The following is a 69,995-nucleotide window of genomic DNA, read 5'->3' on the forward strand; positions in this document are numbered from 1 at the left end:
TCTAAATGTAGATTGAAAACTACACTGGTCATCACAAAAATCGACCCTCCCGTGACAAGCACTTTCAAAAGTATGCATCTCCACTTCCCACCAATATTGGCACCATTTAAAAGCCTAGTTCTAAACTTCATTTCATTAAAGCACAGATAATATAATACTAGTATTAAAGGAAAGGTTTTTACCCCAAAAATAAGAATCCAGAGTCACTTCTTCAAAAAATAGGTAGTTACGCTTGAGCCAACTTTTAGGGCTATAAAACTGTTAAGTTGGAATTAATCGCTTCCATCTGTTAAAGAGGACACGTGAGATCATTATTTGGTTTTATAACCATAAAAATTGGTCTAATTGATCTCAGAGGTGAGCCCAAAGTGAGGTCTTTTTTCAAGTCACATTTATTGTGTAATGTTAATCGTTTATTAAGAAATAAAATGTGTTTTTCTTTAAGGATATTTATTGGGCTTTCAAATAACACCAATTTTGTTGGGGCACCATGATTGTGTCAGTAGAAACGAGTTTTCCTGTAAAACGTAGGTGGGCCGATTTTTGTGATGACCAGTGTAGTTTAAATTGACATTTAGTAGTAATAAATTCAACGAGCGTTTGATTTTTTTGTGAAAATGCCCAAACTTTTCACAAATCCCTTTGTGACATAAAGTAAAAACTTAATAACGTTATTTAAATTAGAAAAAACAGTTTATTGCTTATCCTACAAGCAGTACAAGTGCATGTAGTAAAGTGTGCATCGAAGGTCAGTCGGATCCTGTCGTTCCGCCCTGCTGGGTCCAACCGTCGCTTTACAAGGACCCACTGGCTACTGGAAGGGACCCTTTTATTTTACACTAATATTATATTACTGTACCCGCGTGAAAATAATTTAAATAAATAAAATAGTTTATTCAGTACATATGCCTTTTTCAGGTCTCTTAAACTCAACACGAACCAAATATAGCTTGTCATCACTTCGGGACAACATTATGGGCTGGTGCTGAGAAGAAGTGGCGGAAGAAACTAAGTCACTATCAGCCAATTTGAATTATATTCCCCGTTTTTGCAAAAAAATTTCTTTACAGCTAGTATTTCTCCGCCCCCCTATTAATGTTATAGTTATTATAGCCTAAAGCCTCAATAAATGGGCTATCCAACAAAAAATGTCTACCTTAAATGTACGCAGTGTTTAAAATTAAAAGTTTACCAACTTTGCGTGTATTTACAGCTTGATGATCACTAATCAAAACATCACAGGAGAAAGTTATTACATATGTAAAAAGAAAATGAGAAAATAAGAGGAGTTAAAAACTAAGGCCCTTGGAACGGCTGCAACTTTTCATAACATAGATGACTCATTGCTTCACGTGCCATATCCAGTAAAAGTGTAATCCTTGTAGTCGTCCCGAATGAGGAACTCAATCGTTTCGGGCGTGAGTTATCGTTAACGGAACGCGTTTCCGTTGTGGTGTTGAATTAAAGTAACGATGCTTGCATACCGTCCGAAAATCACATCTATGAAGTCATGAATCAAAGCTTTTGGCGGAGAAGAAAGTGAAATTAAAACAATAAGTAGGATGTATGGATGATAGCACACCAACTAAATATTTAACCAGGGCCCCGATTGCGCTAATTTGTTTCATTTCAAGTCGCCAGCAAGTTTTCAGCTGATGTGTAATTCGGTAAACTTGACCTTTACTGGTTGGGTTTTTATTGGTGGTCAAGCTGTAAATCCTGGCTACACAGGAGTTGCAGTGGTGGGAAAGAGAGGTGGGAATAGTCCCGTGTAATTCGGTATGTGTAAAAAACTTATGCTTAAGTTCATTGGAAAAAAATAAGATTCTAATGGTGAAAGAATTTCTCTAATCGGTCCAGTAGTAATACAAATCTTATCTCTGTATAATATTCGTGTAGATTATCAAAAATTTCTTGAGTCCGATGAAACACCAATCGGTGCATTTTGTACAACAAGGTCGTCGACTTGCAAGTGTTGCAACACCAAAAGTGTTTATGTTGCGTGAAACGAATTACAAGTTACTAACGGTGTGGTCTATGGTTGTGCGGCCATAGAGGCAGTTATTACCTTGTCTATGGCCAGTGTAATTAGAGAGCGAGTGCTTTACGAGCAATTAAACAATTAAAAATTAATATTTTGTGTTGCGTATTTTAGATGTAAGCATTATGGTTCCGGCAGAGTAAAATGGGATTAGGACCACCAACACTCTTCCCATGGATGTCATAAGAGGTGAAATATACCAAGAAGCAGATGAAACCGCCTCTGTGGTCTAGTGGTAAGTCTACCTGTTTCAGACGCAGAGGTCCCGGGTTCGATTCTAAATTCTCTAAATTAGATCGTCCTCCTGTAGGGTAGGTAGGCTAAATGGCTTAAAATTATCAAATAACAAAAACGTTTTGTCCAATAATTTAATCAACAATAAATATTATACTAATAAATATAAAAACTATGATTGCACTATAAAAAAGAAAGACAAATACAAAAAGAATGGATGAGTCAAACATGGTATAATATTATGGCTAATAACTATATTATGTATTTAAAAACTCAAAAAAATACATTTGAATGTACAAAATGTAGCATTAATAAAGTTATAAGTCTGTGTGTTACATACATTCGCATGGTTACAATTTACAATCACCTACCATGATAACTATTACATAATATTCTAGAAATAATATTTTATTTCTACAATTTTTTAATAAATAAATTTAATTTACTATGTTAGGTTAATCGTGTTTATTTTATTAAAAATCCGTATGCAATTACTGCATTACACTAAACATTTCTACAACATACTTTGGGGTACAGCTGTAAAATATAATATGTTATTTAAAAATAATACAAGAATATTCGTCAAAAACCATGGCATCACTCGATATTTTTATATTATATAATTTAAATTAAATATACTCGTTTAATACTTACTGGCTGGAATTTTCGAGGGTTTGCCAATTTGAATTGAAAAACCAGTTAATTTTACTTCAAATAATAACTCGTTGAACAAATATCATACTTTAGTAACAGGACTTTCGTTCTTCTTATTTCACAAATAGGTACGTAAAGTCTAAATTGCATTCTGGCCCTAATATGGCACTACATGTTCTGCTGCAGACCACAGAACTTTGATAAGCGTATTTATTTATATGTGACCTACTCATAGACTAAACAGAGAGGAGTGTTAGGTACAGTCAGCGTCAAATAATTCGTGACACCCAAAGTAACCAAAAGTTCGCAAAACTTAGGTTAGTTTTCTAAAAAAAATTTAGTCCATCTATTTATATTATTATCATAAAATATTGGACACGTATATTTTTATTTGTCAATTAAACAAGTAATTACGAAGTTATGGTGCGTTGAAGTTGCGCGTGTCGTCAGAAAGTGCTACACTTTTAAGCAGTCGTTGACGTCACGGACCTCTCTTCTCTTCTTTTGATCTTTGGCGCGCTTTACCTCTATAAATTTTCATTAATTTGAAAAAATAAAAAATACGTGTCGAGTATTTTTTGATAAGTTAACTGACGGACTGATTTAAACTCTTGCTTTTTTTACCCAGGAAACAACCCTCTTTTTGGCCACTTTGGGTGTCACGAACTATTTGACGCTGACTGTACAGCAATCACATTAGGCCATAGATTTTTGTTTCAAAATAGCATCTATTTTGACGTCATAAGATGCCATAGTGTATAGCTTGATGCTGCCATCTGCATCTTCGTCTAATAAAATAAAATATACCTTTAACATTTAAGTTCTTATACTTTAAGATATTGTTGTGTACATTTCTTAGCTATACATGTGATGTATTAATTTTGTTATTATTATAATAATAAATAGGAATGAATTTGTGCAGGCGAGTCTTATCAAAGGACATTTTTAATTATTTGATTTATGATTTAAAAAATCTATTAGATATAAATTGAAGGAATATTATGCGAAATTATTTTTAGATAAATAAAGTATCTGTAACATTAATTTATTTAAAAAAAATGATAGAACATCTGTCTGCTTAATTAATATAAAGCCTGTTGTCCTTTGTTTAATTTCATTATGAACTTAATAAATCTACTACTTTTATACAAAATATACTTTTATACATTTTAAATTTAATCGGTGTCCAAAATCGTCCTCAATATCATTTTTACAATTAAATCAAAAGATATCAAAGTCAGTTCATTTTCATAATTTTAGTATTAAATTCTTGCTTATAAAATAAAAAAAAACACATTTTTTAAACAATCCAGTTCCTACATAGATGATGTTTTGACATTCATAAATTAATAATATTCATAATCTAAATCTATAAAAGATTAATAAATTAAAAATATTACGGAATGAATTATGCTCAAGACTCATCAATCTATAGATTTCAGTTGAATATTGAAATTCAATTTTCATATTCATCATTTTAACTTCAGCCAAAGGATGTCCACGGCTGCACATAGCTTCGCCCAAAATTTTCCCTATTGACCGGTTGGTAGGGTTTATTCCACTTTGATTACCTGGATTTGATTACCAAGGTGATCAAAGTGGACTCAAGGCGACACTGTGGTGTCCTTTGATCACCTATGGATAAGATCACGTAGGTGATCAAAGTGAACTTCTTATTCATAGGTGATCAAAGGACACTTTAATGTCGTTTGGAGTCTTTAAAGTGGAACTTTTGTAAGTTTTTAAAGTGGAATAGACCTACAAAAGGATAAAAAATCTGTCTTAAATTAAAACTGGAATTGAATCTAGTTTTGAGCATCATTTATTAAATGACGGGCCGTTTATTTATTTCATAGAATCGATTTTACATTACTCGTACAAGTATCTAAAAATAAATCTATAAGCTACGAATAATAAATAAGATACATACAATCACTAACTAATTTCACATAAATCCATTCATTCTTGGTATCCATTTGCTATATTTCATATTCAATATAGTGGCACATTTATCACTTATTGATTACATAAACTTGGTCATGGAAGGTGGAAAGGATGATAGTCTTTTTATCCAACTGCCTTAGAAAGAGTACGCTTTTTGAGCCTTAATTGGGTCCCCCCGTCGTAGTAGTACGAGTAGTAGTGTAGGTAGTACGTTTTCAAGTATTTTAAAATTATGATAATAAGGGAGGATGTAGGATAAAATACATAATTTAGATAATAATAGGACAAAATATAATTTAAAACGAGCATCTGCGTAAAAATAAAATAATAATATTCATAGTTATTAGAGTTTTGGAATTCTTCGGTATAGTCATTACATTAGAAGTAAAGTATGTATATTCGATAGGTACAGAGGGGTTCGAAGCGTATTTCTGGTGTCTGAGATCATTGGAACACAAACTCTCCAGTGGGCATCTTGTACCGAAAATATAGAAATTTTGAGATCCCAGAAAATTATACATAAAAGCCTCATGGCATCATAATTTCTCGTGCAATTTAATGCTTAGATAAATATTCCTGTCATCAATTTAAAGCCAAATATTTACTTGTAAGTACACAAGGCCTTACTGGAACTTTTGTTGTAATTTTCTTCGTAAATAAGTTCTTGTGATTAACAACAGCTATTTTTTACAGATCTAGTTTGCGTTTAGCGCTAGTGTCAGTGGGACTATTTTCCCTAGACCTTTTCCTAGTAGGAGTAGGGGGTTCTTTTACTGCTGCTTTAGGAGCTGGAGTAGCTTCAAGCTGCATTGCTGCTTCTTCTTTAGGTTCATTTTCGTCTGACTTGTTTTCCTCGTCTGTCTCATCGTTTTCATCCGTGTCTGTATCATTTATTACGCCAACCCAAACGCCGTTTTCGTTTTTGCCTTTCCAATAGACCGGTCTTTTGCCGGGTAAGGGGGCATCATTTTCTGTATCATAGTTCCATTGCTCCTTGGCCCTTTCTGCCTCTTGTTTGTACATTTCTTGGAAGACGTTATTAATATTGTCTCGTTTACCTTCGTCATCACCTTCTGATGGGAAGAGACAGCGCCTCACTGGGTTGCTTGGCGAGATTCTACGCATTGTTCTTTGGTTGAGTGAGGTAGTCTGTAACAACGAAAAATAAATAAATAAGTAATTTATGTACTGGTTTTGACTTACGCTCTAGTTCAAACCCACTGGAAAAATCTGTCAAAAGTGATATTGACCCAAGGGCATCAGTCAAAAGTGGTTTTGACCGATTATGCACTGAGTTAAGCGCTAGAAATATAGAGCACAAGTTACATGTACCTACTGTTTACATTTAGGCATTTAATTGCTAGTTGAAAAAAAAAACCTCAGAGGGTAACAATAAGTAGTCATTAACCTTTGACGACAAGAAAAATGGCGTACTCGAGTTGAGATTAATAAAAAAATTGTGATTAAAAATTTTGCAGTTTGATCAATGTAAGTCAAACATGCTTTTTTAACATTCAGGTCATCCAGATGTTGCAACAACAAACGCCAGAATCAGTCCAAATATTATTATTTCCCGGAGTAAGTGCTAAAATCATAAACATCATTGTTTTGGGAATCGCTGCAGTTTTCATACATAACAGAACGTCAGTTTTGTTAGCTTGAAAAAATAAGGAATGAAGCTTGTCCCTATTGTACCTACTTAAAGTTAATGAAAATTAGCAGAATCACTAAGGTCGCTGGAAGAACCTGGATGCGGGCAGCGCAGGTCCGGTCGCTATAGAAATCTTTGGGGGAGGCCTTTGCCCAGCAGTGGGCGGTATTTTGGCTGAAACGAACACTATAAGGCATTCTACGTGCTTAGCGGGACAGTTAAAAAAATATGAATAGAGATGGTGGGACTATTCCCACGGACTCTGGAAAACTTGTCCTGTGCCAGTTAGAACTATTTCCAATCCTTTTTCCTACCCCATCGGCCAGTGGGTATGCGCAAAGCATTTTCCGATGAAAAAAGGGGTTTTTAAGTGCGGTGTGTCAAGACTTTCGTAAACATAGTTTTTTTTATGCAAGCCAAGGCAGTATTTGACCGCAATCGCACCTGGTGTTAAAAAGTGAGATGCAGTCTAGTATCTGCCCTGTGAGTGTCTATTCACTCTCGCCTTGAAAAGGCCCGGATTATAGTGTTCAGGAAAGACAGCAGCCGGCAGCGAATTCCAGTCCCTAGCTGTTCGCATTGTAAAAGAGTAAAATTAAACGACGAGTTTATTAGCAACTCTGTAGGTAGCCTTTCTGCTACTGGTGCACTCAGCTAACAAGGCTTTGACCGGCGGTTAACGCGGATTAGCGCAGTTAGACGTAATGCGTACAGTTCCGTTAAGCGGTGGTTCAACTTGCACGCACCTACTAACTAGCTGCGAAATATAGGAGGTTGGGATTTATGCCAAGTATGTTAGGTAATGGTGGGTGGTAATTTAGTATATATTATAGACAAAGTTACATAGAAAGGATCCAAGAAGGATCTAATCCACAGAAAGTTTTCCACTAGGATCTTTTCCTACCTGAAAAATATAAATAGTTTTACGACCTCTTTGGTATATTAAACTCAGTTTTGGCATTTTTTGGATTGGATCCTTTACATGTGTATCTTAGGCCCGTACCTATTCACGAACGATGCTTATAAGTAAAGCAGCAAATCGAACGCACAGCGTTGAATAGAGCTCTGTGATTGGTTCGCGTGTCCCTGTGCGTCCACGCGCACTGTGAGACCTCATAGTAATGTTTGTGAATACGACTTTTTGTTTGTTTAGATCCTGGACAAAGCGGGATACAGAATATCATGAAAGAAAACAGGCGCTGAAACGATCCACGTATTATTGTAGAAAAATGCATTTAATTTAAAGACGGCTAGCCAGTTACCGAGCTCGAATATTAGAACACAATTATTTCTCCAATTATATAAATAACTGTTAAAACACACTGCTAACCCATTACCTCCATCCATCCGTGTCTAGTTACTCAACGCAAAAATTACAAAATTACAGCATTCTATAACAATAAAATTATTTTCATCGTTTCAGTTTTTCATTTCATTCACATTCGGAGATCTCGGAGCATGCAATCTTCATGTCAAACCACCCAAGCATTGCATAGCAACAACACATAGCAATTAAACATAAATATTAATGAATTTCCACTCAAATCTTAGAGCAATTTGCATTAATACCACTTGATGTGATTATGCGTTTGAAGCGGAGAAATTATGAAATTTTGTACGCTCTTTTATTTCTGATTCGTATATGAAAGTCGTTAAATAATGGTTGTTAAGAATGATTTAGGATTATTGCACATTAGCGTTTTGTCTGTAGGTACACACGCTGCTTTTCGCATTCAAATAATAAATATTTCTTACATAGTATCCGTACCTAGTATATGTTTTAAGAAAACACGAGTCAATAATGAATTTAAAAATAGTTCAAGTGGAATTTCAAAGTAGATAGTTCAAAAGTATAGATTTTACTCGTGTATTTGCCTTATTATACGTAATTGCACACCCAAAGCTTGCAGTGCGGTGCAAAATTATGGTGCACACAGCTAAATCAGTGCTTACTGCAAGCTTCCTTGGTTTTTGCCCCTTTGTTGGACACCATAATTGAAGGTTCTCATGGGTTGATTTTCTAATACTAGGTATACTTTATGCTCCTTTTTCTAGAATGTTTTGGCTTAAAAACTCAACCGTAGCAGACCATTACTATTGTCGATTTTAATCCGAGAACGTTACATTACTGGTTAAACTGTAATTAAAATTAACCGTTATAATATAATTTGCACCATATTAAAATACTCGCAATATTGAGTTTACAATTATTGAATTTACTTTACAATGAAACAAGGCATTGTACAATGAAAATTACTGTTGCTCGGTACACATACATACAATCCAATAATTAATTAACTTAAATGTTTTACAAATATTTTTCTTGAAACATTACATTGAGGCTTTGTCTTTGTTTTTATTTATTTATCATAGAAAACCGACAATGTATAGTTGGCTCTTATTTGAAATCAAGTCCAATTTAGGTATAGTTTTTGTCTAAATCTCAGGAGCATATCCTTTGTATTTCTAGAACAGCAACGGTAGTTAGATTTTAAAAGTGCAACAGCCGTTCTAAAACGGTTTGCCCAATTAAAGACGTTTATTTTCGTTGGAAACGAAACAGTTCCACCAATAAAAGGGTGACATAAAAGATATTTCAGTCTACACAATAGTCGCGACCTAGTTTAGCTAGAGTTAACTAACAATGTAGGAAAATCCAGTGGCATCAGTATAGTACTCGTTTCACCAACGCGACTAAAATACACTGGTCATCACAAAAATCGACCCTCCCGCGACAAGCATTTTCAACTTTCGTATTCCCACTAATATTGGCACCATTTAAAAGCCTAGTTCTAAACTTCATTCCATTAAAGGAAAGGTTTTTACCCCAAAAATGTGTCTGTAGAAGAATCCAGAGTCACTTTTTCAAAAAATAAGTAGTTACGCTTGAGTCAACTTTTATGGCTATAAAACTGTTAAGTTGGGATTAATCGCTATCAATCTGTTAAAGAGGGCACGTGAGATCATTATTTGGTTTTATAACCATAAAAATTGGTCTAATTGATCCCAGAGGTGAGCCCAAAGTGAGGTATTTTTTCAAGTCACATTTATTGTATACGTTAATCGTTTAAGAGCGTTGTCACGTTTTTCATGCAGAAATCGAGAATTTGGCAGATTTCGAAATGATTTTAGTCATATAATTTATTGTTATAGCTTCTTTTGACTTATATCATCGTAATTATCATACGTTTTTACGGAATGTCTATTGACAAAATCTCGTTCAAATTGGATTTTTGCCTACGAAAACAGCGAATTTCGAAAGCCCGATTTCCAGGTAACTCGCGAAGGCACAACTTTGAACTAATATTACAACAAATTTATTTCTAAGTAAGAAGATAGAATGTATTCATTAGAATAAGCATACCCTGAAGAAGAAAGTGTATTGAGAAAATTTTGATGTTTAATTCATTAAAATGCATTTTTATCATGTCTAAGATAGTCAAAATTCGAGAAAATTACTGCAAGAAAACAGGTCACATCTCATAATCTAAAAGTCATTTGGCAACATAAACTACTTTATACTTAAGAAGAAACATAGTACTATTATTGTGTGAAAAAGAAAAAATATCTATCTTCAATCTTCAAATGAAAAATTAATTTGAAAATACTATAAAATCGGGTGCATCAAATGGCATAAATCAGTCGTGCTTTGGCACTCGTAGACGCCGGGTCTATGTCAGTTGACTGCCCACTGACGTATATGCGTCACGCGTGATTTTTTCGTAAATTGTAGTATGATTGAGTACTTTTGATCCGCAAGTATTTTTAATTTATTTGTTTAGGTAAATCGGACTTGTAATTTCTTTCTTTTCAAACTTTTTATTATTTTACTTACAGAATATGGGTAGAATAGATAAAAGATATTATTATGGTATCTGTTTGGTCAGGAAAAAATAAATGACTAATAAAAATTTTAACAGGGTGTCAAAACATTAGTCTATGCTATTGTGTTTCTACCAACATAAAATATACTCTTCCTTACTAATAAAAGTTGAATAGCGTCTGTATGGTCACACAACGCTTCGTCATGTTTTTCCGAAAGTTCAATTACTGACGACTGAATGAAAGAAATTGGTGCGTAACTATTCATCTGATATTAAACGTTTAGTAATAAAGGGGTAGGTCAGGTAAATGGCAAATCCACCAGCGGTCGCTCGATGACACTTAGACAAATAGTTTTATAAAACGTCAACTAAGTTGGTTAGTTATTTGTATTGTAGATACTTATATAAATGAACGTATAAAATGAGATTATTTTTAAAAGTACAGGTACAGGGTGGAAACGATAAGTGATTTCACTTGATTTTTAATTATACAAGATATCGAGAAACTGTTTACTGTTCCTGTAACAGATAAAGGGGACGGCATTAAGACACTCAGAATTCTCAGAAACCATTGATTTCGTGTTTGTTTGTAACTGTATTAAATGTATGAAAGCTGGAAATATAGGTTTTTTGAATAGATTCAGTTCGTTCTTAAACATATTTATTGATGCCGTTTGCTAGCACTCATGTTGTCTCATGAAGCACTTTTTCAGTAAGTAACCATTTGTTCGACATCTTGTATACCTACTATAAGAAATATTCGAGTGAGATCACTTATCGATTATTTTCGTCATCCTTATTTGTATTAAATTTAATTAAAATACACTAAGGCTGAGATGCACCACCTAACTTTGACCCTAACTGACAATAACCGGTGTTTTATGTTAGACAGATTTTTGACATCCAAAATTTTGATGTCAATGTTAAAGTAAGACGGTGCAACACGGCCTAACAAATGTTAACAAATAACTGGACTATTTACTCGTTATTGAGCACAGAGACACAAACTTGGTTATTTTTCCAGAAAATTTATATTTAAGTGCATAAAAATGGCTTCATATTGCACGAAATTGGCAATAGGTGGCATAATAATGGTTACTTTTTTAGCGCCTAGTTTGAAATGTGATTGAACGATGACAACTAACAACAGTTGTCAGTTAGGTAAAATTTTATTTTAGTTGGAAAAAGACAAAAAGTGGTAAATGGGTTAACGTGCGGGGGCTGCAAAATCATGTTGTGACGTCACGCGCGAATATTGGAAATTTTTGAAAATTTTAAAAAGTCCGTAAACTTCTCGAGGCTCTATCTTCGGTAATACTGGATGGATTGAGGTGAAATAAAAACTAGTGTAATGTGTGTGATCTAAACTTTAAATTAAGTCATAATTTAACTTAATATTACAACTTATGCGTGTTGTCCATTATCTATACTAATATTATAAATGCGAAAGTAACTCTGTCTGTCTGTCTTGCTTTCACGCCTAAACCATTGAACCGATTTTGATGAAAGGATGATGGGCACTTTTCTATGGAATCTGGGCGTAAAACCAACAGAAATGTAACTACTATTATTTGTTAGGAACTTAGGACTTAATATCGGAAATATATTTTCATATAAATAACTACCAAAAACTCCCGGGTTTGCTTGGAAATTGACATAATGTGTAATAGTAATAGGTGCTTTATTGCGCAAACAAAAAATATTATTAATTAATATACTTTTCTACTTACATTTTGAATACATTAAGTTATTTATCCATTATTATGTCCAACAGTTCAGGAGTGGGGCCAACAAATGGTATATTTAAACCATGTTCTACATTATAAGCGTAGGACCATACCTAGGTACCATTTAGAGAAATGACATGAACACAGTCATGTTTCAATGGGATTTCTACGATCACGAATCGATTATTAATCGATATTTCCAAATAACGATTTATCGATTAACAATTCGATTAATCGATTGTTAATTCAATTCCTTATTTTCAGCAATATAATCGATTATTGCAATCGAATAATCGATTATGATTTATTCGGTATACATACTTACTAAATCGATAGTAAGATATGATACAATACTCTCAATATGATCGATAAAAGCAATCTAATTGACCTAATACTATTTTTATTACCCTAATGTGATGTGAAATACTATGGAAACTTTGCATATTCAACGACCTCTATCTCCGTATCCCCGCGTATTTCAGGATTGTTGTCGTACTATGAAATGAAGTACTAGTATTAATCTTTAATTTAGTATACTTTTTGTTTCTGTTGGTTTAACGCCCAATATGCCCATCATCCTTTAGCATAGAGATAGTTTGAGTCCCGGGAAAGGACATAGGATACTTTTTATCCCGGTTTTTGAAACAGGGACGCGCGCGATAAAGTTTTTCTGTGACAGACAAAATTCCAAGCGGGCGATGCCGCGGGCGGAAAGCTAGTAGGTACCTATATAAAATAATAAAGAAGTGCTAATATATCTTCCAATTATGTAAACAGAGCTACATTATGATTCAATGTTGAGAATTGAATTCTCCAAGACATTCAATGTGTTCCATTACTTTGTGTATGTTTCTTGTTTGGTCAATACAATGCGCATGTTCCTTCCTTGAATCAACCAAACCGCATGTACACAAATATTATTCCTACCTTCAGAGAGTATTACGTAAAAGCGGTCGGTCTGACTGAGCTGTCAAATGTCTTTAAAGGTCTATTAGGTATTAACAAAACAACGTTCAAAACTCGACGCAATCTCAGTTAAATTTAGATGCAATAAATGTTTAAAGCCTCACTCCAAGCTTGAGGTTGAAACGAAACTTGAGCTTCTTCCTGTAGTGATTAAGTACAACCAACACGATCGGAGGAATTAATCATTACTATCATCACCACTGTCACTAGTATATCTACTGCAGAAATAGGTACAACCCTCTCCAATTTACAACAATTCGGAATATTTTTGCTAGCTTATTTCCTTGATTTCTACCAAAATCCATTCAATATGGGTAATCGAGCGGCAATTGCGAGTCGGTAGACGTAGTGCAGGTAGGCCTCCCACTAGGTGGACCAACGTTCTGGTGAAGGTCGCGGGAAGTACCTGGATACCGGCAGCATATGATCGGTTGTTGTGGAAATTTTTGGGGGAGGCCTTTGTCAATCAATACAAGATGTTATTTGGCTGAAACGAATGAACGAACGATGGGCACAATAATGGAAATGACACACTAAACTATGTAGAGTTCAGTTTTACACGATCAATATTTCTTGTTTTTCCCAAGCCAAGCTAAATAAAACCGTACGTCGTTCCATGAACGGATAATTAAATTACAAGCCGATATGCTAGTAATAGATTTATAGAGATTCTAGGAAACCTAATTAGGTCGCCGCCATGGTGTGGCGAAGTGATACACTTATATTAGAATCGAATTAACTTGTGTTTTGTTTTGTAGAATGAAGAAAAAAAGGAAAGCTGAAGCTTTTTAATAATTTCAAAATTTTCAACTTGAGTTCGGATCCAAAATTGACATGATTTTGTAAAGTCTGATATAGAAATACTATTAGAGTGAGGCTAATTATATCTCTGCTAACAATTTTAAGCTCATGTTGTAAACTTACTGTTTTGTATAGGCAATTAGTAATAAGCTAAAATTAGATATTTTTTTATTGTGTTAACAAAGGTTATTTCATCAAGTGATATTAAATGAAGTGAAATCAAAGTATCTTAATATGAACCCTAAATTCGAAATAATAAGTCCTACATTCATTACGGAAAATTCACATTTTATCTATACTGGCACCTGTACCTATAATGCACACCCACAGTCCCTTGACCCTTCGAATGGCTTTCAGACATGATATAGGAATTCAATAAGAAAGGATATGAAAATCCTTTCCTTAAGAATGTAAAGCACGGATCGAATATTGACTTCGTCATATTTTTATGAAGTTAAAAACCTGAAATCAATATGAAAGATCTGCTTCAGAGAAGTCTAATGTTAGCTAAGGTATTCAATGAAAAGTGAAAATATGAAACGTAAAATATAAAAGAAAACAAAACGAATTACTTTCTTACGTTTCGTTATTAATTTATAATCGAAATCTTATTTTGACTTCAAAAACCCTCCTTTTCAGTTTGATTCAATTTGAAAATTTGCAAGTAAAAAAGACTTGAAAAATAGAATTCTGTTCTATTTTTAGCGTGTCCTTTATCACACCTAGGTGTTTCACCACAACAGATTCTTGTAAATAATTTATGAGGGACAAACCCTGTTGTTTTATGGTCCCGCAAATGCTCGCTGACAATACACTGCCGATATGCTGGTATTGAATAAGCTAGAGATAACAAAGTTTCCAGTTATGAAGTTAAGTAAATCTTTGGGTTCGATGAACTGACATTTAAATAGATAGCTTGTTGTATGTATGTAAAGTTAACTTGGTAATGTAATAAATGTATACAGGAGTATTATTTTTATTTAATAGAGATAAAATAGGGTGTTACCATATGTAGTGACTATATTAGACAGCTGATGACCTCATAAAGGTAGCAGGAAGGTTCTGGATACAGGCTGCTACTAATCGGCCAATATGAAAATCATTGGATGACGCCACTGGGGACGCTTGTGTTCAGCCGTGGAAATCTTATGGCTGAAATGATAATTATTAAATGCATTCCAATGTACCTAGATGAAATGTCTTGATTGATTAAAGATACTTAACCTTTAGCTACTGAGGTGGATTTAATTTCACGTAAACACTGACGTGGGGGCCTGAGAGGCCCGTACATATGTGTGCTTATATTAAAAAATATATAATCTTTTCAGGGTTTTATGTTTAATAATTATTAACAGTGGTTATATTTAAATACAATAAAACGATTTCTATGTAAATTATTTGTTAATAAGTACGTATTATTTCAATATTTAGAAAACATGTAGCATTTTTGGCAAAAAACTCATGAAATCATGATTCACAATGTTATCATGAAAAATATTCATAAATTCAACAAATCAACTTAAAATCTTAATTTTCAATAGTCTTTTTAGCTATTGATAAATCAGTAATCCTAATATGAAATAGGGGGAAAAAAATTACACACATCGAATAGTGCGAATTAAACACAGTCTGGATAAACTTGCTTTGCTCAGTGAAGGAAGCCATACATATTTTTAAAATGTAGATTTCATTTGAATCTTCAAAATACATGTATGGCACTTGGTTTCATCGTTTAAATCTTGATAGACAGGTACAGGATTATCATTTCCTAGCATACGTGCCAAAAACTACTTTTCTTCTATTTTTCGTTAAATGCTGGTTATTTTTACTTCCGAGATACCGCTTTCTCTCGGAGGACGTACTGTGGGCTCCACATTATAGATTTTTTCAAATTATTTCAAGAAAAGACGACAACTAAATGAAAACTATAGACAAAAAAGTTACGCCAATACTGAGGTGGGGGCCTGAGAGGCCCACAAGAAACTTTAAAATTAATTTACCTACTGAAATTGCGCGTGCAATCACGTGCACCGTTGTTGACAGTCTCGGCGCAATGAAACTCGAAGGTACCAAAAGATTCGGGTGTGTCGTGCACGTGGGAGAGGAGAAATTCAACAATTTGACTTTTGCAAGGCCTGAGAGGCCCCCACGTCAGTAGTTAAAGGTTAAAATAAAATCTTTCGACCGTTCCGTAATTAATATATCCTGGTCTCACATACAAAGGTTAGGAAAATCTTAATAAAGTCCCTTTAAATATACCAATTACAATTCCGCTGATGTCGCCACCCTTTTGGGTCCTGCTTACGACTCAATTATAAGGTCACATTGTTCCAGGTTCGTTCCTTTTGGGTACACTATATTTGCTTAGGCTGGCGATATAAGAGTTTGCTTTTAATCATATTGGGGAGAGTCATAGAGCCATAATAAAATTGTGCCAATTTAGAATAATGTTTTCATGAACCCTTTTAAATTGATAATTAAATGTAAATATACTCAATTCACAAAATCAATACAAAATTCTCAGAATTTTTCTAGTCTGTTTGTATCACATTAAGGCCTTGAGTCATCTGTTTTTTTAATACTTCTAGTATGTTATGTATGTACTTTAAATCGAAAAAAACACGATCGTAAAAATTGCCTCCAAAAATTAGTCAATTTAAACTTTCTAGGAACCACTGATTCCCAAATTGCATGATCGAAACGCCACAAAATATTCCAATCAACCTAAAATCGAATGATAAATCGAACAACTACGACATTCGATGTTTACATTCGCCGCCAGCTCGATAAGAATCGAGTCGATACAATATTAATTAAGCTTTATTGGAGAGCTCGCTGCAGCCGATAAGGTAGCCTTGTATTATTTACAGTGTGCACGTGTCCTTACTGTCGTTACTAAGGACATTAATACATTTGTTATTTTCAGAAACAAATAGGTTTTCATTTTAGAGACGTAACTTAAAGTTCCAAAAGTTAGATGCAATCAAATTGTGGGGTTACTTTGGAAACTTATCAATAGGGAATATGCAAGTTTTTTTATTTCTCACATTTCAGTAGCCTTGGCATTATCACATCAATCAGATAAGATATTATAAGTACATAGACGTCATTGGTCATGTTAGAACGACACGCAGAGTCCCATACAAGTTACTATGGACATTAAAATTTGACGTCACGCTCAGCTATCGTATTTCAAAATCGTTGATTTTGTTTGCTCGATTGCATTTTGCGGTCAATTTCTGCAAAGGCGTAAGAATCACTATCATAAAGGTAGATATTATACTATAGTCCCGAGCAAGCCAACAAGTGGCGCAAACGTTCGCTGAGAGCATGAATAAGGGTGTAATTACACTAGTGATTAGTCGCTGTAGTCGAGCTGGTCTAATTACCGTACTTGTACACCTCGTATACGTCTTCGTTTATAGAATTACGGGACTCGCCTTGGTTGTATTATGAATATTATACAGTGATTTACGTGCTTATTCAGTTTTATAAGTACGAGTTTATTTCCGTAAGTACTTTAACAGTATTAATTTGTGCTTTTACCGAAAACAGTAGAGTTTGATGTTCAATTTCCTATAACTTACAAGCAATAAATACGAGTAAGTACATAGGAAAGTGTTTTGATTGAAACTTAAATGGCAAGTAACTGCGTAAACTTGTGGGATTTGAGCCTTGTTTCTGAAGTGATAATTACCTACATCAGCTCATGGTCAGCTCAGGATGAAATTAATAAGAAAAGTACGTACTTCGTGTGTTGAATAAATTCTAAAAAATATGTAAAAAAATATTATTCAAATATACAAAAAATAAGATCCAAAAAAACCGGCCAAGTGCGAGTCGGACTCGCGCGGTCCAAAAAAACCATACAGTCCTTGAGCGAATATTTTCTTCCACGTATTCATATTTGCCTACCAATATGTACTCTCATTTTACTGGCAAGACCTTTTTTGTTCGATTCGTTAAGCATTGCCACATCCGCTGTTTTCGGAGAGGAAAGTGAAATGTTTTCCGAAGGTATTTCGCCTTTGATGGAACCGTACCAACCGGAATTGCAAGCCATTTCAACTAACGGAATTTCCGAACGTAATTTAAGGACTGAAAACTTCCGGAAAAGTGGTGAAAGTGGGTGTTTTAATGCCGATCACGATTGTTTGCTTGATTTTGGATTTATTCGCATTGTCTAGACCACAGATCACAGAAACTAAAGGGAGATGTGACAAGGGGGCGGGGCCAGTTTCGAGGCCCAAACACAGAAATTGCTCGTGAAAGCAATGATACCAGCAGCGACGTCATGATGTAAACAGCTTACATTGCTTGCCTAGTACCAAATACACTCGACATCAAATAAATCGCACCTCCCGCGACAAGCATTTTCAAACGTATGCATCCCCACTTCCCACCAATATTGGCACCATTTAAAAGCCTAGTTCTAACCTTCATTTCATTAAAGGAAAGGTTTTTACCCCAAAAATGTGTCTTTAGAAGGTTCCAGAGTCACTTCTTCAAAAAATAGGTAGTTACGCTAAAGCCAACTTTTATGGCTATAAAACTGTTAAGTTGGGATTAATCGCTATCAATCTGTTAAAGAGGACACGTGAGATCATTATTAGGTTTTATAACCATAAAAATTGGTCTAATTGATCCCATAGGTGGGCCCAAAGTGAGGTATTTTTTCAAGTCACATTTATGGTATATGTTAATCATTTATTAAGAAATTAAATGTGTTTTTCTTTAAGGATATTTATTAGGCTTTCAAATAACACCAATATTGTTGGGGCACCATGATTGTGTCAGAAGAAAATCGTTAAAGTTCGCGTCGCGGAAGGTGCGGTTTATTTGATGTTGAGTATATTATTCGAACGTTGAGTACTGATACCACAGTGGATAATAAGCACATATTTTGATTTCTTTGTGTGTGTAAATTTCGAACTCAGCGCATTATTTGGCATCTCTCTATATCTCTATGGTCTAGACTCAATGTGAACTTTTTCACTCATAAACACCCAAAGAAGGTGCTTCACTCTTGGAATAGCATGCTGTAAGTACTTTGCTAAGTTGGAGTAGCAAAAAGAGCTGACAATAAGGAAGAAAGGTTCTCGAGTGGGCTTCCCATCATAGTCGGACAACGACCTAGTTTGAAGGTGAATGGCCCTCTCTAACCAGAGGCAAATGGAGGATTTTGCCTTCACTCCCCAAGCTGGACAGACGGGTTGAAGATATTTCTACTAGATATTCCCTTAGCTACCTTAAGCCTAGGCGCAGACCACCAACTTTTAGTTGGCCGATAGTTGGGCCCGACGCTAATTTGTATAAAGAATCGGCCGATACAAATCGGTGTAATGTGCGAACTTTTATACATGCACAAAATCAAAATCAATCAAANAACGCTCTTAAATCGTTTATTAAGAAATTAAATGTGTTTTTCTTTAAGGATATTTATTGGGCTTTCAAATAACACCAATATTGTTGGGGCACCATGATTGTGTCAGTAGAAACGAGTTTTCCTGTAAAACGTAGGTGGGCCGATTTTTGTGATGACCAGTATATTTGATAAAAGCTATCATCATCAGGCCTTTAAGGCTGAGTTGCACCACCTAACTTTGACCGTAACTATAACGGTAACCGGTGTTTTTTGTATGGAGTTTGGTAGATTTTTGACGTTTGTCAAAGTTAAAGTAAGATGGTGCCACCCAGCTTTAGTGCCCTGATACAAACTGCCCTGAAGTCACATGAGTTTGAATCTGACCATCAGTCCACGTGCAACTCAGCCTTAGACTCGTCCTAAATGCTTGTCCCACCACCAGTTCGAGACAACATAATATAATCCACTGGTTCTTAGAAGTGTTGAGAGAAACTCATTCACCTTTACCAGCCAGTCTTTTATAATGGGAACAGCTAGGGGCCGAAATTCGTTGCCTGCTGCTGTCTATCCCGAAAACTATAATCCGGTCCTTTTCAAGGAGAGAGTGAATAAGCACTTACAGGACTGATATGTACCATCCCTAGACAGCATCTCCCTTAAAATCAGGTCCGATTGCGGTCAAATGCCTGCCTTGTTCTGTATAAAAAAGGCATGTATTTAAATGATCTTTTTAAATTAGCAAAAACGGCGAATAAAAAAATTTAAATGGTCATCTATTTTAATGATTGATCCTCTTTCTTTGAGACATAAAATAAATGAAATCGATCGATATTTTAATCTCTTTTGAACTACGCAAAAAATAATTGAGATGTAAAAATTATATCTGATCGTTACTTGTTGGTCCTCAAAAATAAAAGAAATGAGCACCAAATATTCAATATTGTGATACTTTTTTAAATAATTCGATTTGTATAAATTATTTTTTGTCTATATCAAATAATCTTCAAAATAATTATGTTATGGTACTTATTTTTACTAAGTTGTAGTCAAAGAATGGAAACTATTTAAAGGCACTTGATGCTCAAAGATTTTTTTTAAAAGCATACTTAACACGTTCACACTGCGTTATCGGGTCGAATTGACCTTAGGTGCTGGATGCGTTGGTGCGGGATGGATATATTCGGTCTCTTCAGTAGTACGAAAGATACATATTGTTTTGCAATTGTTTCGTCAAACACAGTAAATATTTGGAAAAAAAAACTTATCAGGTCCTTACGACCCGATGTCGCACTAAAAGTAAACAAATATCGTTTAATGCTTTTATCGTGTCTAATCGACCCGTTGACAGATGACTTTATGGTCACTGATCACGGTCGAGATCGGTATACTAAGAGAAAATCAACCTTGCGATTTGAAAAAAAAAAATAAAGAGGTAAAAATTATGATGTCGGGTTTAGGGATGACAGAAGTAAGAAATTATTTTACATAGCGCCTCTAGTCCCAAACTAAGCAAAACTTGTAATTTAAATAAACATGGCAATGTACTATTCTGCTTGCTTATTGGCCGCTAAGCCCTTGGCCAACTCAGTAACCAATGACGGACGATTGTCACTCAACCAGAAAGTACCGCGTAAATTAAAAGATATTTTTTAATTAAAAATATTAACCAATAATATTTTTAGTTAGATCAAATATATTTTAAAGTTAAGTTATGCATAGATCGAAATGTATTTATTAGGTGATCAATATTAAAAGGCAAACTTGATATAAAAATCATCAAATTAACAAAATTAAAGATCAATAACTAAAAAAGAGGATCAAATATTATTTTTGTTTACCAAATATTAAAACAGTATGTTAAACATAAATATTATGTTACCTTAAATGAAGATCATTCATAATTTATCCGTAGATCAACTAATATAGACCCAATAATTAATATAAAGATAAAATATAATAAAATACATCATTTATTTTTAAAAGTGCACATACAAAAAAGATCAATTAGTTTTTAGAGGATCAAATAATATTGTCCCTATAAAAAACCTTTGCTAGCTTCTCAGATTGTTTGTCCACGGAACTACTGTCCCATTGTTCAGTGTGCTGTCTATATTTAGACCGATACGTCTGGGACAGATGTGCTGAATTGCAGCATGCACTTTGTGCTCGTCTTGACGATTGTGTTTTGTTTGTTTTGTTTTATTTGCTTGTTTTGCATTGTTTTGTTAACAGGTGGATACCTAATCATCAATTTGTATGAATCCTATCCTACTAAATTACAAATGCGAATGTTTCTGTGTTTGTTACTGTTTCACTGATTTTGAAAAAACTTTACAGTCTGTAGGTACCTATGCATTAGAATTACACATAGGCTTCTAGATTTTTGACAAACTGAATGTCACGCGTGAGTGTGAAGCCATGGGAAAAAAACTAGTTTTAAAGTTTCTAAGTACATAGTCTTAGATAGAGAGAGGGATTGCGGGTAGATATCAACAATTTGTTAGTCTTATTTTAATATTTGTGTTTGTTTAAAAAATCGAATGCAAAATAAAAAAACCTTTTGATCACAACAATGCGAATGTCAGTAATTCTTACATAATTTTTAATGTTGTCAAATAGCTTATTCAATCAAACTGCCATTAGTTTTGAATGCCAAAACTGACCTATACTTGATAGCATCAAAATGTACTGTTAATAAAGCTATTCACAGTCCAAACTGTGTCTTAATAGGCGTAAAAAATGACAGAGGCCATAAAAACAGCATTGTTACAAAAACGTTACATTTACCAACGTAACAAGCAATTTCGTTTTGTTACTACAAAATCTAAGTAACGACTGTTAAAGCTCGTTATTTTCGTAGATAGGGATCTATTTTTAGATACTTACGAGGACTGAAAACAAAAGGAATTATTGCTGAAAGATTATAATGACGACTAAATTTTAAATCTAAGTCCGTTGCATTATTATATTTACTTATCAAACAAGAAGGTAACGATAATATTTGGCAGGGGAGTCCTCCAGATAAATTTTTGCTCATAGAGTAATATTTTCTAGCTAACGGGTGAACTCCCTTTGATACCAGCCAGTTTAGTTACAGAATGAGAACTGAAAACTATCTGTGTTTTGATTTAATAAAATTTAATAAAAACTATCCGTTAAAACTATCGAGAGAAAAAAAGTATGCAGTCTGCGGCTAGGCTAATTAAACGAAAAAGTTTCGATTTCAAAAAAGACAAAATGACATCTGCTAAAATTTAAAAAAAGAACGTAAACTATTTCATCAGTCTGTTGTTTTTATCGAAAAGGTTTTGGACCTCAAACAAAAGACAAAATTAAATCTGCCAAAATTAAAAAATAAAACAGAACGTAAACTATATGAGCAGCCTTTTGTTTTTATCGAAAAGGTTTTGACCTCAAACAAAAGACAAAATGAGTAATATTAAAGAATGAAAACTTTTTAAGTCCTATTTTTTTTATCAAAAAAGTTTTGATTTCAAACAAAGAATTATTCAATTTCTCCCTCGACTCATCAATATTCAAACAGGGCGTCGTTATAGGGCCTATCTCCATCTTTACGCGCATACGCACGTTACGTACAACTCGCCGGGATACGCGGCCGTCCGCGACGTTACGCGATGAGCTATGCGCGTACGCAAACTGGGAATGCATTAATTATGTTGCTAATGGGTTTTATGGCGAAGTACGCAGTAATGGTGCGACCACACTGAGTACTGTTACGTGTAATGATTTGAAATGCTTGCGTATTACTTAACGAAGCTCAAAACTTCAATTTTAAGCATAAAGTCAACCCATTAAAATATTTTGGTATTTAGAGACATACCTATCTCAAGACTAAACCTATGACTGAGGAATTGAGATTGAATCGAGTTTTAAGATTTGTTTCATCAATACGACAAGAACTTCTATTTCTCTCTTATCAGTGTGCCAAAGAACCAAACAGAACTTTAAATGTCATGCAGAAATATGTTAGGAATTAGAATCAGTTTGTAAAATAGTCTAACTACAGAGAACACCTTTAAATCTTTGATGTCAAAATTTATTTTAAGTTTTGCAGTTTGTTTGTGCTAATTTTGTTTTATTGAATAAATTTATTATTATTTATTATTATTAAAATTATTTACAAACAAATTAGTAAAACAAAAAATAAAGTATCGAGCTTTCACGTAGTTTGTGAATGTTCGCAGTGTTGGTTCTAGTGTGGAGGCACCTTACGATCATTAGTAGGAAGGATGTCAAGTAACCTGGTCTATGGGATCATTAAGGTGGCGTATGGTGGAAGATGGATAGTCTTAAATTGTCACAGAATTGTATCTGATGGAATTTTATGTAAGTTAATGAAGGCTTTTTAATGAAAACGTTTTAATTAAGTACATTATGATGTTTAAGGAGAAACATTAAGGCTGAGTTGCACCACCTACTTTGACCGTAACTTTGACGATAACCGGTGCTTTTTGTATGGAGTTTGTCAGACTTTTGACGTTTGTTAAAGTTAAAATGAGATGGTGCAACCCACCCTAAGTGAAGTGAATGATGAAGGTCTTTAAGATATTTTAACCAAATTTGCAAAAGATAGGTAAGTCCACAATTTGTCCAAAACATAACATTTTATAAATAAAAACCATGGATCAAAAAATATTTTACTAAATTTATGTCTTTTAACTTAAGTTATATGTATATTCCTTTTTATTGTATATCTATTAAGAATTTTATTGCTAAATCCTTTCGATAGTAAACTGAATAGTATTGAAACTGTAAAACTTTCCCCACAAAAGCGGTTTTAAGAGTAAAAGTGCGCGAACGCAGAAAGTTATGGTTTTATTGTAGTTTCCTGGCGCGCAGACTGTGACGAAGGTACAGGTTAAAATAGCCCTGGATAAGGTTGTCACCAACGAGTCCTTGGAAGCAAAAGAATAGTCATCATCATAATTTCAGCCACAGGACGTCCACTGCTGAACATATGCCTCCCCCAATGATGTCCTGATTGACTGGTTGGTAGATATCGCTTGTTGCATTTTCTTACAAAACTTGCGCACAAAAAGCAAATCTAGTATGAAAATCATCAAACTTCTAATACTCGTAACTCAGTTTAGACTGAGTTTAGAGGTATCCATGCCATAGTAAGTTTGGTTTATTACACTATTTTGTAATCAAAAAACAAAGTTTGGTCGATGGCCGCGCGAAAAAAAAAAGACGCCACTTTCCATACAAAATCTGGCATTGCCATTTGGCATAGAGATATTTTGAGTCCTGGGGAAGGACATAGGATAGTTTTTATCCCGGTTTTTGAAACAGGGACGCTCGCGATAAAGTTTTTCTGTGGCAGACAAAACTCCACACGGGCGAAGCCGCGGGCGGAAAGCTAGTATCCCGTAAAATAAGGTCCCATCCATTCCTACTCTAAAATTAATTCAAATTGGTGAAGGTGTTTACTTTAATCAGACAGTTTTTCGCATCTATGAAGTATAGATTTTCTGATTTTTGATCCACATCCTTAGCGACATTCATGCGTAATATAGGTAGATCCTTGAACGGTGCATTTATCTTTCTCGCACTTCCCGTTAGCAGCTACGTTTGAAAGGGAAGGACAACATCAATGAATTTGTACACCAGGGTAATTGTTTTCTATAAATACGAAGTTTCATCTTTGTTCCTAAGTCTTTGTTAGGGCATGTACAGTGGACTTTTTTTTAAGTCATTTTAATAAACAACTTCAGCTTTCAGCATTTCAGTCCAAATATTGAAATTCAGTCAATGACATTATGCTTTTGTACGAAATTAGGTTTTGATCGCCATTTCATAATACTGTCGTTGTCGTTGTCGTTCAATGCTTGAGTCAGTTTCTGTTAATCATTATCATTTCAGCCATAGGACGTCCACTGAACCACCTGAACATAGGCCTTCCCTAATGATTTCCAGATTGTATTGATAGCGCTACCAGTTTCTGTACAGATATAGCTATTATTTAGTGTGAATTAATTGTATAAGTACTGAAGGGTAAGGTTATGTATGATTCTATCAAATAATTATAGTAACTATTGTGAACTACCACGACTTATAATTGTTCACAAGTAATCTATACATCTTTATGGCTATGAACTTTAGAATCCAAATAAAATAATTAAACAATAATCGGTTTGTTGTTTAATATGCTGTAGGGAAATTGTTGTAGCTAAAAGCTACGAGTTCTAGATTCTGTCCGCAGGTTGGGCAATAAAAAATACTATCATAAAGTGTAAGCATTTGCTTACTTCGTGCATGAGCAATGAGAATGGATGTTTGTATTTTCCTGCCTAGCCTGCTTTCTACGCAAAAGATCATGAAACGAAAAAACTTAATGGATTATTAAGCCTTTATATTTTTTTATTAAAAATAACTAACAGTCCCGTTAAGTACTCGTGGTAAGCTAAATGCTTGTGTTACAATACTAAGTATGCGTTTACCACAATAGTTCAGAGGTGGGGTTTGAATCAGCGTCTCAAATATGCGTTCACCATAATATTTCAGCAGCGGTGAGATATGAACCAGCGTCTCAAATAATTTCAGATGTTGTAGACCAAACCATCCTATATTGTATGAATGTCAACTCCAAAAACAAAAGTACACCAACAGTTTCGGCCAAAGGAAGTGGCAGTTAACAGCGAGGGTGGCGCACGCGCGGATGCGGCGACTGACGCTTGCGCTTCCGACCCGAACTCCTACAAGTGCACTGTCGAAGGATATTGTCATTTTATCCTGCCCACAGGTGTAATTTAAAGGTAGAAAGGTGAAGTCTGTAATAGGAGATCGGGCAACAGTCAGCTGGCAAAACGTTGTTTTTTCATAGACTCCGAAAATGTTTGAATGTAGTTCTCTTTCTTTTAAAAAAAGTTTTGAGTAAAATTTTTCTATCTACAGTACTAAGAGTACTTTTCCTTCAGGTGGCATTAAAAAAATCCACCCTGTATAGTAAGAGATCGAGAAAAAGTCAGCTGTCAAAGTGTCATGTCTCCATAGATTCTGTGTGCCGTTTGACGTCACTTAAAGGTTCTGTTTTTGAAAGCAATCAAATGAACCTTTTACAACTGTCAAATGTCAAAGGACGAAATTACGAGTGTAAGCTGCTTCTTGTGACCAAACATCTAAAAAAATAGCATCATTTATAAAATCATATTCAGTTTTCGTTTCAGTAAACAGACCTAAATCCGACCCTTGAGGGAGACACGTCAAAGAGTCCAGCTGAAAACAAAACACAAACGACTCTTGCGCACAATTAACGGCGCGTTCAAAAATAGAAGCGCATTCAAACAAACGCATCAAATCAGGGCCAGCACTTGTCGGACGCTGTGCAGGGGCAATTTGAAAATAGAACAGGATCACCCGCCGCGTGCGCATGGAAGATGACCGTGCACTTGTATTGCATACAAATCTGACGCCCGTATTCACAAACATTACTATGAGGTCTCACAGTGCTCGTGGACGCACAGGGTCAAACACGAAACAATCACTGAGCTCTATTCAACGTTGTGCGTTCGATTTGCTGCTTTACTTAGCAACATTTGTGACTACGGGTGTAATGATGCTTTGTAACTTCTTATCAAATGCTGAATCTATGTAAAACTTTATAACTCAAGTTAATTCATTATTTATCTTAAATCTAAATCCCCCAATATTTTAAAATAATAAGGCCCAGTTTCCACCAAAGCGAAGAGGTGACGTAGATAAAACGAAATTCGATTGGTTACACACATCTTCTTTCCTCTCGACCTTGGTTATTATACCTAAATTAATAACCTTAATATTAAACTTTAATGCACCCAAGGCGTCTTATCTCTCTCTCCAAGGCTCTGACCGATAGGATTAATTTGACTTTTAAAGGACTAAACCCCGCCCGAGTCTGTAGCCAATGTGACAAATGTTATGGAATCGATAACGCGATCGTTTCGCTTTCAATTGGCTAAAAATTTAACTGAAAACATTTTCTTATACGAGAATTAACGGTAGGTAGTATACGTCACTAATTTTCAACATTTATTTCAATACTAGCTTTTGCCCGCGGTTTGTCACAGATCGTCATAAATGATAGTCTATATGTTATTCTGGGTTAGAAACATTAATACTGTAAAGTTTCATCAAAATCCGTTCGGTAGTTTTTGCGTGAAAGAGTAACAAACATCCAGACATCCAAACTTTCGCATTTATAATATTAGTAGGATGTACTTTACAGTTGATTTCAGACTTATTAAACCAATACATATTATGATTGACATTGTTATTATAAAAACGAGTAATGACTATTAGCTTTTCAATTATTGTTCAATTAAAAAATAAACAGCAACGGTACGAGCACATTATGATCATCCACAATTAAATTTATAATTAATTAGTTTATTAGACGTGATCTCTTGTATTATCATTATGAACGGTATTCTGAAAATTAATTTGCACGTTTTAATCTTTCTGTGCAATAAATAAGATAGGTATTTGACCGCATTCTACACCTGTGTGTTGCGGTACCCATAGGGTGGCAGATTCATAATCATTATTTCGGTATAGTTGTTGCAATTCACGAAGGCGAGTGAGCTTTACATGCGTGGTGGCTCGCTACTGTTCGGTTTCAAAAGTTTTAATAGACATTACACTATCGTTATGTGCATGTACACGTACACACACAAGTAAAGCTCACTCGCCTTCGTGAGTTGCAAGAACTATACAGGACGTCTACTGTCGTAATTTGAATTTGAATTTGAATTAATAAGCCTAAAATTACATTTTCAGGATAAGTTTCAGCAAGCTGGTTCATATCTCTATAACTGGTATGGAATTGACATGGATTGGACACAGTGTCTTTTAGACGCTAAGTTTATCCAAAGTAATATAAATGTTACTACATCCAGCTTGGCGCATCATGTAAGGAACATTTTGTTCATCGATCATTTCAAAAGTTGCGCAAGTAAGTAAGTACCTATGCGTGCGCGTGCGCCTATTTAAATCATTTACCCAGAAACTGAGTTTGGTGCGACGCGTGTGTGTTTATTGTCTACTTGCCGTACTGAGAAGTCGTAAACGTGTAAAGCTAGAAGTGACCGTAGAAAGCGCATTAGAACCATTTGCGTTGATGCAAGTCAATGTTAACGTGATGGTTTATTCATGGATAAGACTTTATTTGTAGAGTCGGTACTTTGCAATTGATGATTGGTCAACGTAAAGCGCATTACACATTGACATAAATGTCGGCAACTTTTTGTCGGCGGCCTAGTTGGCGGCTTCACTTATTACAAGTCGGAAAATTTGGTCGGCGACATGTCGGCGGCTTGAGATGAGAAAAGACAATGCCGGAAATTGGCGTCTTTTTTTTTTCGCGCGGCCATCGACCAGACCTTGTTTTTTGATTACAAAATAGTGTAATAAACCAAACTTACTATGACATGTATACCTCTAAACTCAGTCTGAACTGAGTTACGAACATTAGAAGTTTGATGATTTTCATACTAGATTTGCTTTTTGCGCGCAAGTTTTGTAAGAAATTGCAACAAAATAGTGGCATTGTATGTGTAAACAAACAATACCATCCATTATAGGCTCCAGACATCAGTATGGAGCAGAATCAGCGCAATAAAAAAATAGCGCAATATTTTGTTGCAATTTCTTACAAAACTTGCGCACAAAAAGCAACTCTAGTATGAAAATCATCAAACTTCTATTGCTCGTAACTCAGTTCAGACTGAGTTTAGAGGTATACATGCCATAGTAAGTTTGGTTTATTACACTATTTTGTAATCAAAAAACAAAGTTTGGTCGATGGCCGCGCGAAAAAAAAAAGACGCCACCTTCCATACAAAATCTGGCATTGCCATTTATTTGGCAGTCAGCATACAAGCACGTCACTACAGGTCGAGCGTCGCCGGGCAACTGAACTGAACGCAAGCGTACCCAAGCCGCCAACATGTCGGCGGGTAACACGTGCGGGCGCATGTTGCCGACATGATTCTTTTCATACAGGCCGCCGGGTTGTATCCGGGCTTTGTCGGCGGCCCGGCGGGCTCAGACTATACATTTTTGTTGTAACTATTATACATTATATCTATCTGTATACGATGCCACGGTATTTGAGTGAGGAGAGTGCGTGAACTTTACCTGCCTAGGTCGCACTTATATTTGATTTGAAAAAGAGGCTGACAAAGGTGAGTTTCTTTCGCCACTTCTTCTCAGCACCAGCCCATATTATGTTGTCCCGAAGTGGTGGTAAGGCACCAGCTTTTGGGACGTGTATAAATTCCCTGGAACCTGGAAAGGACCTATGTACTGAATAAACTATTTGATTTGATTTGATTTAGCTAGGTGAGAAAATTAGAACGTCCAAAAGATGAATTGAATGTAAAAAATCTACATATCGTAATAAAAAAAAGTATTATTGATTGAAATTGTATCCATTATTAAGCTTGACATGCCCAGATCCTTGCAATTTCGTCAGTTCATTGCACATCTACATTTTTGTTTCAAACGTGTCCTTATTTCAAGTGAGTAAGCGTTTGTCTCGTCGTGTCCAATTGGACAAGTTGTCCACTGGATATGTAAATTGGCCGAAGACAATATCGAGAGGGATGCCGTCAGTCCACCAAGCCGACAGCATGCGGGCGCTAATTCTCCACGATATATTTCGATTAAGTAATAGCCATGAATTGGCCTCCAATTTATCAGTTAAACGTTATTAACTGACATTTGTCTTGTTTCCATTGTTAATCGGTGTAGATTGTTATTTAAGTTCTTGTTTAGATTTTTTACGCTCATTGAATGCGTCTGTGGTTTCTGTATTGGAGCTATTGTTAACACATTAAGATTTCTGTGCGTAACGTTTTTTAAGAACACGAAAGTTTTGTTGCTACTAACCAGCCTTGAGCTATAAAATTGTGTTCTTTAAGGCTGAGTTACACCACCTAACTTTAACGGTAACTATGTATAACGATAACCGGTGCTTTTGTATGGAGTTTTACAGATTTTTGACGTCTCTCAAAGTTAAAGTAAGATGGTGCAACCCAGCCTAACTGATAAAGTACATAAGATCATTGTTTTGGATTACGTTATTTACTAACCCGAATGTATGACTGAAACGTATTTGTGGCTCGTACAAAAAGGTTAAGTGGCTTAGTTAGTGTCTTATGACACAGGAAAACGTCTGTAATGCTTATTTCACCCTTATTTTTTCCCTATTCCCAACCAATGCGCGGATATCCTCTCATTTTAGAAGTCACCAACATTTTACAGTTTTTTTGCCTCACCCATTGAAATTGTAGCCTCATGAACCATACAGGAGCAATCAGCCGAGACGATCCTTTGTGACCAGTTTGTGAGTTTCGCCTCACAGACCATGGACAATGGGAGGATATGGTTGAGGATGAGCGGACGAGTTGGCGGCCATCGCTATTTTGGGGTCCGATTGATTTGCATTTAGAATCTGTTGAAGACGATATGGTTGACATGGTATTTCACGAAGCGGATAGTTTATTAATCGGTAATATTGTCTAAACATAAAAAGAGTACTTATTGTAGAGTGTTTATTTGGTAAGGTAGAGACATCTTGGATTTCAGACATGAAAATGATCACACTGGAAATCTGCGATTGATTTGAATTGACTAAAAGTACCTAATAATTTTTGTTGTAAATTGACGTAAAAACCGTACCTGAAGAAATGAACCCTTTTTTCCTGCCAGGTAAAAAGTTAAGAGTGTCCAAAGTAGTTGATGGCTAAATAATAAATTTCAAGCAGATTAACACAACGAAAAATCACAAATACAACGACTATTACATTGAAAAAGTTTCCGAGTGTTCTTCAAAAACTGTACCTTTTCTAAGCGTTACTCTGACACGTACACTACACAGAGACATTTAATTGTTCCAGAGACAATTGTGTAATTAATCCGGCGGTGTCCCCGCATCCTGCACGGCCGGCGGCGCCGAGCCACCCGTGACGACGCCATGGTCCTTGAGGATGCGTTTCCCCCGTCGCTTACAGATTTAGTATGGCTACTAGCATAGAGATATAGAGAGATGCCAACTAATGCGCTGAGTTCGAAACTCAGTGCCGCATTAGAAATTCACACACGCAAAGTAATCAAAATATTTGTGCTCATTATCCACTGCATTATCCCTTTCAGCACAGAATAATACGAAAGTGCGTTCGACTTTAAAAAAATCTAGTGAATTGGTAAATCAATTTTACCGCGCCAAGACGCTTCCGATCGATCGTACGGTTCGATATATTTGCTATTTTTCATACAAAAACTTTCAATGGCGTTCAGTCGGGGCTGTGTTGAGTGACAAAGATGGACGTGTACCTGACTACGGGAGGCGTGAAAAGTATTAATTTATTTAAATTACTTCTTTTGTGGATTTCAATGAATTTTGTGCGTATTAATTTAAATTATATCCTTAAAAAATATAATTTGCTTTAATTTTATAAAAATTTAGATGAAGCCGAGTACCAGGTACTCCTAAAGTTCTACAGCACGAGCGTGCATGTCGGGACGATGTTTGAATTTTTGGTAATGTAAGTAATGGAAACCTTTCGAATCTTTTAAAGGCCTGAACATCAGATTTACTCTAGAATAAACTCAAGAATATCTCCGAGACACATAACCACCAAATAGTACAAATCCGCTGTAGAAAATACAGCCACCAGTGAAAATATCGAGAGGATACCAGGATTCTAGTACCAATAGATAAACCAAACGATCCCTTTTATGAAAATATCTAACCCCATGTGTTATTGAATAATAGCCTCGACATCTGGGATTAAAAAAAAATAAGTTATTATTAAAAACGAAGGCTCATATTCAAGTTTAAGATGCTACAACCCCCAAAATTCAGGTTTTGACAGAGTTCTAGGTTAGGGCCATGAGCTATTTTTGATTTTTTTTGCAGAAATTAGTATCTAATTACGATATCATGTCTTTATGAAGAATAATAAAGCTCGTTATATTTAAAATGTCTTTTTTAATTAGTTTAAATTGTAATTGTAATGAAATAGCTATTCATAGGTTCATGACGGATTGATACGATCGTGCGGGGGGGTTTAGGGGGGTTAAAGTCACCCCCTGATTTTTTTCGCTATTTTTCTCTATTTACTAAGATCCTAAAGACCCCAGAAACTAACGCGATTTTTTAGAAATCGTCAAATTTTTCTCTCGTGCTGAAAGGGTTATGCACTCAACGTTCGAATAATCTTTAGTACTATACCGGCTCCGCCCCCTTGTCACATCTCCCTTTAGTTTCTGTGATCTGTGGTTACTAACATTTGCCCACGAAATTCAGTTTGTCTCAGATGACCGACTTAATTGGTGTGATTTGGCTAATTGATGACGTTGACAGTATTAAAATATGACTTACTGGATTACTGTTACTGGATAAGCCAGTCTATACAATTCGTACAATAGAAGAACGTGAGTTATCTTGTTTTCCTCTCAATGGAATCTCTTGGCTTGCATCTCATCATCTCACACATACAATGCTGTATTGTAGTTATAGGCGACAGAGTTAGGTAAGATGTAGATTCCCTAACACCAACCAAAACGAGCAGGAAATTTTGTCCCCAAAGGAATTGGATCCGGGAGCTATGGGTCTGAGATCTATAATATCTGATGACTTCTGGCAAGTTCCGAGGTCACGGGTTCCTTCGTTGCAGCAGTGTGCCCTATTTACGACGGCACACCCTCTGAAATAGCCTCCTCTTTGGTTCCACTCGATCCAAAAGGGTACAGAATTCACGGTAAAAGAAGTGGTCACATCTCTGTAAGCCACCTAAATGACTCGTGACCTCTGGCAAGGTCCGAGGAAGTCCGCTCGTTGCATGCCCCAGTTATAGACCCTCTGTCCGGCGCGCGCGCAGCCATCGGACGTGGAAGCGGTGATTCCTCTCCCGGTATGCGGATGGGAATGTACAGGCAGCGTCAGATGTAGTTGTAAGAAGAAGGATGTAAAAAGATGTGTTGCGAACTTTTTATTATTGAAATAAGGTTGTGCTGTCAACTTTCGGCGACTATTATGGGTGTCCTGAACCACTTTCTAATTGATCTGTTAGGCATCTGCTTAAACAAGATTTTTCCACTAAATAAATCAGGCTTGGTTTAAGGTAAATTTTTGAGAAGAATCTCAGAATATTTATCGTGAAATTGTGATCGGTAAAAATCTGCAGTTTAAGGTATATCCGTTTGCAGATATACTACTATTAGCACTATCTGTGATATTTATATGTTATAATATGACATCTGTAATAGCTGATAAGAAAAAACTAAGATGAAAAAGATAGCTTGCACGACACTCGTGTAAATTAGTAACTCCTTCCTCTTTCTATCTGGAGAGTTTTACACGATAAAGCAAATCAAAATTAATTGTTCTAACACTTATAATTACAGTGTTAGATTATTTCCGTAATGTAACAAGCAATAGGGACACAATGGATTGTATGGGCTTGAAACTTGAAAAACCGTTCCTACAAAAAACGGGGGGACCGTTTTTTGTAGGAACGGTTTTTTGAGGATAGAGGTAGTATACGTGTTTATATTAACGTTCATCACACGAACATCCCCTAAACAGTGTCCCGCAAAAAATCCTGATCCTTTTGAAATTAAAATTGAAATTTAAAATTCACGTGTGTTCATCCTGCATTACTGGATCCCGCAAAACTGGATTGCGCCGTGGAAAAGAGCCCCAAGAGTCTTAGGCTAAAACTCAAATCCACGAATACGCCATGTGATTTGTTATAAATCTAAACCTTATCTTACAACTAGGAGTTCTGTTTCCTCCAGAGATACTTAACTTCATAACTCGTGCAAATACAAAAGTAGCAGATCCACATATTCCTTGATGCAAGGCGGTAGACACCTTATTCCATTGAGATAAGGTTGCTTTTACCCTGTGATCGTTCTCGGAAGTGCGCTCGGCGGTGCGCGGGCGCAACGCGAGCTGTGACGGGCTGATGACAGCGAGAACGTACGGGGTAATGACATTGTGCGAATGCTGACATTATACTGGTAGCTTTAGATGCGAATACCGTGGTATTTTATAAGGCTTGTCTTATAAAAGAACTATGAATGATCAAAATATTGAAATTCAACCAATCGCGCCTCCAGTTTTGAGATTCAAATCGCGGTGGAAATGTATTTACGAACTGGGACTGAAAACGAATCACGACCATGGTGGATCGCTGTTCGATTTCTAACCACATCTACCGAAGTCGTGCTAACCTAAAAATATATATTTCAAGCCTGCTTTTGAACCTATGAGTCGAATTTAAGGTTTGTTTTACAGAATGAAACTCATTTTGATTCAATTTTAATGGTGGAAGGTACTTAGCCATTTAACAGACTAGTCAACGTCTTTAGAGAATTGAAGACAAAAGACAAACACTCCCAATCTAGTTTCAGATCGATTCAATCTCATTATAATTTCTGTCAAAATGCCTCAATCTCTGCTGTACCCACTCATTAAAAAATCTACTCATTGACGTCTTCACACTTCACGAATCATGTCACGGATCCAGTTAGTGATACTAATTTAAACTATAAGCAAAGGTGCTTGAATAAACAATATAATGCCAACAATGCGCCTAATGTTGTAATTCATTCAGATTGGGTTTATGTGGCCAATTGCATAGACAATAGTCCATTACGGCGGCCATTGTTCGGGGTTTAGGGTTCCTTTGGAAAATGATGAAACTGTTTTGACCGATAAATAATTAATATTTCCTCGGGATAAAGATGTGATACTGTGTTGAGCAGATATACTCGTTCATAGCTCGCTGATAGCCGTTGGGCTTGGGATAGAAAAGTTCTTAAGCGGCCGGAGGACGTAGTGTGGGCAGCCCTCCCACTAGGTGGACCGACGATCTGGTGAAGGTCGCGGGAAGTTACCTGGATGCAGGCAGCGTAGAACTGGTCGTTGTGGAAATCCTTAGGGGAGGCTTTAGTTCAGCAGTGGACATCATTTGGCTGAAACGAACGAACGAATTGTGTTGAAAGAGTTTTTTTCAGAGGTATCATGTTTAGGTAGACATCGGCCGTTTGGTGTAGTGGTTCGAAAGTATTTAAGTATGTTTATATCCGTTGTCTAGTACCCATAGTACAAGCTTTGCTTAGTTTGGGACTAGAAGCGCAGTGTAAAATGTCCAAGGATATTTATTTATTTATTTACATGTTTTAAATTCCTTGTGGTTATGGTGTATGAAAGGAGCTACCCACTCTTTCATTGCGTATTGAATCATAAGAATTACTTGACAAATTCAGTAGTTACTAAACATACAATGACGATTTTATGGGATAGGTTTTTGAAATTCAAGGAATGTTTAAAGTTACCTACTTATAAAAATTACATTTACTCGTATATTGCCGCTAGCTAAAATTACAGGTTGCAAGGCGTTGAAATATAGTAATATCTGCCCTACGAAAAACACCTAACTCTCTAATAGATACGGCGGTTAAAAAATGTGTAGGAACTCTGACTGTCAGATCCAATCAGTATTAAAATTAACCAATTGGACACAGAGTAAAAAGGCTCAGAGGGCCCATCCTGAAGTACAATTGACAACACACCAGACACATTTTTGTTGCAAAACAAGTTCATAAAGCATTTAGCTTGATATACCGTCCGGGAATATAAACCCCATTACTTATTACTGAATTAACTTGAGTTATAAAGTTTAACATAATGGATTCAGAATTTGGTAAGAAGTGACAAAGCATTATTACACCCGTATTTACAAACGATGATTGCTTGAGTGAAGTAGCAAATCGAACGCACAGCGTTGAATAGAGCTCTGTGATTGGTTCGTGTGTCACCCTGTGCGTCCACGCGCACTGTGAGACCTCATAGTAATGTTTGTTAATACGGGCGTTAGTTTATTAGCCATGACTTGGCTGGTATGGCTCATCTTTACTCTCGAAATGTAAAACTATAAGTTAGTTAATTGAATCGAAACTTAAGACTTTTTACCCGCAAAGGAAAAGTTCTTGGCTTGCATCTCTCCTGACCTGACGTTGTTAACATAAATCCTGTTATGAGTCTGAAATTTGAAAATGCAAGAAGAAAGTCTACACATTTAACTAGTTTCTGTATAAAGGGGTTATTACCTACTGCTTAAAATTACACTGTGTCATCTTCTCGTTCCCACGAGGATGGGTGTGCACTCATGGTTTCCGGCTCTTATTGCAAGGGGTAGTAGACCGAGATCTATGGGAAACCACTAGCCTATTTTTATACTACTGGAATAGGGCTGTTTTTCTTAAGTCTACAAAAACAATACTTAAAGTGATTTATTTTTATGAAGCGAATGAATAAAGTCTTACGCAGTAAATAATTACGTAAAAAAATTTGTGATATCCTTTTAAAGTGTTTACTAGGGCCATATGAGAGCTCTATATCTGGTAGAGACTTCTTTAAAGCCATGGTTAACTTACTAGACACATAATATATACGTATGAGTATTAATAATATGTTAAAACACTACGTTATCTGTACTTGTTGCAATACCTTTGCCTAGTTTTGGGATTAAATAATAAAGTACTAGGTGTTAAGTACTAGAGTTGCTAAGTGAATAGTAGTGACTGAGTTTCTTGTGCTGCTTCTTTTCAGCACTGGCCCATTTATTGTCCTGAAGCAGACAGGCTGCTTTTTAAAGGCCTACTTTTTTATGCTAGACAAGGCAGGTATTTGATCGCAATCGCACCTGGTGTTATTTGCAGTTGTTTTTAGTTTATATAGTAATGATAGTTAGAACAAATTCAGGATTTTCATGAAAATTTAAAATATCGAGTACGTATTAAAAACCTCATCAAAAATCGAATTATGAAACTATGTAGCACTTAGATATAATGACGTAATACTGCACTGCTCGCGCAATCACATAGCGGAAATTGCATACGAGTACACTCAATGTGAGCATCTCCAGAACAATGGATTCATAATCGACCACTATACCAGAGTAAATACAAATGAGTAGGTCATCTTCATAGAAACGCCCGAGCGCGGTTTGTATGTGAGCGCGCCAACACGTATGCGGCGCGCACGCACACACTGACAAAATTCGGCGTACCTCACCGCTAATCACCGCTAAATAAATAAACCTAGTCAGTGGACTAACTTAAGTACTAGACTTGGGCTGAGTTGCACCATCTCACTTTAACTTTGACAAACGTCAAAACTCCATGCGAAAACCACCGGTTATCGTTAAAGTTACGGTCAAATTTAGGTGGTGCAACTCAGCCTTTTATAGTTAGTAGCAGAATCAACGAAAGATGGAGTTAACGAGTTGCCTAAGGTTAGAAAAATTGCCTGAACTAATTTAAAATCAGGTAGTGTAAGTTCAAACTTCAAATAGTAATTGAACTCGCTTCTGGAAGCAAACAAATCGGTCTTGTTTTACTGGGACAAATTAATTCCACAAAAACGTAATGAAAACATTTTAGCGTTATGTTAACGGGAAAACCTGTAGCTAATTTGATAAACGTTTTATAATTAACGGCAATTAATACAGAACTCATAAAATTTAATTAAATTATAACCCAGATCATAAAATGTTTGTTGGTATTCTAAATATTAAATCTAAAATACAAGATTTATCTTTTTAGCGCAGTGGCTGACAACTTTTTTATTAAATACACCCGAGGCCGCAGTTCGATATTTGTACATTATAAACTAAACATTTACCTATTGGGTTATGTATGTATGTTTCTTAATCTTTCAGGCAAAGGCTGAACGGAATTTGATGACCCGATTGGCGACTTTATAGCGATATTAATTGGCCAATCAAGTAAGTCGATTTTTCTGGGAAGAATTCATATGGCAAAACCGTGTATAGGTATGGTATAAGCGGGAATATGGATCTGAAACGTGGTCGCTTACTATGGGCCTCATAAGAAGGCTCAAGGTCACCCAAAGGGCGATGGAGCGGGCTATGCTCGGAGTTTCCTTGCATCAAATCAGAAATGAGGAGATCCGCAGGAGAACCAAAGTAAACGACATAGCTCGCAGAATTGCTAAAATCAAAAAAGCCTCTGTAGAGAAATACAAAACACAACTCTTAATAAAGCCATATGGTTCAAGCATCACACGAATTAATGCTAACCATAAGTTAACTATGGCGGTATAGACAAAGTCCCCGGATACCGCCGCCGCAACTACGCTGCGCGTGCGCATACCGACACACAAGGAGTTCTGTGTCGATAGTAAAGGTGAGCACACAATACTGAATTTCTTTAGAATTTCTTGGTGTTACTAGTAAAGTTTGCCATAAAAGATATCCTTAAAATAATGATAATGACAGGCCGCTACCAATCGATCAACATGGAAAGCATTGGGGGAGGCCTATGTTCAGCAGTGGACGTCCTATGGCTGAAATGATGATGATGATGATGATGAAGATAATGAAAGTCTTTATCTTAATGCATAATGTAATCTGTTGTAGGTATTTACCAATAAAAATAATTAAGTAAAATCTGTACCCCAAAATAAATGACACTATGTACAAATCTCTTGTATTTTACGATAATGTGATAAAATAATAATGTACGTATAAGGCCTTGTGGAACGATGACGTAATTGTTTGTTTCGTGTGAGATGTGAAAAATAATCAGAATAAGAGAAAAACAGCAAAACAATGATAGATTCATTAAAATCAAAATCAAAAATATTGATTCAGTTTAGACCATAAGTGGCACTTATGAACGTCAAAATTTAAATATAAAAAAAAAGAAAACGTAGCCCTTATGGGGCACTTTACATGTCTCCTTATCTTTTGGGCTATTATGGCTTTGGCATTATTCACTAACATAAATAAAATAACTGATACTTATCACCATAAAATTTTAATAATGTCAGTACTTTTTAGTAACAGTGAGCGTTGGACTGCTACGAACCAAATTATCTTCGTAATAAACAGCTACGGCGTAGCGCGCGAACTTTATTTGGATATGCCGTAGTCAGCTGATTTTTGCAGTTAGTGCGAAATGAATCAGCTAACATAAAAAGTTTTTGTGAAAATTTAATGAAGATTCAGCTGACTGTTAATTTTCTAGAGTAATTTTTAGATTAGTATTTAAGATCTTGGCTCTTTTTGATCTTTTCAAAACAAATTTTTACTGTGCTTACATTATAGAGATGATTTTTAGATAAGTTTTAAAGATCTCTACATAGTATAAAACAAAGTCTAAATGCTAAGATCATTTAAACTACGCTATGGATTTTAATTCGAAAAGGTTTTGTGTGAAAAAATTTAAATATAACAACACCCGAGAAAAAGGAGTTTGGTTCAGCAATCGGAGCTCTATGATGTTTATAAAAATGGAATGTGTGACTGTTTACATTACCGTAATAACCGAGGCCCTTGGTATCAAGCTTTTGTTCTTAATACTGAGTTGTTAATTGAATAGACTGCTGTGAGAAGCAACAACCAGCAACAACGATGTCTTTGTTAAAAGTCCGGATGGGATATGGGATAGGGTTTGTGAAGAACATTTGGTGGACTTCTTAAATACGTGCTTTTAGTAGTGAAAAAAAGTAAAAAAGACTATTGACTAATAAATAAATAAATATCCTTGGACGTTTTACACTGCGCCGCTAGCCCCAAACTAAGCATAGGTTGTGCTATGGGTACTAGACAACGGATATAAACATACTTAAATACTTTTTTTTGTAAATACATACATATTAATACATAGAAAACACCCAGATTAAAATTCAACATTTCAATTTCTGCCCGGCAGGGAATCGAACCCGGGACCTCTCGGCGTTCCGTTTCTTAACCACTACACCAAACGGCCGACCTAATATGATGTTACTATGACCTTACTTTAACCGTAATTATAACAATAAACGGTGTTTTTGTATGTAATTTCACAGCCTTTTGACGTTTGTAAATGGTGAGTGCTGGTGTAAGATGGTGCAACCCTGCCCACGAAGTCTTTATTTGAGGTTAAAATAAAATTTTAAAGGAATAAACCAGTGAGCACTCAGCTTATCCTGTAAGATGCGCACGCGTCGTGATAGGCAATTTGCGTTGACGATCGGGTATCGTCGTCTCCTTACGCCATTACGCTCATGCGCGGTCAATCTATATCTCATTTCGAATCGTCGGAACACATTATGCCTTGTAACTATAGCTTGGACAGGATGTTTTGCTGTACACTTCAAATTGGCCCTGAATTATGTCTCAATAAGGGACAAATATGCGAATATAAGCCCGTTGTTTAGCCAGAGTATTTTAGAGGTAAATAGCCCAAGGATTCGATTTCGGCTGTTTAAGAGTTCACCCACCCAAGGTGGTGGGCAGACCTCCTACTAGGTGGACCGACGATCTGGTGAAGGTCGCGGGAAGAACCTGGATGCGAGCAGCGCAGGACCTTTCATTATGGAAAGCCTTGGGTTGTCCAGCTGTGGACGTCATTTGGCTGAAACGAACGAAAGAAGAGTTCGCCGGCTTGATCCCCGACAATCGTTAGAATATTACCTTATTAACTTAACTTATTAACAAATAAAATAATTTGCCAATTTGTAATCCACCACTGATACTTTAAAAGACTATTCATAGCGTTTTATACTTGACAGCTAAAGTTCCAATATCCCATAGGAATATTTTTGCCATCCCGCACTCCCAGGCGACATCAAAATTAACTTTAACCTTATCGTAACATAAGAATTTAACTACTTTGTACGAGTATACCACTTATTCACTCTTTTAAATAAGCTACATAAAATCAAGTACTGACTGCTGACATATATTTCAAGAGGCTATTGAATGATATGTCCTTTGTTTAAACTATATTTCATCACCTTGTAAGGTTATCGTTGGAACGAGGTCGCAGAATAAACAAACAATATCATAGCCTGCCTGGATGTTTAGAATTCTAGACTTATCAATATAATATCTATTTGCTAAGAGAGTACTCATTCATTTTATGTTCCATCTCCTACATCTAACAATCGACATCGACAGAGCAAATATGTATTATATTGATAAGTCCTTTTGCCTAGCGATTAAACTATTGGTGGTGGGCTCTCGAAACTGATGATTAGGCTGAAGGTGGAAATAAGCTTCACTCAGAATCCTCGACCAGAGAAGAACTTTTGTCTGCCGAAACAAAATAATAGTGTTAAAACATTGTTGTTATAGCGAAAGAATTAGGTAATATGGTGGTAGCTAACCAGATGAATTTAGAGCAAGCTCTACCACCAATCAAACCGAGCAGAAAATGTTGACCCCCCTGGGAATCAAGTCCGAGACCACTGGGTCTAACAGAGAATGTATTTACTGAGGAGTAATATGGCATAGCAACTGGTAAAAATAATGAGATAACTAAAATGTCAAATATTAGTTACGTCACTTATTAATTAAACTAATTACCCCATAATAGGTTCATAATTCAAACAAACCACAACCGGGATAAGATATAAATATCGCAATTACATAAAAACATACAATAGTTTATCTAGAGAGGGACAATGAGTGCACTAATTATAATTAAATAGATAAAATCGTCTGGAAGGCGACGCGTGCGCACAATGACTTCGTGACGTCATTAAGTTATGATAACTCTGCACTAGTATTGTATTTTAGTGCAGTATAATATTTTTATGCCATAGTCGTACGTATTTAAGTAGGTAAGTACTTTTGTAGATAGTATTTCGTAAAGTAACTTACTTTTTAAAGTAACCCATGTTTATTGTAGTGCAAAGTAATAATTTTGCCAAAATTAGGTTCTCTTGAATAGTATTATCTAGACTAAGGCTGAGTTGCACCACCTAACTTTGACCGTAACTATAACGATAACCGGCGTATTTTGCATGGAGTTTGATAGATTTTTGACGTTTGTCAAAGTTAAAATAAGATAGTGCAACCCAGTCTTAGAGTAACTTTGAGTAATTATTTCGTAACTCATTATTAAAGTGTATGTAATAAAGGTTTGGAAAGAGACAAAAAAGTCTTGATACTTGGAACAATTAGCTTAAAATTAGCTACTGCTTCAGTTAAATTATAATGCAATGGAATAAACTTGCAAACAACGAAAGTGAGTCTTTAACGACATCTTTTTAAGGTCTGCTGTGTGTTTTTAGGTATTTAAAATATTCAAAATTCAAATTCAAAATTTAATTTATTGGAAACACGAAAAATTTTACATGAGAAAGCGTGTACGATAATAGCCGCAATAGTTTGAGAAAACTGTGTGACTACTAACGCCCACTTCCGTAGAAATGTTCCGGGCGATATTATTAATTTCTTAAACAGAAGTTTATGGAAAACTATTGTTTAAGTAATTAATAATACCAAAACTAGAATACCATTGTGCGTAAGGGAACACCATATGTGCAAACTGCAACCAACCCTCACGCGCCACCCTCGTGGCTTCCAGAAATAAATCCCACCCTCGTCAGGCTAAATCAATACGAGTGTATGCGCACGCGCTGCGTAAGATCGATATTGTCTTTCGTTCACCCCTCACGCACATCTGTTAGCGGGTAAAATGTACTGTGGGTAAATTCAAATTATTTAATTATGAAAGTATAAAATTTATTGGTGAAAGTATAAAATATAAGATTTAAATCTGACTGTCTGTCTGTCTTGCTTTCACGCCTAAACCACTGAAGCGATTTTGATGAAATTTGGCATGGAAATAGTTTGAGTCCCGGGAAAGGACATAGGATAGTTTTTATTCCGGTTTTTGAAACAGGGAAACGCGCGATAAAGTTTTTCTGTGACAGACAAAATTCCACGCCGCGGGCGGAAAGCTAGTCTTCTATAAAATGAATTGCAAAATGTGTTGGTAAGCGCATAACTGGGCAAAGCCTGGGCCAATTTTACCAATTCTTTTTTTTAAATGTTCGTTGAAGTCCAAGGGTGTTTTTTTTAAATATGGTCAATACATAGGTATTAAGTAAATATTTTCTACAGTCTGCGGTGTGGAAGTCCAGAACTTATTCCCACCCTCGTCAGCGCTAAATCAATACCAGTATGACTGTGCGTACGCGCTGCGGAAGATCGATATTGTCTTTCGTTCACCCCTCACGCACATCTGTTAGCGGGTAAAATGTACTGTGGGTAAATTCAAATTATTTATAGGTGAAAGTATAAAATATAATATTTAAATCTGTCTGTCTGTCTGTCTTGCTTTCACGCCTAAACCACTGAAGCGATTTTGATGGCATGGAGATAGTTTGAGTCCCGGGAAAGGACTCGTTCGCCCCTCACGCACATCTGTTAGCGGGTTCGGTTCCTGCGTAGATCTGTGTTATTGCATAAATCTGTATATTTAGGGTGAAAGCTTGGTCAAAGCTTTTTTTATTCAGTACCTAGGCCCTTTCCAGAGCGCTTTTATGATTAGATATTAAAGAAGAGAGAATGTAGAGCAAGATTACGAGTTCAATGGACAGAGGACCATGGGAATACGTATTTAATTACATTAAAAATATCTTTACTTGTATTTTAAAGCTTGTATAATAGCCAACTGTAACTATAACAGCCAACGGTATAAACGTTATTAAATGGTTTTTGTAAATAACTTATCATCATCAACAGCCCTTTACAGTCCACTGCTGGACTATGAGCCTCCTCCACTATAGTGGAGGGTTTTGCCATAATCCCCACGCTTGGCAGGCGGGTTGGAGATCGCAGTTTATAAGATTGGTGTTTTTCAGAGAGCGCTGCTGCCCGTTCTCTGTTTGATGTGTAGTCCCTCAGTCGCCTCTTACGACACCCGCGGGAAGAGTAGGGGTCGGTGACAAATGTATTCTACTCTGCCGTCACCACACGGCTTACTAAATAGAAATATCTAAATCTCATTAATGTATATTTCATATTTCTACAATCCGCGATATAGCAGTCCCGAAATGATCCTTCGGGAACTCGCAAAATCAATACTACACGCGCACGCGCTATGCAAGATCGATATTGCACTTACTACACCCCTCCACGCACGTCTGTTAACGAATTCAAATCCGGCGCATTCCCGCTTTATTGCATTGTGCGAGCATTCATTTGTCGATAAATAGTTTTCGATAATAATTAAAATTTTCACATTAAGTTTTGGGACACCGATTTGACAAGTAAATTGGAAAATCAGAGAATAATTTTTTTTAGTTTCGTTACAGGATATTGTATGCTTTAATCAAGTTTATTAGATGATAAAAAAGTAAAGGCCATGCCACATAATATTTTGACAAAGGTGTAGAGTTTATCACGAAGTGGAGTTAGAAGCTACATGAGATTTGATAATTCTTTTACGGTGTGAACCATAATCGTCATAGAAAAATTTAACATGAAAAAATGATTCTGGCGGGATAATTATTTACAGCAACCACTAGCTTATTTATCCTACTCACTCTGTAGTAAACTACGTAAATACGAAGCTCAACAATGTTATCAAAGCAAATAATGATACTAGCTTCACAATCAACGCTTAGCTAACAAGCGCGCGCGCATCGGTCGATACTTATATTTCTAGGGCACTTTTGTTAACAAAATCCGCTCCTATTCCTACGCTACTTATGAACTTATTATTAAAAACTTCGGACATTTAGATTTCATTTTAGGGTTGGTTATTGGCAAGTAATCTCCCATTTAAAAACCGATAGCTTTATGTTGACGTTCACTTAGCTTACATGTTCTTGAAAATTACGGTAAACTTGTCGACTTATGAGTACTAGACAACGAATATTGTCTACCACAGATTTCTGTTCTGTGTTGTAGGTATGTATATGTAGATGATAGATATTATATAGGTACTAAACTACATCAAAGCGTTTTGTATCCAGCTCTAGAAAAACAATCTTGCAAGATTATGCATTCAGGACGGCTAGCTGTGGCTGTGGGTGATAATGGAATGTCGTCGGTTCTAGTGCATTTGCATCCTAGGTGAATGCGTCCAATCCAATCAAGGTGACTCGCTGACTAGGATGGATGGTTTACAATATTATATTATGTATCTGTTTTGTAAAGACTTGTAAGTTGTAGGTATACGACGAGTAAGTATGTGAGATGATCATGACAGTTTAACTTTCCCCCGGGACAAAGACTTTCACTGGTTGGGTTTTTAATGGCGGTCAAGCTGTAGAATCTGGCTACACAAGAGTTGCAGCGGTGGAAACGAGAGGTGGGAATAGTCCCGAGCTGATCAGATTAAAAATTGTGTCACAGAGTAGTGCACTGTCTTGATCACGTTAACAAAATGCGCATTGATGATGTAAACATTTTTATCGGTCATCGTCATCCGAACAATAGTGTCATACTTGCGTATTACTAAGTGAAACTTCAAAATAATAATAAAGCACATGCCTATCAAGACTTTTTGATTGTATGAATTTCAATATAAAGCAATCACTGGACAGAAATATTAACGAAATTGATCCAGTTTTGATCGATTTAAGTTTGCCAATTACAACTTGGAAAGTCCTATTTCTCCCTAAAATAAAATATATGCGTGTGGTCTGGAAGCGACTCTATTCTTAAGATGTCACTAAAGTACGTACAAGCCACGTTTTCGTTTGTTTTTGATGATGGAGCTTTTTATACAGCTCAATCGTACGTTGACCCTAAGGGCATGTTGGCCCTCTGATATTGTGTAAACTGGCTTAGAAACAGGTTTATAATACTGAGGTTGTCATAAAACAAATATTTTTGGAACGGTACAGCGAGCGAGCGGTACTTTAAAAGTTTAAGAGCTTTTTTTATCTCTCGCGTATTTAACAAACTTTTACATGCTAGTAGATTGTTGGCTATAAGTCCGTTATAATATAATTTTTGCCTGTCTAAGGTATGAATGAATTAGATTAGTATAACATTTAGAGGTAAATAAAAGCAATGACTGTTTAGGTTGTTGAGATGTAAGAAGAATAAAGTCTTTTTTATACACTCTACTTAATAGACGCCTTTGGTTGGAAAGTAGGAACAAATCAAATAGGTACAAAAACTGAATTGACTTTATGTTTTGTGCCACCTACCAAGCAAATCCAGAACCTCCTCCAGTTTACAATTTACAACAAAGACTGAGTTGCACCATTTAACTTTAACCGTAGTTATAACGATAAACGGTGTATTTTTTATGGAGTTTGATAGATTTTTGACGATTGTTAAAGTCAAAGTAAGATGGTGCAACTTAGCTTAAGTTGTCAACCCTGGTGACATTAGTCAATCTAATTTAAAAGTATGCAATAATTCATACAATAGGTCAAATGAACTTCGAAAAGGTGTACAACTGTAACCACATTTTAAGGAGCGACCACGCAATTATCGAAATTTATGGACGCGTACTTACTATTTGGTTACTAACTAGTTAAATTGGACTTTCTCTACGGCAGGTGCATATGAAATACGCAGGTGGGTTTGTAAATAATTTGTTGATAACGACACATCTTTACCTAAAAATGTGTCATGGTAATTATCATTACCTACTATTCATTGCAATGTCAGTTTTTTGTTTGTATATTTAAATAAATAAATAAACCCTTGGACATTTTACACTGCGCGCCGCTAGCCCCAAACTAAGCAAACCCAAAGCTTGCACTTACTATGGGTACTAGACAACGCATATAAACATACTTAAATTCTTTTTTTTTTTTGTAAATACATGCATACCTATAATACATAGAAGCCACCCAGACCGTCACAGAAATTAAAATTCATCATTTCAATTTCTGCCCGGCCGGGAATCGAACCCGGGACCTCTCGGCATAGTAGTCCGTTCTGAACCACTACACCAAACGGCCGACAATTTATTTATTATCTACTGTTTATAGGCTGTGACAGCGCCAGTCTTTATGATTATTACGTAATAATAAGGCAATGGTAATGAGGGCTATCGTTTTTATACTTAACAGATGGCATCCCTGGCGATTGACAGGACCTTACTCTACAGTGGCGCCATCTTGATGAGTGCAAATGCGATAGTCCTCCTACCACTTTCGCGCTCACCAGTTGGTGCCACTGTCTTCGCTACTAGCAAGTGACAGGACCTTACTCTACAGTGGCGCTAACTGGTGAGCACTAAAACGATAGCCCTCATTGAACGATCGCACTCTAGATTCTAACACCCGTATTCACAAACGATGCTTGCATAAGTGAAGCAGCAAATCGAACGCACAGCGTTGAATAGAGTTCTGTGATTACTTCGTGTGTGACCCTGTGCGTCCACGCGCACTGTGAGACCTCATAGTAATGTTTGTGAATACGGGCGTAAAAGACAGCTATTTGTAATTTTTAACCCTGGGTTGCACCATCTTATTTGAACTTTAGGCCTGAGTTGCACCACCTAACTTTGACCGTAACTTTAACGATAACCGGTGTATTTTGTATGGAGTTTGACAGATTTTTAAGGTTTGTCAAAGTTAAATTAAGATGGTGCAACCCAGCCTAAGTCTGTCAAACTGCATACAAAAGTACCGGTTATGGTTAAAGTTAAGGTGATGCAACTCAGCCTAAGTTAGGAATGTACCGTAACTAGGGACCATAAATATTCCGTATGGAATGGGCACAAAATCGATTTAAATAGATTGGAATCCGAGAAATCGTGAAAGGCAATCGATTGACCTTCCCGTAATGCACCTGCTCACCATGCTTTGAAGTCATGCGCTATGGGTCTACTATGGTGTCATTGACCCATTAAAAGGAATCAGACAAATGTACCGATTCTGGACCCTAAGCACGAAAAATTCTCGTAATCGTATAAACGTAAAGCTGTAATTGTCAAGATAATTTAAAAACTGAAATAGTATTTAATGCATACTTCAGCTTCAAAATCTGCTAAATAATCTGCTTAATTTTTAACTAAAGTACATTGGTTTTACACAAATTAAATATAGCCAGTATTTTTATTTATAAACGCTACAGGTAGTATATTAATTGCATTCGACTAATGCATTGAAATTGATCGACATAATATTAATAGCAAACTCATAAGTCGTCAAGGTAAATTGCCTACTATGGTAACTATATACAAACACTTGCTTACCTTTCTCAGTAAACTCGTACAAATGTCATAAAATCACTAAATGCTCTAATAAACACTGAACACCAACAACAAAATTTAAATAATCACGCGTTGAAATAAATGTAAAACTTCAGAAAATGCATTAGTGCAATGTAAACAACGCACTATGACTGATTGTAGCAACAACTGATTGTCAAGTTTACGTTAACCTGACAAATTGTATGGTCGCTGTCAGATTTAAAATGGTGCTAGTGGATTATGGAAACGTGAAGTTTGATATCACGGTTGTTGTCTTTCGGATTTAGTCGGGTATGACTCGCGCATGCGCGCTGCATTACGGTCAATACTGCAAGGAAAATTGTTTTCATTTTCTATGAAGTGCGAGCGTTGAAAGTGCATCATTTCGCTTAGCAACAGTCTTTGGTGCAGGCGATAGCTGTCAGACTAATTTTTGTAGTAAATATCCCATTTGTACATAACAGATGCCACAGTTTTTTACATAGATTGATATAATATGCTATCGTATCCCTAGTGCCTAGTAATGCACTACCTTTTATAACCCAATTAAGTCGTATTTTTACTATGAGTAAAGCCTATCTGTATGTTGTATCTATTCTAATGGGTGTTTTAAAAGTAAAGTGAAATAAAAATATTATTTATATGTCAAAATTATCGCAAAAAAATACGCGCCAAAATTAATCTATTATCAAAGCTTATCTTATTATTGTGAATTTGCGAAATAGAAAGTCTATAAATCAGATAAAGTCAAGATTATCTGATTGTTGCAAATTCATTCTTTAACTCTTTCAATTTAAATAAACGATAAATTTTAATATTAGTACATTATACACTTACGGATAAATAGCTCTAAATACACAAACACTAGCGACCCGCCCCTGCTACGCACAGGTACAATGTATAAGGCCTCAGCCTCGAACTTAGCGGGCAGCGGGGCGGGAGCGGCGGCGGCGCGGGAGCGGGGCGGGCAACGCAGACCCGTTCTCGAAACAAGCGGGCAGCTCGCGCGGCGGCGCTTTAGCGGCGAAGTGTTGTGTTCGGGGTTGTGTTGTCGAGATATTTGTTTTTATTCGCAAACGAAATGTCTGAACAACGGCGACAATTTTATTTCGATTCAAATTTATTCCTAACCCTCGATTTATTGTGGGCAAAAGAAGGAGTGCGCTCCCCGCTCGATGCCCGCTCCCTCGCCGCTGCCCGCTCGTTGCCCGCTGCCGCCCCGCTGCCGCGCCGCTGTTTTCGAGAACCGGTCCATTTGATTTTACGCATAAGATCCTGCCGCTCCCGCGCCGCCGCCGCCGCCGCCCCGCTGCCCGCTAAGTTCGAGGCTGAGGCCTTATACTTAAAAAGCTTCCTCTTGAATCACTCTATCTATTAAAAAAACCGCATCAAAATCCGTTGCGTAGTTTTTTTTACTACTAGGTTAAGAGTTATAGAGTCACTTTACTGTCTCGGTTTCGAAGCTTGAGTATGTCAGGTACCTTCTTACTTACTTGATGTAAGAAGAATGCTTAATTTTTTGGGTATAGTATTTGTATACTTAACAATCTCGTTTATTAGAATGTTCAGACTGTATGTAGAGACCATAGCACTTTAGAACATTTTAGGCAAAGTTGCACTTATGAAAACATAGTCATTTTAAATCCTAAAAATGGTCTCTCTGAAAAAAATAAGTTATAATTCGGATACCTATATGAAAACGGTTTTTGGAACAAAAATTGCGCTTTTTTTTAATAACAACTTTTTAAAGTAAAATTGCCCAAAAGTGATTTACGATGTTTATCCTTGCAATGACGTTCGATTCTCATTTAGAACATTACATAGTGTACTGAAACTTTTAAAACTAACTTTAATCCCCATGAATTAACTGCGATCTAGTCATTTACATAAGATGTAGAGACCCTGCTAAAATGATCAAGTTGAGTTTCTATCGACCCCGCGATTCAAGTAAATAGGCAACTACATAGCTGTATATTAGATATGTTTATTATTGTCATATCATCTCGTTATTGATCCAAATTCAGAGCAATCTTATCAATTTGTCACACATACGTACTTGACACCCATCGCATCTTATTGATTGTATTTCGTACGCGTGGAAGCAATCAGTCGTCCAGTGAACGAAAACCTCAAATTTTATGGGAATACGTATGATAGAGGGGTCAAATTATACCACAATATATATGATTACTAATTAAAAAATGAATTTAAGATAGTGTTATTATCAAACGATATAGGCACAAAATCATCAAGTTATTTTTTTTGACACTATTGCTATTTTTTTGATTTTGGACACTATTGTTCTCATTATGTGGACGTCCTATGGCTGAGACATGTCATTATGTGACATTTTCACAATTTTTCGCAATGTAGAGTTACAATAAATTATAGACAGATAAATATTAGGTAAATATGAAGAAGAAATTATTCAGTAAAAAATACTTATCCAAATTTTTATGAAGATAAACTACTTAATATTCTATGACATTAACATCTTATTTCCCCTATCACCCTTTCAACAAAAGTGAAGTGTTAAAAAACAACGCGTAAAAACGAAAGCGTTAGTCCAAATGTTCGATAACCAAGCAAAACATAAACTTTAATTAAAATTAATGAAAAATGTTTAGTACCTACTCATGAATATAGCACAAATTGATTGATTTTACTTTACAACAATTACAACTATCTGGAAAACTTACAGCTTTACATATTAAAAGCTTTTAAAAAAGCAGCTTTAAAAAATGTTGTGATTAGAAAAACGTGACGTGCATTGCGCTGCGTTTACTTACGTAGAACTAAGATTCTGCTAGGAGTTTAATTTGCTTAAAAACCTTTAAATTTAGGTGTAGCGATATGGAGTCACACATTAACACATAAATAAGTTGTTCCATTAAGAAAACAAAGCTTAAAGGAACCCTGACTGCGAGTGAGACACAAAGGAATTTGTAAAATCACTTAAAACCCACTTACTTGATGATTAGTTGACTGTTCCAACGGTTATCTGAGAATGATTGGTTTCCTTTTTGGAATGTTAAAAGGGACAAAACACTTTACGTTTCTCGAACGTGTAAAAAACTGTTATTTTTTTGGCAATTGTAACTTTTTCAATCTTATGTAGCTCTTATTTTTATCCTGTATTCATGGAAAGTCTTTGGTTTCGACTGGGAAAGTCTTTATAATTCCCATTGAAATAGGATTTAGGCATGAATTAACTTGATTTAATAGGATCATATCAGGTCTCTTGCTTCGATAAGCACTTTAGGTCGATTGGTTTTGTTAGCCTTTCATCATGGGCAACAGGGCTTGGGTAGATGGTGATGGTGGGTGGACAGGTGCCTTAGGAAGAAAAATTGCCTATGTTGAGTTTTTTTGGCATTCAGGGAAATTGCTATTTTGTGTTTCATATTTCAAAGTTCTTTATGAACTCTACAAACCAATGGAAATTATTTTCACCGTCTGGTTTTTTCCATCTGCAGACAAAATGATTGAGCCATTGTCCGGAGTGGTAAGTGAAGCACACGGTGCATGTCATCATTATATCGCTCAGTGTCCGTCTGAGGCATCATTTTCGGGAATAGTGATGTAACTATCGAGTTTTTGGAAATGATTGTTGTTTACAAGACAGTTTAATTGTCTTGAAAATGTGTCGATGAATTAGTTTCTTGCGTTTCTCTAGGACGCTAACCCACATCCTATACTTAGTATTGAAATTCGAAATCAAGACATACGTTTTTTACAAACGATATAGGTACAGGGTGTTAGGTAAATGGGCATATGAGCCGACACTAGCCCATGTTAACATGGTTATATAAATGGTATGGTGAAGTCAGAAAATTGATATCTTCATTTTAATTATTTTATTTTTCATACAAATCGGATTTTATAAAATTAATTTTGTATGTAAATTAAAAAAATTAAAATGATGATATCAAATTTCTGACTTCACCATACCATTTATATGCCCATGTTAACATGGGCTAGTGTCGGCTCATATACCCATATACCTAACACCCTGTATATATTTTTTAAAACACTGTCTATTAAAAGTGTGGTAATATTAGCTCATCATCATCACAGGTCATTTTGCCACTGCACTTGCCATTTCTTTAATTTACCAGAGGCAAATGGAAGATTTGGCCTACTAATATTGTAAATTAGTAGATTTTTAAACAATTTAAATTACCCTATTGTTTTTAGACGAAGAAGAACGAGGCGAATAAGATCGGCAAGACATCGGCATCGGCATGTTGTGGACGCCCTCTGCCCCATCTAGGGGACATCTATTCTATACTTAATAATAAATCTGTAGACAGGTCAATTCTGTACATGAAATATTTTCAAAATAACTATCAGGGGGTGATTAGTGATCGATACTGATGCCAAAAATGCAATCAGTAAAATTTTTGTCTGTCTGTCTGTATGTTCCTTATAGAAACAAAAACTACTCGACGGATCTTAACAAAACTTGGCACAATTATTCTTCATACTCCTGGGCAGGTTATAGTATACTTAGGAATTCCCACGGGAACGGGAATTAGCGGGAAAATCCTTTTGTATGAAAAATCTAAACCGCTTAAGTTAGACGTTTGAAATTTGGCATGCACCTTAGTAAACTTAAAGCTTAGTTACAACAGGATATTGCAAAATCCCCACGGGAACGGGAGTTAGCGGGAAAAACATTTGTATGAAAAAATCTAAACCGCGTAAGATAGATGAAGGGTGTAAAACGGGACCCACGCGTACGAAGTCGCGGGCGGCCGCTAGTAGGACCATAAGTAAGTAGTATTGTTTTTAGAAAGTAATTGTTCCTCATTGTAACAGACCAGGGGTCAACGCACTTTGAAAGCCAACTACCGAAAAAGAACATCGACAGGTGACATTTTAACATCACTATTTCGTTGCGCAAACGCATCTTCTAATGATCCCAGCTGAAATAGGTCGTTGACTCTTAAGTCATTGCCATATGTCATGTACGCCGAATCATTAGATGTGATAATTAAAATCGTATGTTACAAAACTATCTTGGACAATAAGTTAGTTGTCTAACGGAATAGGGGTGAATTCCTGTTGCTTCTTCATTTGGGCATCATCAGGACATGTATAGGTTCCTGTTGCTCCTTAATTTGAGCATCATCAAGTCATTAATCTCCATTGCAGGAGCACGACTCTATCTCTAATCTATCAGAAGAAAATAGAGGATTGGCCTGCAGTTTCCACTAACTACATCGGTTGGAGAGGCCTGTACGGCTAGCACGAAAAACTTTCGAGTTCGAATCGTTTGCGTATTCGAATCACCATCAAATGATTTAGTACAAAAACTACAACAGCGCCCGGGCGCCCTTGTGAACGTGTCGTAAAGTGAACTTAGTATGAGGAATAGTTGCATGAAACTTATTTTGAGAATCAAAATTGTCACGTTATCGTTTTAATTCGAAGGTCGAGTATCGAATTTTGTCGAATACGCAAACGATTCGAAGACGAAAGTTGTTCATGCTAGAGGTACTGATGTTTACGTACAGTCACCTTCCGTTCAGCTATAAATCAAACGGGTTGAAACTGTAGTCTAAGGAGGCCTCTACTATGAGAAAAGTCAATTATTATGGACGATTAAATAGCGTGAAACATTTGCATTACACGTAACTACGTGAATGTTATGAAAATTGTCTGTGGAAAGATACTCATCAATAACAATCGATTAGTAGAAACAAAATCCTGTACGGTCTCATCGACCCAGAGAGAGGACTGGTTGTTTCAATCATAACATAATCTGACTCTAATACTTATCTCCAGTTTAACAACGGTGCTTTTGTTGGGTTTACTCTTCCAACATTTAACAATTCGTGATGAGTTTCCCGCCAAAAGTAGATAACCAACTAAAAGAAAAATCCATACAGTAACTATGTAGCGTCTCCATGATAGCTAAAGAAAGAAAACCTTCAAAGTCTAAGATATCCATGACGTGACGGGGTTCAAGCCATCAAAATAGTTAATCATCAAAGGACCATAATGTGTGGAAACTAATTTCACCAAATAGGTACATTTAGTTCGATCCTTACTCCGGTCCAGACATTAAAATTCATTTAGTCTTACTCAGTTGGCCTTTAAACAACTAATTTACAATGAAATTAGTGTAACAGGTCGATGCGACTGACGTAATGGAATGCGATGCATTTCTCTGGCATTAGTAAACATCCTATTTGTGTGCATTTTCATTTAAAGGCTATTTTCCACGGAGAAATCCTGTTTTTTGCAGGAACTATTTTTTGCAGGGTTCCGTTGCAGTATACGTGTTTAAATATCTAACATTTACTTACACGAACTTCCAGTTTGCGGTGTCTCGCGAAAAACAGAACCGATCGGATTCGGAATTCGAATCCGTTCGCACTTCAAATACACACTTATGTGTTCACACTACGGTCCAGTTTTGTGGGATCCTGCATTCCTGGATTGTCATGAGAACCCTTAATAATCCTATTGACTACGACAGAAAACATGGTAAGAGATCTTACTTACGTAACTCGTGTAATTTAAAAATGCGTTTTATTGTTAGTACATGTAATTGGAAACTTACTTGTGAAGAAAATTAATAAAGATTTATTTATTTATAATTATAAAAGCCGATATCAGATTGTGTAAAAGCTTTTATTTACAAAAAAAAGTATTTAAGTATGTTTATATCCGTTGTCTAGTACCCATAGTCAGTGCCGTAACTAGCCTTTTATGCGCCCGGTGCGAGCTTTCAAATCTGCGCCCTTGAAAAATGCTTGGTCTGGTCATTTCTGCGCTCCTCCAGGGTCTGCGCCCTGTGCCTGGGCACCGCTGGCACCGCCCTAGTTACGGCACTGCCCATAGTACAAGCTTTGCTTAGTTTGGGGCTAGCGGCGCGGTGTAAAATGTCCAAGGATATTTATTTGTTCATTTAACTATCTCTAAGTCCATTGATTTGTATCAAGGTCAATAAAGTAATCAATCTCATTGGATTTCAGAAAGGCCTATGTGCCTACCTACCCTTATCAATGACGTGACTGACGTCATTCGCTCGCGTTTTCACAATACTTGCTGAAAAAACAGCTTTTCCAGCAACGACCTTGGGTTGATAAAGAGAACGAACATGTTCCAACTTGAAATTACAGCACCGCCATCTTTGATTTTACATCCAGGTTGCAAGACACACGGCCCTGAACTATTTATATTTGAAAAAGTTAAAATCTAAACCGAATATGGGGCAAGTCTATTAATTATAAATAAATTAGGCTAAAGAATAAACAAAGATGGGATAGAACACCAAAATTGGGTTAGAAAAAATGATGTAATCATTGACTCCTGTGCACGTGTTTTTTTTATGTAAAACTCTAACAAAGAAAAGCACTTAAACAAAGCGTTAATATTGTCTTTCGTCGATTTGTTTACATTAAAAAGGTTCTAATAATTAAAACAAAAATTCACTGTGTCACTGGCACGTTGATTCCTTCTTCTGCGCCGCGAAAAAATTTGGCGGGAAAGTTTTCTTTTGTCTACACTCTACGTACACTAAAAAGGTTTTAATAATAATAAAAAAAACTCACTGGTTACTGGCACGTCGATTTTTTCTTTTGCGCCGCAAACCAATTTGGCGGGAAACTTGACAGTTTTATTTTTCCGCGAAATGTCATTTATCACGCTTGCACGCTGGAAGGTACAGGACCAAACTGATGCGCGCGCGCGAATGCACAGCTGATTCGTTATCGACGAACGGGTGACTGTTTTATTGCAATGACGTTAAGGTAGCGTTTCGATTGTTGTGGCTTACGCCCACGCTGAATATTGATTAGGTGCTTTATTGTGAACGCGGTTCGGTCGAGGTTTATGTGTGTTGTTTGATGGCTTCAGGTTTGTTTTGAGTGTGAAAATGTGTGAGACCGCTGGTCGCGTTTCCTGCGAATATTTAGTATGTCTTAGTGAAACACTATCGTTTATGTATGTGATTTTGTCCTTTGATGATGCAATGTTATGTTTAGGTACCTACATTATATTTGGGTATCTATTTAGTTGACTCCATTAATCACAACTTCTTAAAAATAATTCGTTCTAGCCCTGAAAACCGAGCTAGTTTTCATTTTATTAAAATTATGCTATTTTTGTAGCTTTGTAATTAAATAATTTGTATTAATTAGATTGATTCAGTGTTAACTCAACATCAAATAAACCGCACCTTCCGCGACGCGAACTTTAAAGATTTTCTTCTGACTCAATCATGGTACCCCAACAATATTGGTGTTATTTGAAAGCCCAATAAATATCCTTAAACAAAAACACATTTCATTTCTAAATAAATGATTTACATATACCATAAATGTGACTTGAGAGAGACCTCACTTTGGGCTCACCTCTGGGATCAATTAGACCAAATTTTATGGTTATAAAACCAAATAATGATCACACGTGTTCTCTTTAACAGATGGATAGCGATTAATCCCAACTTAACAGTTTTATAGCCATTATCCTGCTTTCGCCTCTGAGATTTATTTTACCATGTAGTACCCCTGTACGACAACCCAATCCGCACACAATATTCAGCGTAGTAGTATTAAAAAACAAAAGAGCGGGCAACCCCACCCCTACCACGCTGTGGGCTCGGTGTCCGAGCGGTCTCATTCCTTTGTGCGCACGCGCAACGACCGCACGCAGTATAAGAAAAATGCTTAAGTGACGTCACCAGGACGTTTTTACCGACAAAAAACGTAATTATTTTAAGTTGTGCAGTGTAGTGACGAGAATTAGACCCAACAAAAGGTTGGTTGTAACAACTATTTTGTGCAAGTGCTCGTACATTTTTATTATAAGCGTTGTGACACGACGCGTAACTTTGACCCATTTTTAGCTCCAAGTTAACGCGCGATGTTAACCAGTAGCCATTTTTTTATTGAATGATCAAACGAACTTACCAAGTGAAGTTCGATCTAAATTATCCTGTTTTCGCCGAAGAGATTTAAGGTCCCTCCCAACCCGAAGATTTCTATATCTTCTTCCCTGGAGGTAAACGTCAATGTCATCTCTTCTCTAAATATAATGAGACCGCTCGGACACCGAGCCCACAGCGTGGTAGGGGTGGGGTTGCCCGCTCTTTTGTTTTTTAATACTACTACGCTGAATATTGTGTGCGGATTGGGTTGTCGTACAGGGGTACTACATGGTAAAATAAATCTCTTCGGCGAAAACAGGATAATTTAGATCGAACTTCACTTGGTAAGTTCGTTTGATCATTCAATAAAAGTAGCTCAAGCGTAACTACCTATTTTTTGAAGAAGTGACTCTGGATCCTTCTAAAGACACATTTTTGGGGTAAAAACCTTTCCTTCAATGAGATGAAGTTTAGAACTAGGCTTTTAAAGGGTGCCAATATTGGTGGGAAGTGGGGATGCATACGTTTGAAAGTGCTTGCGGCGGGAGGTGCGATTTATTTGATGTCGAGTGTAGTATAAATGAGTTCGAAAATTAATCAAGATTGGCTCTCTTTTCCATTTTAGGAGAGTTGGGCTTTGACAGATCCTAAAAAGTATGTCAATTGACTATGGTGTCAACTACTCTTTCACACAAAAGCAAGGCACAAAATTATGGATAAACAGCAGAGTTAGGTTTTTAGTAAACAAACTAACAATATGACCATGACCTACTTACTAATAAAAAAAATTGAATCACCAGCAGAATATCTCATCAGGAAATACGTGATCTCATAAGTTATTGAAAAATACTCTTCTCAGCACTGGCCTAAATTATTGTGCTGCAGTGGTAGAGTTAAACTGGTTAAACGTACAAAAGATATGTGCTATTAATTAAAGCCATTTTGATGAGAATATTTTTTATATAGGTACTAGTGATCTTACGTACCAGAAAGGGTAACGTAGGACGTCCATCTACAAAGTGGGCCGACGACCTCATAAAGGTAGCAGGATGGCGCTGGATGCAGGCCGCCACCAACCCACCATTGTGGAAATCATTGGGGGAGGCTTATGTTCAGCTGTGGACGTCCTATGACTGAAATGATGATGATGATGACTAGTGATCTGGCTGCATTTTATTTATGAGAGTAGTGATGTTGTGTCGGTTCTTCTTTATGAGTAAAATACACACTAGCTGATCCGGCGAATTTCATAACGCAATAAAATTATGCAGCCTATGTTCAACAGGGATAATGGTGAAAGAATTTTCCAAATCGGTCGCGTAATTTCGGAGTTTTTTCAATACAAAAAGCAAAGAAGTAGGTAATCAAATATTTCCTCTTAATAATATTAGTGTAGAAATACAGTAGATTACCTAATTTGCTTCAGAATGTGAAATCTGCTGAAAACAGAGCTTTTTTGTTAGGTTAGGTTTGGAGGAAGGTCATGACAAATTTATCTACTACAAGTATTTTGTAAATATTTACAAATAACTGACGTAATAATCGTTTCATATACCTATTACCTAGGTAGGTATATAAAATATAAACACATTTATCAAAAGCAATAACCATTGTTTTCCTGTAGGATGACAGTTATAGATAGATACTCGTATTTATAATGTGTCACAACAGGAAATAATATTATTGTACATGATATAGAAATGGCATCCTGCAAAATTTGAATTGTTTATTGTAGGACAGTTAAGGTTCGGCCAAACCAACGCGTGCAGCCGGCGTGCACGATGGCGATGGCGATCAGACTTAAACGCATTGATCGGCTGAACCTTTTGGGGCAAACTATACTAAAACAGATACTTTTATGGCATAAGTACTAACTGTCTCGGCGAACTTCGTAGCGCCATTTTTTTCCTGTACTTATTTAAAAAACTGTGTCACCTTCCCTGGTGAAGATTTCAGTTTTCGGATTTAGCACTCGCAAATAATTCGCATTACTGGAAAAAAATCACTTATTTCAATCCAGAGATTACCTCCTATAGCCTCACAAACTCTACGACGAGTTTCTGTTTTTAATGTTAGTATAGATTGCAGAAGACCAAATTAATAGTCTATAAATGTAAAACATTAAAGTGGCAGAATATTTACCGAATCTGTCGTACATATAACCGGTGAAATTAATATAGAGTTTTTTTATGCATAACATGGCAGGTATTTGTCATTTGGCTGTAATCGCACCTGGTGTTAAATGAGATGCAGTCTAGGATGGTACATAAGAGTTAATGGATTCGCTATTCTATTAAATTTCTATGAACGTCACCTTTTGATAACTGCACTCTGAAACCCAAGATACAAGCTATACTGCTTAGTTTGGGTCCCACTGGCAAATATTTAAATAGGTTAGCTTAGTACCTAGTGCATATCCCACAGAACGTTCCTTCCCACTTAAGGCGAATGACGGAGCACCGGGGTATTTTAAGTGAGTATGCCTTGTCCTTCTGACTTGGTGAGCCCCACATAACCTACCGGCCTGTCCCCGCAGGGTAGGTATGCAATTCAATGCATTTTTTCCCCGAAAAAAAAAAGTATCTAGTGCATCGCTTACATTATTATTTAGTCAAGAATATGTATCTTTTTTTGGAAAATAAATACATATTTATTTATTATTTATTGAAACAAATCTCGGCAAACTTTAGCCTAGGTCTCCCGAGACCACTGGAGCATGCCTAGGTTCAACCTCGCTACCATGATATCGGCTTACAATGTGGTCAGGGCAGTAATCCTATCTCCAGTATTGAATGTCTAACGTACTGGTCTACGACCCTACATTTAGTTATAAAACTATCTTTTGCACAGGGCTTGTAAAATCTCTAACGCCCGTATTCACAAACGTTACTATGAGGTCTCACAGTGCGCGTGGACGCATAGGGTGACACACGACACCACAGAGCTCTGTTCAACGCTGTGCGTTCGATTTGCTGCATCACTTAAGCAATCATCGTTTGTGAATACGGGTAAGACAGCATATCAGACTGTACATTTTTGTTGCACAGTCGCCCCTATTTACAACTACGTAAATGCCACAGTGTTTAGCTTGATGTATTATCGTCTGTACATACATATATTAACCACCCACAAAGTGGACCGACGACATCATAAAGGTAGCAGGGAAGCGCTGGACGCAGGCCGCTACCAATCGATTTACATGGAAAACATTTGGGGAGGCCTATGTTCACCAGTGGACGTCCTGTGGCTGAAATGATGATCATGATGAAACCTTTCTTCACCGCTGCAACTCCTGTATAGCCAAGATCTAAAGTTTGACCTCCAATCAATGAAGGTTGAGTAGTCCCGGGGCATACTTACAGTCTTGGAACCTGCAAGGAATTTAATCAGAAGAATACAGGAGTACGAAAATAAATTCTATGTACTTCCCTTCGTAGCAATGCGGGAGACAGATGACTGAAAAGGTATAAAACCTTTTTAGAACGATTGGAAGATTAACTAAAGAAGTTATTTTACTATTATATGCCGATTTAAGCATAAAATAAACCGGGTTTCTATTCTATTCAATACGTGACTTATCTGACCCATTCAAGGGCAAATGGGCGAGTGCATTAACGCGTCTTTCCATTCTATACATATCCAGAACGCAAGGGTGTGAAACTAATCGAGTATAGTTTGGAGATGACTTTTTTTACTAAGCTCCTCCAAACTATACACGACCAGTACGCATACGCTGCGTACTGCTCGCGTATACTTTGTAGTGACTTAGGTCAATTATCTTCCTCCAAAATATACATCGCCAGTACGCATACGGACTAATCATGTATGTATTGTAATAAGTGCGTGATTACAATTTATACGCGAGTAGTTGCATGCTAGTCATTTTGACTTATTGACCTCTCTTTCTATTACATACTAGCTTTCCGCCCGCGGCTTCGCTCGCGTGGAATTTTGTCTGTTACAGAAAAACAATATCGCGCGCGTATTTGCTCACCGTTTAGACCTACCCTGGACTACGACAAACATTTTAAAAAACCACTACACCAAACGGCCGACAATACAAACCTAGCATTTAAAGTCTCGCATAATATTGTATTTAATGCGCGTTGAACTTTCTTCTCTCACTCTCTCTCATATTAATTAAATTGTTATTTAATTTGAAATCTACCTAATCAATTTAATTTAAAAAACCACTTACAATAGTTTTAAAAATCTAGATTTATTATAGATTCAGTAAAATAATAATATTTTATGTAATAATATCAAATAAATGTAATTTTAAATATAGTTCCATATTTTACTGAATTTTACTAAATCAATATCAACTAAACACACTCTAGTCAAGTGTAAGTGGTGTAGTAGAAACTAATCGAGTATAGTTTGGAGATGACTTTTTTTACTAAGCTCCTCCAAACTATACACGATCAGTACGCAAAATTCGTGTATAGTTTGGAGTCACAGATTTACAAACAGGCACTCCGAAATATACACGAGCAGTTTCCTATGGGTGCGTTCTGGCCATGTATAGAACGGAAAGACGCTGCATTAACTGCTCATAACATAGTTGTCGCAAGTAGTCATGGCCTCATTTTACAGAGAACTAAGAAAATAATGTAACTCGTTCTAAATCGATAATTTCAAGAATAGGGATCATAAATGTTATTTTTGAAGACAAATAAGTTTTAACTCTACAATCTATAAAAAGAAAATCCTTCACTAAAATGCAAGCAGCTAAATATAGGTAGCAGCAGCATAGCAAGCAGCTATATACAGGGTGGAATTTTGTAATGCCACCTCCAGGGAAAGTACTCTTAATACTGTAGATAGAAAATTTTACTGAAAGAAAACATTCCTTTATTTTTGAAAAGAAAAAGAACTGCATTCATAGATTTTCGAAAAATTTTCGAAAATTCACTACCATACCATACAATTTTCTGCACATAATTAAAGTAATGTAAGATTTCATGGTTTTCCTTTCATTTGATTTATCAAGTTTGTTAGAGATATTTCATCCTTATATTTAACCCTAACGATCGATGCAATAAAAATACAGGGTGTAATTTTTAACAGATTTTAGTTGGTTCGATTCCCGGGTGTGGCAAGCAAATTTTTGGAAATCTTTGAATGCGGTTCTATTTCTTTTCAAAAATAAAGGAATGTTTTCTTTGAGAATTTTTTTCTATCTACAATATTAACACCTTTGNAAGAGTACTTTCCCTCCAGGTGGCATTACAAAATTCCACCCTGTATAATTTAGGTAGGTATATACCGTCACGTAATATTTATATTTATTGGGAACGAAAAACACATAAAATAACTTCAACTGTTTCCAAGAACACAATTTTCCACTTAACAAACGAAGAAAATTATTTTCTGCATTCTTTAGAAGTAAGAATTACAGAGAAAGGTAATCTAAATTCTATTCTATTCTATTCTATCTCTAACAATGGCATCGTAAAATAATTTGTAAGAATTTCAAGAAAAGCGATTATTCTGAAAGTCCCTGTTTTTAAACGGGTCTTTTCGATTTTACTGTTTTTACGTAAACAGTAAAATTATCTGTTGATGAAAACCATTACTTTTAAATTGATTTCAATGTAAATAATGACGTTATATGGCTCGCATTTATTATTGTAATAGGTACTACATTTAATTGAATGTCCAATGAATAATATCAGCATATTGACCTTCCTAACGCCAATAACAACAAGGTTGTATTGTGTTTACAATAAATCGTTGCATATAATATGTATTGCATTGCTGAAATCAATTAGGTACTAACTAGGCTATATGCTTGCACCATCTTACTTTAACAAGCGTCAAAAATCTGTCAAACTCCATACAAAAAGCACTGGTTATTGTTATCATCATCATCATCTCATCCATTACTGAACGTGCTCTCGAGTACGTTATGGCCTCATACTGAGCAGAGACCAATTTGGTACAAATAATTCTCTTTTTTTTTGCTCTTTTGTTGATCTGTATTGTAATATCTTTGATACCAAATAAATATTTTTTCTTTCTTTCTTTCTTTCAAACAAAGGCCTCCCCCAATGCTTTCCATGTTACCATGTTATTGTTATAGTTACGGTTAAAGTTAGTTTGTGCAACTCAGCCCAACTCTGTAACTTAGAAAGGATGGCGCCAATTTTCTTTAATTTGAATCGGTATTGATGCCAAGAAACTATAAAGTATTATCTAAACTTAAGTAAGAATTAATAGCAGTGGATGTCATTTGCTTACAACGAACGTACGAAATAATAATTACATATTAATGACTTAATAAAACATAAATCACGTACAACAAGTTGTATACTCTACTACAAAACTGTAGGTAACTAAAGCTGCTGATAAGGCTAACTTTGACCTCTTCCCTCGGTGTCAATGCTCTGTTATCAGCAAACAAGCCCGTTACACGTATATAGGTAAAGTGCATATTTAATGTACTTATGTATTTTATGTTTATTCCGATATTTTTAACGTGTCTTTAATTTAGGCTGAGATTGTTTTAAAGAAATGTTTGCAAATCTGTATGTAAAAGCATAAAATGATAGATAGATAGATAATTCTTTGTTTCGCAGAAAGTACATAAGCGAATATACACATTCAGAGTAAAAAAAATAGAATAGATAGATAAGTTTCATAGCTAGTCTCTACATTTATGACTCGTGGTACCTTTTTGTATTCTTTGCATACAGCAATGAAGAACATGCATCTGACTGTTGGACATGCAAGAATTCATTGAGCAATATGTAAATTATGCAATATTGCATTTGCCTAACTCTATCTAAGGGACAAATATGCGAACATTAGGCCTCCCCAACCCAACCCGTCTGGCCAGCGTGGAGAGTAAGGCTAAATCGGCAGCTAAGACGGCAGAGTAGAATACATTTGTCACCAACCCCTACTCTTCCCGCGGGTGTCGTAAGAGGCGACTTAGGGACTACACATCAAACAGAGAATGGGCAGCAGCGCTCTCTGAAAAACATCAATCTTTTAAACTGCGATCTCCAACCCGCCTGCCAAGCGTGGGGATTATGGCAAAACCCTGCACTATAGTGGAGGAGGCTCATAGTCCAGCAGTGGACTGTAAAGGGCTGTTGATGATGATGATGAAGTTGGAGAGGGTCGTGCTCCTGGAGTGGAGACCAATGTGACTTGATGATGATGATCAATTGCACTGAAAAAAATGTTTGGTTCCTGCTTACACAACAAAAGTGACCACCGAACTATGTGTTAACTATAACTAAACTAAGTCTAGCTCACTACATAATTATTTGTTTAATTTACACAACATTTTGTTCCTCATAACCAAAGTGTTCGGTGGTCACTTTTGTTGTGTAAGCAGTAACCAAACATTTTTTTCAGTGTGGCTGGTAGAACACTGTTTCAGTTTCAGTGTTTTCCATTGTATTCCTTATAGTATGTAAGAGTTAGGGGAAAAGTTCAGTGAAAGTGACGTAGTACGCGTTTTATGACCACTATAATGGCGTTAATACGGTAATGGTTGCTTCACGGTGGCATGAGCACAAGTTATTTTATGACTATAATAAAACCTTTACCCAGCTATTTTCTATGTAATAGAAACGTGTACTTACAGACAACTACATATCAAACAAAACACCGTGGTTACATAGTTTATTGTTATAAAAATAAGACAATACATGTTCTACTGCTAAACATAGGCTTCCTTCAATGTTTTCTAGATTGGTCAGGAGAAAGCGGCCTGCATTCAGTGCCTTTCTGCAACCCTTGAGGTCGTCTGTCCTCCTTGTGGGTGGACGTCCCACGTACGTAGCCTCGATTCCAGAACAATTTTTGGCCGTCAGTTCTACGCTTAGGGGCATAATGTTGGTTGTTGAATAAAAGTATTAGGTATTCATATTACGAGTAAACTTGTAGACATGTATGAACTAAATACCTTCTATTTCACCATAAAAGAGATAAGCATACTCCATAGCAATGGATGTGTATGTGATGGGTCATCATAATCTAAAACATGCTGTAATTGCATTAAATTAAAGAAAATGTAGCAGTTTTGTAAATGAAATGCATTAAATACATAAAAAACACATTGCCCAGTTTACGGTACGTAACTTTCCTCTGGGTGGCATTCTTAAAATGTATCTTAAGAGTCATAAAAATGTATCCATCTCTTGAAAATGGGTGTTTTAAAATTCATGAATTTTCTTAATAACATTGATCTTTATGTTGTAACGTCTTAGAAGAAAGATTTTATACGGTTAGCATAGGAATGTTTTATGTACACTGCAACACAAAAAATTAAAATAAAAAAATAACTTTTTTAAAAACAAGCTTTATTTCGAAAGCTTGTATCGCGCATGGAATTTATTCCTCTTTTTTTCTGTTTGCGCTACAAGCTTTCTAAATAAAGCTTGTTTTTAAAAAAGTTATTTTTTTATTTTAATTTTATTTTACACTTTTTAGTTGTATCTCAATCCTTGGGCCCTGGTCATCATTTAGCACCAAAGTGCTCGGGAAGTCGAATCCAACGAACCCAAACTCAAGTTTCCGCTGTTTCGTTTAGGAGTTCCTATGGCCACCTCCTGACTCCATCATCAGACCAGCTCAATGGTACCATAACATTGCATTGTCATCGTAATTACATAAGTACCTATACCAAATTTCAGCTCAATCGGTTGAGGAGAACTGGTCTTAAATTCAGTTGCAAGATTTGTCCCACACATACTAACAAGTGAAGTCAATATAAAGCTTGTAATAATAAAATAAAAATAAACATTGGTGACTTCTTAAATATTTATAGTCTAAAATGCTGTAGCTAGACTTATTTCTGTACTGTAGTTAGTACTTATTTTTATTTCGTTTACTTCACTGGCAAGTGTTTTTGAAGTATCTATAATTAGATAATTAATTACTCTATCTATACCCAATTAAGTTTGCTGTGTGTATCATTGAGATGGCAACATTCTGGCACATTTGTTGCTACAAAGTTATTTCTTCCAGACAATTACCTAGACACTGGGAATCAGCTATAATAAAGATGCTCTTTTCAGGAAACTCTCTTTCTCCCTTTTTGGCTTTTGTGCCAAGGCCAGCAGTGGGACAGTATAGATAGGCTAAATTAAAAAAAGTTCACACTTCAGTTAATGTTTATCTCAAGTAGTTCTAATGCGGTAGGGCGTTAAACAGTCTAATTTCGTAATGACCACCGTGGGGTCCCGTAATTCGGAGTCTGGACCCCCGTAGTGCGGGTTCCGTTCCCAGCTCGAGCGCGTTCCGGTCCACTACTCCTCCAATCTATTCGTCAGAGCAGTCAACAAAGATTGAAGTTAAAAGACAGTTATTTGGTCGTGTTCCGTATATTTTTCTTTTTGTTACTTTTTGGTACACCGTATAACATCCTTACTGCTGAACTAATTTATGTCGAAATGTGACATTTATTATTATACAGTCGACAGTACATCAGACTACATTGTTGCAAAAAAAAACATAGATTACAAAGTACCAATAGTACATAGATTTTCGTTCAAACCTTTTCAAAATTATAATATTCTTAATGCGAATTCAAGGACCATTCTCTAATACTGTAATTTTAATGGAATTTTATGATTTGGACGGACACCAGTCAGTGTTAGGAAAGTTTGTTATATTTAAACAATATTGTATAGTTGTTGAATTCACGAAGGCGAGTGGGCTTTAAATGTGTGGAGGCTCGCTACTGTGTAGCGTTTTTTAAAAGTTTTGATAGGCATTCTTCTTCTTCTTCTTCCTCGTTCCCTCACTGATGAGGATCGCGACCACAGATAGTGTTCCTCCACAGACTGCGGTCACAAGCTAGGCATTACACTATCGTTATGTGTGTACACACACTAAAACCTGTGCTAAAACTCAATCGCCTTCGTGAGTTGCAAAAACTACATAACTGCTTTTTCCAGCCCAAAGGAACCCTACAGTTATATGCAAACATTTTAATCTCCCGGCACTGTACAGCTCGAGACGAATCATTGTCACGAAGATTGTTCCAGCCAACAATACTGTGCGCAGGAGTGCACCAAAACGGACTAAGCGGGAGGTTCCCATAAAATGCATTTGGATGCACAACTGCGTAATTGGTACAGAAATATTCACCTTGAGGAAATAAAGTTATTACGAGTAACTGACTTATAGGCTTAGCGCTTAACGCAGTAGATCTATTCCACAGAATAATAATAAGTACTCGTACTACGTACAGAAGTTTTACTTCGCGAAGGTATTTAAAAAAATGTATGCTCAATGTCATTAACAATATGGTGTAATTTAGCCTGTCTCAAGAGTCAAGCACCATTTTGTTGACAAACGTCAGTGATCGGCACTGCGCCGAAGCTATAGGGCTGACTTCGGTAAAATGATGTGACGTGAGGTGCCAAACTGCGGAAAATGGCGGAGGAAATACATGATTTAGCATGAATTATCATGAATAATATTAACTACTTATTTACCTCTCAGGCAGGAGGAGGCAACTTAAAAAAGTACATTCTGTGTTTTTATTATTATTTAGACAGTTAAATACTGCACAGTATTTACTACTATTTTCTTTATTTTCTTCCATCATACACAAGGATACGCGCGCGTGAGTCAATGTTCGCTCGTATGTGAGGCCTTGTCGAATAGTATCCTGTAGGTGGGTCATCGTGCGTGTTTTGTTTTCGATGTAAACTCGCGGAGATGAACAGGCCTGCTAATACCAACATCTACTTAATACCAATGGTATTTGTTTTAAGTCTTTATTATTTTCTATTCCGAACGAATACCACTTTTTAAACGAATACCATAACAAGTTTGTAGGTACAGTCCATAAAAAAAAATTTAGTTGTGAAAATAAATTGAGTTTATTTAATACTAGCTTTTGCCCGCGGTTTCACCCGCGTGAAAGTTAGTATGTCACAGATCGTCATAAATTATAGTCTATATGTTAATCTGGGTTATAAACAGTAATACTGTAAAGTTTCAATAAAATCCGTTCAGCAGTTTTTGCGTGAAAGAGTAACAAACATCCAGACATCCAAACATCCAGACATCATGACATCCAAACTTTCGCATTTATAATATTAGTAGGAAAATCAGTTTAACCAAACTTTAAATAAAGACAAATAAAATCATTTTTCTGACTGTACCAAGATTCATGTTTTGGGATTAGTTCGGAGCACTTAGATCTTACATTTATTAAAATTAATTTAAAGAGTGGTATCCGATCGGAATAGAAAATAAAAAAGTATAAAAACAAATACCATTGGTATTAGATGATGGTATTGGATCGGAATAGATCACGCAGTCCGTGCCTGTGTTATGGAAGCGGCACGGGAGGGGTAACATTAATATACACTCGGCATCAAATAAATCGCACCTCCCGCGACAAGTACTTATCAAACGTATGCATCCCCACTTCCCATCAACGTTGGTACCATTTGAAAGCCTAGTTCTAAACTTCATTTCATTAAAACGCAACAATTAACCTAGAAATTAGCACGGCACTAAAGAAATTTATTCAAAACTGCCACGCGGTCTCGTGCTAGATGGGCGTCTTAAAGGCCACCTTCTATCAACGGGAGCGCGTGGTAAGTAACTTGCTTCTGAATGTATGTAACTTCCTACTTTTTTATTTTTAAACCGGCAGACAGTGGTGACTGAGTTTGTTGCGGCGCTTCTTCTCAGCACTTGCCAAATGTTTGTCTCGAAGCGCTGGTAGGGCAAAAAAAGAATGAGACATGTATAGGCTCCTTAAGAGCATTTGACGATTTGCAAGAACTAATTTAATTAGTCTAAACAAATAAAGATAATTTTTTGATTTTGATTTTTAAAGGAAAGGTTTTTACCCCAAAAATGTGTCTTTACAAGGATCCAGAGTCACTTCTTCAAAAAATAGGTAGTTACGTACGCTATAGCCATTTTTTATGACTATAAAACTGTTAAGTTGGGATTAATCGCTATCCATCTGTTAAAGAGGACACGTGAGATCTTTATTTGGTTTTATAACCATAAAAATGGGTCTAATTGATCCCACAGGTNTCAGACATACTACATTGGACAGCGTATTGCTCAGAGAAAGTATTTGTGTCTCTTTTCCACTCTTAATAACGTACATATGCTTGTTTATTTTTATTTTAGCCAAGGTGGCCAATAACTATGTACAGGCCAATTACTATAGCAATCACCCTACTTCAACTGCTCCTCGCCGTCGGTGGAGCGCTGCGGCGTGCCCTTCTTACTATTATCCTATTGCTTGTCCCAACCGACAACAGAACTAAAATCTCTTCCTCCTCAAGCAGCGGCAGTGGGAGATCACTTAAGGGCCTTATTTCAATAGGGAAAAGGAATAAAATCCGAAAGATTTTTTTTCTAATTGACAAGGCCTATTATACTGTACAAGACTTCTTGAGTGACAAAATTTGACTAATTTAAATATAATTTTACTTTTATTATCAATTATTGTTATTATGAATTTTAATGTATTATTGACATTCTTACTTGACATATCATTGACATGCCAATATCTTGGTAAAACATGTTGTATTACCTGTTAAAACTGTAAGACCAAATCATGTTGCTCTGTAATATGTTTTCACACATGTTTATGTAAATAAATATCTTTATCTTTACCTTTATCTTTAAAGATCGTTCGCACACTCACTGCGACCGCCCGTCGCACAGTCGCGACAGCAATATAATTATACGCGAGCGACAAGGATGGGTAGTTTGGAGTCATTGGACGAAATTCTATCTGCTCGGCGACCGGACTTTACCAAACGATCTTCTTTTCCCCTGTTTTAACCTGTGTATGTTTGTTCCCATTTCCAGCTAGGTACATGGACTGGTCCAAGAATGAGTACTTCAACTGCTCGTCTCCCTCGGTGGAGCGCTGCGGCGTGCCCTTCTCACTGTTATCCCATTGCTTGTCCCAACTTTCAT

General features: G+C 36.2%; 1 protein-coding gene across 2 annotated transcripts; it reads right to left on the bottom strand.

Moving 5' to 3' along the window:
• Nucleotides 1–4,150: 4,150 nt before the first annotated feature.
• On the bottom strand, nucleotides 4,151–55,900 carry LOC114350651 (uncharacterized). Of its 2 annotated transcripts, none has more exons than XM_028301519.1 (2): nucleotides 55,753–55,900; nucleotides 4,151–6,022 (listed from the first exon to the last, which is right to left on the bottom strand). In XM_028301519.1, the coding sequence occupies exon 2, from the start codon at nucleotides 5,996–5,998 to the stop codon at nucleotides 5,561–5,563; it is 438 nt and encodes a 145-aa protein (XP_028157320.1). In that variant the 5' UTR covers nucleotides 5,999–6,022; nucleotides 55,753–55,900; the 3' UTR covers nucleotides 4,151–5,560. The 2 variants fall into 2 exon arrangements, with proteins under 2 accessions (XP_028157320.1, XP_028157321.1); XM_028301520.1 differs by lacking the exon at nucleotides 55,753–55,900 and adding an exon at nucleotides 48,191–48,343.
• Between the last annotated feature and the right edge of the window lie 14,095 nt (nucleotides 55,901–69,995).

The sequence above is a fragment of the Ostrinia furnacalis genome, unplaced genomic scaffold, assembly GCF_004193835.3.
Source record: "Ostrinia furnacalis isolate ACB-3 unplaced genomic scaffold, ASM419383v2 OfSCF0932, whole genome shotgun sequence".
Classification (NCBI taxonomy): domain Eukaryota; kingdom Metazoa; phylum Arthropoda; class Insecta; order Lepidoptera; family Crambidae; genus Ostrinia; species Ostrinia furnacalis.

Coding starts and splice junctions, on each gene's coding strand:
- LOC114350651 (XM_028301519.1), bottom strand. CDS start 5,998: ATGCGTAGAATCTCGCCAAGCAACCCAGTGAGGCGCTGTCTCTTCCCA.